Genomic DNA, 72,089 nt, shown 5'->3' on the forward strand with positions numbered 1-72,089 from the left:
CCGTTTGTTTTATTAGTTTGAATCTGATATCCTCCGAACGTAACAAGTGGATGTTAATCTCTAGATAAGAACATACACCCTCCGGTTATTATAAGCAAAAATTTAAATTTTAAATTCTTTTCAGTTAATAATGTATATGATCTTTATTATAGACCACATACATCATTTAATGAATGAATCTAAAATGTTGATTTTTGCTTATAATAGTGACCAGAGGGTGTAGTGGATAGCAAAACAGTGATCAAGAAATTTTGATTTAAAATTAAATAAAGACGTCTTCTTTTCCCATCATATTTATTGCGCCCCCTATGCCGATTGAATTTACCCCATGAAAATCACCAAAAATGCGTTAAAATATTTTGGATTTTAGAATCCAAATTAGACGTGCAAGAAACTCATAAGGTGAGAAAAATAATGACCTTAAAAAAACAACCCAGTATTTATGATGTGGAAGATTAGTCTTGTCTTGGGCCCTAACAAGCAACGCAATGCCCTCTAGCAGTCTAGCATTATTCAAAAATTGATTTTTTTTTTTTAGAAGTTATTCAAAAATTGATGTCGGCCGAGAAAAGAAACTGAGGAAGGGACCATTTAAATAATTATTTTTTGGGAAATTATATAGTAACTTGTATCTTACTATATCTATATAACATACCATCTACATATACAACTAAAAACTTAAAAATACAAATCAACGGGTTGGATTTAGCTGAATTTATTAAACTTAATCAAGATTTGAATCCACTTAGGAGAAATATCTATGTTTAATTTCTGACACGTCTTAGATAAAATTATTTCAAGTTCTCAACGGATGGAAAAAAAGGATACATGCCTTAGTTTTTATTTTAAAAAACATAAAAAAGTTAAGGAAAACATGAATTTTCTTCAACAGATTTTATGATGTTTTGTGCTTTAAACAAACATATATTCTGAAGCTGTAAGGATGTTGCAATTTTAATTTTTAACTAATGATAATGCATGAATATGTCCATTATATGCATGAAGGTGGCTATGGGACACTTGAGGAGCTTCTTGAGGTCATAACTTGGGCTCAACTTGGCATCCATGATAAACCAGTAAGTTTCCTCCCTCAATCTTGCCATTTTTATTAAAAAGTTAAACATGTATATATTATATTCTATAATCTATAAATTGAATTTTGGTTTTGGAAAAGGTGGGATTGTTGAATGTAGATGGCTACTACAATTCTTTGTTATCTTTCATTGACAAAGCTGTGGAGGAAGGCTTCATTAGCCCTAAAGCTCGTCATATAATTGTATCTGCCCCATCAACAAAAGAGCTTGTCCAAAAGATGGAGGTACTTGACATCTTTTCTTTCTTCAAGCTTGTCATAGTATGTGTTTGTTTTCACGTTGAAATCTTACCAAACGTGCGTCCATTTTAATGCTACGATTTTTAGCTTATGAATATTCATGGTGAAACGACATTCGAACACGCGAAAGAATAGACAAACGCCAAACCAAACGGGTTAATAATGATTTGATATATCTCTCAAATATGGATTAAAAATGTTTTCAATATATGGGAAATAAGTTTTTATCAAGTTTAGTAGTGCAAATATTTTAGATAATGTTTCGTCCTTCATTTGTTGATTTTGGCAAAAAAAGAAATCAACCGTGTATATTTGAATCGACAGTCGAAACCCTATGTATAGTTTATGCCAAAATTGTGATAATTCATCGTAATTGTCAATCGTACCGCCTATTCAAACATGCACGAAAGATGACGAGTTAATTTTTCATACTAATTCATTATTTAAAGAACTGATTATAGATAAAGAATTTTGTAAAGTGAATAAAGAATTAATTATTCGCTGAAACTAAATAGATTTGATTTTACCCTTATAGGAATACTCTCCACAACATGAAAGAGTTGCATCTAAGCAAAGTTGGGAAACTGGGAAGCTGGATTAGTCCTCACATTGTGACATCTCAAGTTGTGGTTAGATGATGATGAAAGTGTGAATTAATTAGAAACAGTTGTTAGTTTATTTCCTCAAGCTATAATTCTTTCTTATGTTCTAGCATTTTTTTTTTTTGTTAGTGTGGACTATGGACTACATAGCTACTTTGTTAAATGTGAATTATTGTTTTTTCAGGACTAAATTTGTTGTTTGCCAAAAAACTGAATAGATGTTAGAGGTTTTGTATAGTATGAGTAGTTTAAGAGTTTGGTACTGGGGGAGAAACTGGATTTCATTTCTATTCAAAAAAAAAAATGAAAGATATATAAGTGAAAGTCTTTGTCATCAATTGTGGTGAAATTCTCAATTTGGATGGGAACAGTCGATGTATCTTTTTCTTTTTAAAGGAACAGTTGATATATCTTATCAAATTGGGATTATACCAAGGTTGCAATGCAAATGGATTTCGTGCTGTAACTACGTGATGCAGTAACAACTTCCGGCCGTCCAATCTCAATTAATGGATGAGATTGTTAACTGTGTGAAATTATTTATGTAATTTGAACCAACCGATCTCAAATCAATATCTGAGATTTATAACTGCGTGATTATGCTACAAAAAGCAAATCCTGGCCTGGTTGCAATGGTATCATTATCATTTAAGCCAAATACATGTTGGGGTCTGTTAACTTGAAATTTTTTGGATTATTTTTTTGTAAAGAATATAATATGGATGAAGAGGATAAATGCCAATTAAATATTCAATCTGAAATATTTGGGTTTTTTTTTTTTTTTTTTAATTTGATGAAGATGTTGAAAGTTGATGAAGATGTTAAAAGGTATTTTGACGAATATAAAACTGATCAAGGTAAAGAACACTAAGATTTTTTTATTTGAGATTTTCATTTGTTTAATATTAAAAAAAAATTAACTTATTGATTTAAACTAGCCACTTCAACGTCAAAACGGATGCATAAACATTTTTTTTATCGGAGTTTGGTGCAAAATGGTCACGACGTGATATTTTTTTTTAGTGGGCAATGCTATATCTCAACTTTCATGATTTTTTTTTTTTTTTGAGAGAACTTTCATGATATTTATAATGAGGAAAAACAGCACCTATATCACTTACGATATTATAGGTAAGTTTTATCCTAATATATATATATATATATATATATATATATATATATGTATGTATGTATGTACCAGTACTTATGTTTTGTGGCCTCATAAGGACAACTTATAAGTCTGACTTTGACCTTGTTTATTGACTTTAAGGTTTACAAATTAAGATCCAATCTAGCCTAATTTTTTTTTTAAGACATGTGACGCATTTTCACACTGTTGTTAATGCATAACGATTAGTTAAGTATTGAACATCATAAACCAACATCAAGTTGTATTTCTATTTACATTTTACATACTAATATGTTTGGTATTAAAACAATGGTCGTGTAAGTCACTAAGCTATCACGGTATCATTTGTTTAGCTTAATTTCAGTCGCTTATAATTAATTATGGGATTTGAACAAGCCATGTACGGATTCTGTAAGGCACTAGTGCAATAGTTTGTTGAAGATTTTGCTACAAGGTTTATATTTATGGGTTTTGATTAGGGGTGTTCGCGGTGCGGTTTGGTTCGGTTTTGAGCAAAAAAGTCATCCAAACCGCGAGATAAAAAATCATGCGGTTTGGTTTGGTTCGGTTGATTTTTAAAAAGTCATCCAAACCAAACCAAACCAAACCAATGCGGTTTGGATTGGTTCGGTTTGTGCGGTTTATCGCGAGATAAAAAATATTAAATTAACTCTAATATTGCCAACTTGTTACAAAATAAACATAGGACATTTTATTTTGATGTTTATATGATAAAATATTAGGTAAAACTTATATCAAAATAGGTACAATTAAGAAGAAACATAAGCATGAAACAAATTATTGGGAAGTAAAGAAAACAAATTCATCACTGGAAATGAATTGAAAGAGATGGAAAGGAGTTAGAATCGAACATGTGGTGCAACAATGGAAAAATCGAATCAAAAGAGATTATTCTTGAGCTATGTAATTGGGCTAGTACATATTTAAGTAATATTCATTATTCTTGCGGTTTGGTTTGGTTTGGTTCGGTTGCTGAGACGCAAACCGCAAACCAAACCGAACCGTGCGGTTCAGTGCAAAATTCATCCGAATTCATCCGAACCAAGTGCGGTTTTTTGCGGTTTCGGTTTGGATTGGTTTGGTTTGCGGTTTTTCTATTGGGTTGGTTCGGTTTTGAACACCCCTAGTTTTGATAACGAGTGCCTTAAGAGCATTGATTAAGAAATCTTTTAATAGAAACTTTATTTTGGAAATACAAGTTTTTATTTTTGTTTTAGTAATAATTACATCACTTTTTTATGTAAGTTTACTTATTTTAATAATTTAACCAATACTCCAAAGAAACTCATTAGCTTTCTCCTTTAATTATTTGTCAGATTGTTGTTAAAAATATTATTTGTCAGATCAAAATGCAACGGCAATAGTTTGGTGAAGGTCCATTTTGTCTGAATAAATAGCAATTGCTGTTAATTTAAGACCATAAATAAATTCTTCCGCATAACCTTGACTAAAATTATTCATAAAAAAGAACCAAACATGCATTTGATAACATACTTGGATAATAAAGATTGCAATGAAATGACTCGGCAACATTACATTGTACTCCATTAAGCTTTTGGGAGAAAAAAAAAAGTTAACAAGATACTTCCTCGGTCACTATTATAAGTAATAATTCATTTTTTAGATATATTGAATAATTAATGTATCTAGTCTATATTATAAGCAGATACATTAATTATTTAATGTATCTAAAAAATAAACTTTTGGTTATAATAGTGGCCGGATGGAGTACCTCTTAACACATACTTCCTCCGATCCAATTTATAAAGAAATTTTGAGTCAATAAAAGTTAATGTATCTGGTTAAAAAGTTGGAGCAGATACAATAATTTTCGTTGATCCAAATGTCTCTTATAAATAGGATCGGAGGGTATGGGAAAGATTGTTTTACCTTCTTTTATTAGAGATGATTTCTATAGGGACCGCTATAGTTTCTCTTCTTTTATTTTTCTTTTGTTTCGTTTTGTTTATGAGGCTTAGGTCCAGTCCTCCTTCTTGTGTGTGTGTATTCGTATTTTTTTAACAATATTTATTCTATTAGACATGCGACACAGAATGAGTGTTTCACATAAATGCCAACCTAGTTGACATGTCTATGTTTCTCAACTGATGCATGTCCTCCTCTTGATCGAGTGAAAATATATGAATTAAAGAAATTGGTTGTGATATTAAATTATCGACATGGATATTGTTTTATATATTTATTATATATTCTACAATCCTTCAAAAAGAAAAAAATATATATATCCTGCAAAACAGATGAACATAGTAAAGGGTAAGTTGGTAAAGAGTAATTAATAGAGTAGTACTATTTAGTATTTAAGCACAGATGTAATATTATTTTTTGTATATCTATATATAATAGTTGGTTGGATTGAGCAAAATGAAAGTTTATTTCGTAGATAATGACTTGTGAGTTCAATCTCGTTGTTAATGTAAAGATCTTTGATGGTAAATTTCCAAAGTCTAACTAATTTAAACTTTTTTCTACTAAAAAAAGCGAGCAACGTTATATCTTTAGAAAAATAACGTCAAGAATTCTTCAAGAATAAAGAACAGTCAACCACAATGCACTATTTGCCACAATGCAAGGAGGTGCGGCTGAAAAATAGGAACTGAACAAATAAATTATGCAATTAAAACTTGTCAGTTGTGTATTGAAAAATTCTTGATGTTATTTTTCTAGAGAAATAACATTTTCCAAAAAAAAACTAGTTATAGAATAGGAAATAGATCGGGATTTAACCTCTTGCATGATCCAGTCTTATGTCATGTATGGATCGTTGTTAATTTTATTTGTTTGTAGATGGTCTCACGGCTATTTTACACCCTTGGAGCACTCTTATGCTCCCTTTAAATATCGAAAGAAAGTTTAATAGTCTATTTAACCTTGGATCAAATTACTTATTTAAAGATGTTCATATGAAATAGACTTTTAAACAGGCTAGCGGGCCTAATCATGCTTTCATAGGTCAGGCTCAGGCCTAAAAAGTAAGCTTATGACAGACCGAAAGCCAGGCTTAGGCTTTACAGAAATTTGACAGGTCAGGCTAAGACCTTGCAAAGCTTAGCTCGGCCTAGCCTATTCTCATCCCTAATTTATGATATATAGTAAACTTCCGAAGTCTAACTAATTTAAACATTTTTCTCTTAAAAAAAGTTGGTTATAAGATAAGGAAATAGATGGAGATGTAACCTCTTGCATGATCCAGTCTTATGTCATGTATGGATCGTTGTTGATTTTATTTGTTTGTAGATGGCCTCAACTCTCACGGATATTTTACACTCTTGGGAGTACTCGTATGGTCCCTTTAATAAACTTCTTTATGCTTACAAAAAATAAAATTAAAAAATAATTGGCTGGATTGTGTCCTTTGCCCTAACAAAATTTTCCACAAACGGCAAGAGATTGCTTATATAGTTCCCCACTACTAGGCCACTACCTTTCCTTATGCTTAATAATCACCAACCAAAAATGACTCGAGAAGTAGGAGATGACATGATTTATATATATACCAACCTTGACTTTCTTCAAGAGTTTGATAGATCCTCCTCACGTGCATAGGCGGCGATCAACTTGTCAACTTATAATCATACAAAAATTATTGTAAATTTTTAATTACTAGGTGAGTAAGTATTTTTTGTATTTGAATGGGATTAAAGATCTCCCAGATGTTGTCCCTTTTTTTTTTAAATCAATAGATAAAAATATCAAAATTTCTAATTCAAATTTCGATCATGGAGTTTGAATTCCCATCTCATATCCATTCGTGTGTGTGAATTTTCATCGACTAATATATTTATTTATCTAAAAAAAAAACTTCCATTCTTTTTTTAAGGATTCCATGCTTGTTCAACTAGAAAATTAGTAGAGAATTCGGCTAACAAGTCTCAATAATGATTCTTGTACCAGAAAAAAAAAGTCACAATAAGTATTTTTTTTTCCTCTCTTCAAATTACTCGGATATTTTAGATGTTTAATCATCTTTCAGGTTGAACATAATTAAACGATAACCGTAAATTTGTTTTTTATTAGCTAATTATTTTGAAGTGTTCAATGTTTTATTTGATTAAAAGATCATTTATACTTTTGATTAGTGAAAGTTGATCTTTTTATTTGATTAAAAGATCATTTATACTTTTGATTTTATTTGATTAAAAGATCATTTATACTTTTGATTAGTGAAAGTTGATCTTTTTATTTGATTAAAAGATCATTTATACTTTTGATTAGTGAAAGTTGATCTTCTAACTAATTGACTAGTTAAAGATATTTGTCTCGCACATGTTTTAGTTTTTGGTGGTGGTCGGGGTTTGAACCCCAGACCTTGTATATATTATGCATTGTTCCTACCTACTGAGCTAAGTTCACGAGGACTCGCACATGTTTTATGAAGTAACTTATAATTGGTATATTATAATTTGCTTCAAATTTTTATTTTGAAAGTATTGAAAAATCTCAGAATTGATTTTATATTACTAGCGAAAAGACGAGCACTCACGTGTCCGTCTTTCTGATCTTTCTATTGCGCTAACGTTTAAAAATTACGAACGGTGTTTTTTTATCAAATTTTGATTTTAATTAAAACTAAAAATATAAATGTTTATTGCTTTCAAATTATAACATACCAAAATAATCATGATTATCCATTTCAATAACACCAACAATATAACAAAAAATATAATCTAAATTCTTAATTTTTTAACAGACACTAACAATAATATTTATTATAAAAAAAATTGTTTAAGAGTATAATTGTGATAATGAAAAAATAAGTATAATTGTTTGTTACATTCTTTAAAGGATAAATGGAAAAAAAAACATGATACACACACTCATATCGTGTTTGTTACACTTTTATTTTATTATTTGAATTTAATCTTATCTATTTGTTATATGTGTTATTTGTATTGAAAGTTGAAGGTAATTTTGAAAAGAGAAAAAGTCAACTCAAAAGAGGCAAAACATGTTATTTTCTTTAGGGTTAATTATGTTTCTAGTCCCTATAAAATAGCGACCTTGTAAGTTTAGTCCCTACTTAATTTTAATAGCATTTTTAGTCCTTAATTTTGTTTTTCTGCACTGAGTATTAGTCCCTACTCAATTCAAATTTGTTTAATTTATGCTTAAACTCTTAAATTTTTGAACAATTTTTTGCAGACATGTTTAGAACATTACTAAAAGTTCGTCCGCAAAAAATTATTGCAAAATTTGATTTCTACATCCAGATTTTATTACTTTTTATCTTTAACTTTTGTCGTTTTAAAAAATTCATATTTAATTCATTTCATGTCAGAAAATTCTAAATTTTAGTAAACGAACCTTTCATAGTGTTCTAATCTTGTCTCAAAAAAATCGTTCAAAATTTTAAGAGTTTAAGGATAATTAATCAAACTTTGTTTTAGCAGGGACTAAAATTATAAGTAAATTTTTTTTATAGGGACTAAAAATGCTATTAAAATTAAGTAGGGACTAAACTTACAAGGTCGCTATTTTATAGGGACTAGAAACATAATTAACCCTTTTCTTTATATATAGTGTATAACTGTATATATATTTCTCTATGATCACACGTGGCCACTAGGGACTTTACCTCCTGTATTATATTAGCCTCAGCATGCTTACATACTATATTATCTAGCCTCAACAGGCTTATGTTTACCGGTGTTTTTGGTAAACAATCACTAGTTTTAATTAAATTACTTGCATGATCAAACTAGTAAATCTTATGACATATTTGTGCAATATATCTCAAAAAAGTTTGAATGTTCATCATTATTCATAAGTTTGATATTAGAATCAATTATGTTTATTGTATATTCATTAGGCATTTATTAGAATAAATTATGTTTATTGTATATTCATTAGGCATTACTATTATATTGATTAGACATTATTGTATATTCATTAGGCATTATTAGTTTCTCTATCAGAATCAGAAACAATTGTATATGTATCACAATTCTCATCAATAATAATCAGATGATTACATTTCTATATGGTATCAGCTTTACCGATCCAAACCTAAAATTCTCTCTCTCCACCACCGCTTTTCTTCCTTCAAACCTAGCCATGTCTGCGAGCACCAATCCCCCCATAAACGATGCTGACGACACTTCGTCGGTATCAAACCCACCTGCTCCAACGAATTCAAAATCAAATTTTCACACCGCTTTCTCCATTACCAACGTCAAAACCATCATCCCGGTCACGTTGGATAATGATGCTAATGTCTATTTATCCTGGTCTGCACTCTTTCTGGTGCAAGCCCGCGTTCACAACCTTCTTGATCACATCATCCCACCCTCTGATGAAACCGCCCGCAAAGCTGCGGCTGCCGCCAAGGAAAAAGATTCTGATCTTTGGAATCGCCTTGATGCTGTGTTATTGCAGTGGATGTATGCAATTGTCACACAAGATATTCTTACCTCTATTCTTGTGATTAATGACACTGCTGATGAATGTTGGACACGTATCGCAGCCATGTTTAATGACAACAAACATGCTCGTGCCGTTCAACTCGAAAATCAATTCAGCAACACCAACCTGGAAGATTTTCCATCCACCAAAGCTTATTGTAACCACCTTAAGCTTCTCTCCGACCAACTGACCAACGTTGGCTCTCCTGTAACTAATACTCGTTTGGTATTAAAGATGATTGCAGGTCTCACTGATGCGTATGCTGGATTCGTGACATATGTCCAACAACATGACCCTCTTCCCACTTTTGCCGCTGCAAAATCACGATTAGAACTTGAAGAAACAACCATGCTTCAGCGTGCTGCTCGTGAGTCTAGCTCTTCTAACACAACAGCGCTTCTGGTCAAAACCGCATCAGAGGAAACTGTCATCCCTCCCACCCCCTCAGGTCAAAACCGCGGTAACCGAGGAAGAAAGAACCACCGTAACAGTGGTGGACGGAACACTGGTCGGGGTGGTCGAAACGGGCCTAACCACTTCGGTGGTGGTGGCCGCGGACAACAACAGCAGCAGTGGCAGCAATGGGGTGGCCCTTGGCAACAATGGGCTCCGTGGAACATTCCACCATGTCCTTATCCATCCTACAATTGGAGTAGACCCAACAACAACAATCCCAACTCTCAGCAAGGGGGAGTTCTTGGACCTAGACCTCAACAAGCTGCTTTCAATGTCAACACACCTAGCCCAACTGACATTGAAAATGCCATTCGCACTCTCAACCTTGCGCAGCCGGACCCATCTTGGTACATGGACACCGGAGCCACTTCCCACATGACGTCCTCGCAAGGTAATCTCTCGTCTTATTTTAATTTGAGCAAAAATAATAAAATCATCGTAGGAAATGGTCACTCTATTCCAATTTATGGTTTTGGCAGTACACAAATAGCACCCCCCCACCCTCCTCTTGTCCTAAACAATGTGCTACATGCCCCAAATTTAATCAAAAACTTAGTTTCTGTTCGTAAATTTACTACAGATAATAAGGTTTCAATTGAATTTGACCCGTTTGTTTTTTCTGTGAAGGATTTTCAGACGGGGATGCCTCTAATGAGATGTGAGAGCCAAGGTGACCTTTACCCCATCACTACTTCCACCTCTCCTAATAAAGTCGAGCCTCCCTTTTCCTTTGCAGCTTTGTCATCATCCCTTTGGCATGATCGTTTGGGTCATCCGGGAGAAATTGTTTTAAATTCTCTTAGGCAAAATAAGTTGATTGAATGTAATAACTCTAGAAAATTACATTCTCATATTTGTCATTCATGTCCTCTTGGTAAACATGTTAAATTGCCTTTCATGAATTCTCATAATAGAAGTTTGTTGCCATTTGATATTTTACATAGTGATGTGTGGACCTCTCCTGTTTTAAGTTCAGTTGGTCACAAATATTATGTTCTTTTCTTGGATAATTATTCAAATTTTTTGTGGACTTTTCCAATGTCACATAAATCCCAAGTTTATCCAATTTTTGAAAAACTAAGAGCATACATCAACACACAATTTCAAAGAGAAATAAAAACAATTCAATGTGACAACGGCGGTGAATATGTCAATAGTAATTTTCGAAAAATGTGTGAATCTAATGGAATTGTTTTTCGTTTGTCTTGTCCTTACACATCTTCTCAAAATGGTAAATCTGAACGAAAAATAAGGTCCATTAATAATATTATTCGAACTTTATTAATTCATGCGTCATTACCATCTTCATTGTGGCACCATGCTTTAGAAATGGCAACATATCTCATGAATATTTTACCAAGCAAAACTATCAATTTTGAGTCACCTCTTAAAATGTTGTATCACAAAGATCCTTCTTACAATCACTTACGAGTGTTTGGTTGTTTATGTTTTCCTCTCTTTCCTTCATCAAAAATACACAAACTTCAACCTCGTTCCACAAAATGTGTGTTTCTTGGGTATCCGTCAAATCATCGAGGTTATAAATGTTTAGATTTATCGTCAAATAAAATTATTATTTGTCGTCATGTCTTGTTTGATGAAAATACTTTCCCATATGCAAAGCTGCACATTCCCCAACCCAATACATACACTTTCCTAGACAATGAGTTGTCCCCTTATATTATACAACATCTAATGGACCAAACCCAAACTGGCCAACCTGATCCTCAACCGGCTCATCAGCCAAACCAAATCACTTCTCCTTGTCCAAACTCACCAAATATCACCTCACCCTCAAATTCAACATTACCACATTCACCCCCCTCACCTCCACAATCAAACCCCACTAGTCCCATCCAACAAAATCTTCCTCCCATTTTCCAACCAACTTTACAAGCTAACACAAAACCTATCACTAGGAGTCAACATGGGATTTTTAAACCAAACCAAAAATATTATGGTTTGCACACCCATGTTACAAAATCTCCTCTACCTAGGAACCCTGTGTCTGCACTTAAAGACCCAAATTGGAAAATGGCCATGGATGATGAATATAATGCTCTAATTAAAAATGAGACGTGGGACCTAGTACCTAGACCACCTGATGTTAATGTTATTCGGTCCATGTGGATTTTTAGACATAAAGAAAAATCTGACGGTACTTTTGAGAGGCATAAGGCCCGACTTGTAGGTGATGGTGCAGGTCAACAGGTTGGCATTGACTGTGGAGAAACTTTTAGTCCAGTTGTAAAACCAGCTACTATTCGCACAGTTCTCAGCATTGCTACATCCAGATCTTGGCAAATTCATCAGTTGGATGTCAAGAATGCTTTTCTTCATGGTGAATTGAAAGAAACAATGTACATGCACCAACCTTTGGGATTTAAAGATCCTGAAAACCCCCATCATGTATGCCTTCTTCGCAAATCACTTTATGGGCTCAAACAAGCTCCTCGAGCTTGGTATAAGCGATTTGCAGACTACGTGTCATCTATTGGTTTTTCTCAAAGCAAATGTGATCACTCTCTTTTCATATACAGGAAAAACACTCATATGGCATATATTTTACTTTATGTTGATGATATTATACTCGCCACATCCTCAGATGATTTGCGACAATCTATCATTTCACTACTCAGTTCTGAATTTGCTATGAAAGATTTGGGACCCTTAAGTTACTTCTTGGGCATTGCAGTCACTCGTCACCAACAAGGGTTGTTTCTCTCGCAAAAGAAGTATGCTGAAGAAATTCTTACACGTGCTGGAATGTCCTCTTGTAAGCCGTGTCTAACCCCAGTTGATACAAAACCGAAAATGAGTGCCACAACTAGTAATCCATGTAAGGATCCATCTCTCTATCGTAGTCTAGCAGGAGCTCTTCAATATCTCACCTTCACTCGTCCTGATATCTCCTATGCAGTACAACAGATATGTCTCTTTATGCATAATCCGATGGAAGACCACATGAATGCTCTTCGACGTATCTTGCGCTACATTCAGGGCACAAGCCAATATGGCTTGCATCTTTATCATTCATCCACTACTTCCTTAATTTCATATACAGATGCTGATTGGGGTGGGTGCCCCGACACCAGACGTTCTACTTCTGGCTACTGTGTCTTTCTTGGAGATAATCTGATATCTTGGTCATCTAAACGACAACCCACCTTATCCCGATCTAGTGCCGAAGCCGAATACCGTGGAGTTGCCAATGTGGTCTCAGAATCATGTTGGCTACGCAATCTTCTCCTTGAGTTATATTGTCCCATTCACAAAGCAACCATGGTTTATTGTGACAATGTCAGTGCGATTTATCTCTCTGGTAACCCGGTCCAACATCAAAGAACAAAACATATTGAGCTGGATATTCATTTTGTTCGTGAAAAGGTGGCTCGTGGCCAAGTCCGAGTTCTGCACGTACCATCACGATATCAAATTGCAGATGTTTTCACAAAAGGTCTTCCCTTGATATTATTCCAAGATTTCCGTGACAGCCTCAGCATTCGTCCACCTCCCGCTTCGACTGCGGGGGAGTATTAGAATCAATTATGTTTATTGTATATTCATTAGGCATTTATTAGAATAAATTATGTTTATTGTATATTCATTAGGCATTACTATTATATTGATTAGACATTATTGTATATTCATTAGGCATTATTAGTTTCTCTATCAGAATCAGAAACAATTGTATATGTATCACAATTCTCATCAATAATAATCAGGAGATTACATTTCTATATTTGAATGTTAAAATATGAATTTAACTACTTATTTCAACTAGGTCGAAATACTTTTCAAAAGCAAAAGAAATGAATTTAAAAGTGAAAGTAAACAACTTTAAATAAAAGTGTTTGATTGAATTAATGAAGAAAATTGGTACATCAAATCATACATACATTTTCCTAAGACTCGTTTCTCACTGTAACTTGGATAGCTTGAGTGTAAAGGTTTCTGTAAATAATTTGTGACCCTTATTTCCTATACAAAACCACTATATATACTTAGTAAGAAATAACTGAAAATAACAGTCACAAACTAAAAGCCTTTGACACGTGCCTTGATATGCTCTCAGATTTAATGACAAGCTCCCACGTGTCTTCGACCATTTGATCTTGCCTCTTCATAAGCAATTTGAATTCCTTCAGTCGAAACTGAGTAGCTTTACAATCTCCAATATGCCAAGTGTTCTCAATTTTGTCGAACTAACAACTATCTTGAATGTAAACAAATACTAACCCTAACTTGACATATTTTCTTCTATCGAATCATGTGTGTCGATAATACAGTCTAACATCTTACACATGACTTTACACTTTTCTTTCACTCAACCTCACTTAACAAACTTTTCTACACAAGGTGTTTTGAGAGTTTGAAAGAACAAGAACAATGGATCGGATCTTTCGAATCCTCTTCTTATCTTTGTTTGGTAAATTGCACCTATCCCTAATAATGTTCCACTGGTTTTACGATGATTAACAAAATTACCTCTGATCAATCCCTTGAGTCAGAGCTCTTAAAGATTATAGTTCCCTAATCCCTTAGGTGGACTAGTATTCTTTGAAGGTTTTTTCGAACGTTCACCTATTATCACAATTAAACCATCATCCATTCCTACACTGACTCGTTTAATTAAACAGTTAATTTAGATCCAAGTTTAAAAGCTAGCGTTAATAGCCATTCAATCTTTGAAATAAGTTTATATATGATCAGTATAGAATTGCCCACAAATTACACTGAATAAAACAAGATTTGCATTATCATAAATAGTGTTAAACAACCTACATGATTCAAACAGATAAATAAGATTCATCTCCACACCTAATCACTATCAACTTAGCTACTCATAATTGAAATTAGAATCACCAAATTCGAAGAATAAATCATTACATACATAAGGATCAACTATTAGTTTAATGGCAAGCCACCTCTCCACTCTTCAATCTTCCGCTAAAAAATGCACTTTTAGATCTCCAAATTTCATAACCCTTTTCTAAAAAATGTGTTCCATTTATATAGGTAAGGTTATGGGCGTCAAAAATCGTGTCACGATGATGAAAATCGTGACATGATTACCCCATTTAATGAAAAAGTTAAAATTGATGCTCCTTATAATTGTGTCACGATTATGGCATCGTGACACAATTTTTTTGGCAATGGCAAATGTGCTCATCTGGTCTAGAAATCGTGTCACGATGCCAAAATCGTGACACGATTTCTGTTTCTTCAATCATTGTCATTTTAGCAGAAGATCTAAAGGTGCTTTTCTTCCTTTTAGGCTATCGCTACAGGCTCATAAAAGATCAAAAATTTATGCTAAAAAAACATGTAATGATAGGATGTCATCAGTTACGTCTCACTAGCTCATGGAGAGGATGTGCCTTTTACCTATGCGAATAAATCTAGATAGATCTTTGCTTTTTGCGCTCAAAGATCTATGTTCATATCAAGTAATTTGTTCAAGTACCCAACTTCTTTCAGTCTTATGGAAGTACCTCATATTAAGCAGACAGTTTCATTTCAATGGAATATCATATCTATAGAGAAACATTTCTGAGAAATTAGTTTCCGCCGTTGCGCAAACCGACGATACCCGGTTTTAAAAAATAATAAAAATACTCGTATACCATATCTACTTTTTTAGCAATCAGCAAGTAATTACTCTCTCAATCATGGTAACTCTATCTATATATCTTCGTTGATTCATTCGTCCTATCTCTATCTCTCTAGCTGGCCACTTGCAACGTCAATGGAAACTGACCAAAAATAAGAGAAAAATAGAAATGAAAAATGACTAATGTTCTTGAACAAGAAAATATTGTTAAAAAAAATCATGACTACTTAATATCTAGGAAATGCTGCGTTACCATTATTCCACCAATACCATACCTTTATTGATAGTCTAAGCAACCAAGATGCATTTGAATTCTCTCTTCTATAAGCTAATTAACCATGCAAGCCATGAGGTTTCTTGCGTTGAACCCGCTATAGTTTGGCAATCAACCATTAAAAAAAATGTTTGCTACTAATTTCATTTACGTATCTTCCTTCAAAATTAATCAAGGTCAACCACACCATATACTATATACTTCATTTTATTTTATATGCAATAATAATTTCAATGAGTTCACACCATATATACTGTTTGCAACAAAAAAAAAGCACTATATATAATGTTCCTTGTAATTTAGGTTTCATTAATTGTGGTACGTATCAAATATATGCACCTATAGTTTTAGGTGTCTCGTGTAACCTTGTTTTGCTGAAGAAGCAAAGGCTTTGATTGTTTTCTCTCTTATAATTTATCTTTTTAACAAACCTATATTCATTAATGTACGTATGATCACTTTCATTTCATTCCATCCCATGTTATTTTCTCGTGTTTGTTTGTGCCTTTTGACTTAATTCCCTTGAATCATGCTTTTCTTTTCTTATTTTATGTTTTATAATCACAATATAATATTGAAATTATTGGTTAAGGCTTAACTTATAGTTTGGGTAAAAAATATGAGTTATGAAGTGCCAAAAACGCAGCATTGCCTTTTTCTATGGCATCAAATTTGGCTTTTAATATGGTATCTTATGGGTCCAATGGGAAAATATATGTGAAGGTAACGCGTTTAGAACATGTGACATACATTATAATTTTCGTGCCTACTTTTCCACTTGTACTTGTATATATATAATATATTGGGCACACAAACCGTTACTCTTCAAATTTCAAGATACCATCCTCTCCTTTAGTTTTCTATATTCATCTTCTAGTGGATTTCAATTACAATCTCAAAGATTAGTGATTGAAAAATTTGGTTAGACTTTGTTGAACTATAGTTTCCGTTTGCAAATTTGTGATTGCAATCATGGTTTTAAATTGTGGTCTGCAACGATAATATAAAGAATTTTGAGGTGTCAACAACAGCATCGCAGCCGCAATTTCAAATCATGATTGCAATTAAATTTATATGAGAGGCCTTAATTAGCTAACTTTTTTGTCTATGTTGTTTTTTTTTTTTTTTTTCAGGTTAGAAGACATTGAATCTATTAGTACTCCAATTTGTAACATGAGTTTTAGTCGAAATACGACGGCGAGAAGTGGAGATTCCTTGGATGGAATGTTGAATGACTATGTTGCTGGAAAGACCAAAACCAAGCCTCAAAAATCAGGCACAACAAAATTTGTTGCAGCACTAACATGTCTTCAATTTTTCTTTGCAGTCTATGCAACATTTTTATTGTACTACATGGGTCCTTCGATTGATTTAAGAACCAAACCAGATTTCTCAAGAATTGCACAACAATGGAAAAGTCTCATGATCACACCACACATTGTAGGACATTACCAAGAAGCTGCATCTTCTCTCATCCAAGAAGACAACAATAACCAAATTCAAGCAACAACAATTCCATCTCTTGTTTGTGAGAATGAAAAAATTGATTTCTTGCAAAAGAAGTCAAATGATGTTCAAATGATCAAGTTAAAGAGAGAGCTTTATGAAGAGGTTTTGAATTTCCAAAACAAAACCATTGGAACTGAAACCCTTCAAGAGCTAATGAGCATGAAATCCAAATGGGAGTTGAAAGGTCCAAATCCAAACAAACCGAAAATCAATGTTTTGTTGAACCATTTCAAGAGAAAAACACTTTGTGCTCAACTTGATTCATTGCTTCAACAAACCCTACCTTTTCATCAAGTTTGGGTGCTTTCTTTCGGGAGTCCAAACGAGGCGTCCCTCAAGAGAATCGTGGAAAGCTATAACGATTCGCGGATAAGTTTCATAAGCTCAAGTTACGATTTTAAGTACTATGGAAGGTTTCAAATGGCTTTGCAGACAGAAGCAGATTTGGTTTATATTGTTGATGATGATATGATACCTGGAAAGAAAATGTTGGAGATTTTGGCACATGTAGCTGGGACTGAAAAGTATAAGAATTCTGTTTTGGGAAGTATTGGGAGGATATTGCCATTTAGACAAAAGGATTTTACTTTTCCAAGTTATAGGAAATTTAAGTCTAAAGAAGCTGGATTATATTTACCTGATCCTGCTTATGATATCACTATTGATAAAATTGTGCAGGTTGATTTCCTTTCAAGTTCTTGGTTTTTATCTGCTGAGCTTGTTAAGACACTTTTCATTGAGACTCCTTTTACCTTCTCAACTGGTGAAGATTTGCACCTCAGGTATAATCATATTGTCTACTTTGTTTTTACATCTTGTTAACTTTTTTCTTTTACCATTTTATGATAATATATTTTTTTTTTTAAAAAAATTGGATAGAGTTTGATTTTTATGCTATATGTGCCATGCATGAACCCCCATAATTTTATTTTATTATACCATATGCAATTTTATTTTATGATGAATGAATGTCATTTATGTAGTGATAAAATGTCATATATATAAAGAGTACATGTTATTATTAAATATTATATAGTTTAGAGAAGAAAACTATCACTTTAATTTAATAAAAAGCATAGTGAAAAAACTATTTATCTTATTAAAAATAATCTAATAATTCAAATATCTAATATTTTTTTTATCTAAAAAAAAGTTTGTCCAACATGTGTAATATTGTCTATGTTAAAGTAACTAAAAGTAACAATTTTTTTTATTGAAAAACAACAATTATTTATCTAAAATTTATATATTTAATATAAAATGCACAAGTTCCGATACAAACATACTATTTTAAACTTTTTAACATAGTGTAAATTTGTACTCCTTAACATTTTTCTTTATTTTAATATAGAAAATCTTTGTATATACACGCCACTTACTTTAATTTAGTGAAAATTTAACAAATTAGCTGTGAAATTTGTTTGAACGTTGACCATCCAAGTCAAACAATGACTTATTTGGTAGTGCTCAACTAGTTGCCATTAGGTTCAGAAACACTTGCAGTAACTAGTAAGCATATCTTATTCCTTTGAAATCAGAATTCCAAAGACTTTTTCTCTAGTGTCAACTACTATATATGTTTTTCTTACTACAACTAGTGTACTTTATTCAATTTTCATATGAAGGAATCTTCTTATTTTATTCCTCTATTTGCAATCAAACAAACTCTTATTTTTATTATTGCATTTGACTTAAATGTTCATTTTATTTGACACTTTGAATTCGCGAACAATTTCAACCTATTAAACCCTGTCACAGACACCGGACATGATACTGCATTCACACGTAGACACCAGTAATAATTTTTTACATGTGTTGGTGCATTAGGGTTGAACACTAAAACTTGTCGGACACCAGAAACACATTCGATCGGATTTACTGAAAAATCTTTTGATATTGTTTGCAGCTATCAGCTTCAAAAGTATAGAAATGCAGGCTCATTTGTTCTACCAGTAGATCCAAAAGACAAAGAAACATGGGGTGATAGTGAACACAGACTAGCCTATGTATCAGAAACAACAGTGATTTTCAAAGATATAGTTCAAGTACGCGATGATCAATGGTGGAAAGCACTTTCATCTGGCTACATAACACAATGGGCAGCAATGTACCCACAAAAAATTGATGCACTCTTCTATGCACATTCAGTTGATGAAGTAAAAGCACTTTCACCACTTCTTGAAAAATTCAGATCAACAGTTGGCAAAAAAGCATACATTGTTGTCTCTGGTGGAAATTTCTGTCCTTGTGAACAAGCTGCAGCAGCTCTAAAATGGCCTCTTTTGGTTTGCAAAGAACGTCGGTTTAAGATCTTTGATTTAGGCGTTGGTTCAATTTCCGGGGTGTCGAACTCTGAGGCACCAGTTATACAAGCAGTGTATTCTAGTTTGAAGGGTTTGATTAAAATTCATAACCCAAGTGTTGTTATTACTGTGGATGATATTGATGTTAATGTGAAAAAGGCTTTGAAGATGGCTTCAGAAACTAATTCAAATGGGACTACATTGGTTCTTTTGCCTAGGGCTTCTGTGTCTAAAGTTCTTTGGATGGCTGATTTGAGATCAACAGCATTGCCAAGTAAGAAAGACTATTTTTTTCTAAATTGCATTTTTTTAACTCTAGATTAGATTATTAATAATGATAGATAACTAAATTTTGGGTCAGTCTAACTCAACATGTATATAGGTAAATCATATAATGATCTAGCAATTGTTTAAGTCAATGTTTTAAAGACCGGTTAAATCAGGAACAAGCCAATTTGTCGATTGGTTTGATCCTGAGTACTCTGCAGTCCGGTTGAATCGGACTGCACAAGGTTGAACCGGTTAAACCAAGGTTGGTTCAACTGGTTTTTATTTATTTTATTTATTTGTCATCTAGTTTAACCACAATTAAACCGATTAAATAACCAATTAAAATGTAATCTAATTGTTTCACTAATTCAATCTCCTGTTCGACTTTCAAATCATGGAAGTTTAACCTAGGAGTAATGCAGAATAGTTCATTTTTCTGGTTTAATTTTTTATACAATTTTCTCTTGCAGATTGGAATAAAATGAGGCTATCCATCAACATCATAACCCAAAACAGGGTAACTTCACTAACAAGGCTTCTCAAATCACTCACCAATGCCTACTATCTAGGAGATGAAATTCCAATCACTTTCAACATGGATAGTAGAGTTGATGAAGCAACCATAAAACTAGTAGGTTCATTTGAATGGCCTCATGGATCAAAAACACTAAGAAGAAGAATCATCCAAGGTGGACTCATAAGAGCAGTAAGTGAAAGTTGGTATCCATCTTCAGATGACAACTTTGGATTACTACTTGAAGATGACATTGAAGTCTCACCTTATTACTACCTTTGGATCAAATATGCACTCATGAATTACCATTATGACCCTCAAGTCTCTCTCCCAGAACTCTCTTCCATCTCCCTATACACACCAAGAATTGTTGAAGTTGTCAAAGAAAGACCGAAATGGAATGCGACAGAATACTTCAAACAAATCCATCCAAACACACCTTACCTTCATCAATTACCTTGTAGTTGGGGAGCAGTGTTTTTCCCTAAACATTGGAGAGAGTTTTATGTTTACATGAACATGAGGTTCACTGAGGATCCTAAGAAAAACCCGGTTCAAATTCCTAAATCAAGAACAAATGGTTGGCAAGCTTCATGGAAAAAGTTTCTCATTGATATGATGTATTTAAGAGGGTATGTTAGTCTTTATCCAAATTTTCCAAACCAAGCAAGTTTTTCAACTAACCATATGGAACCAGGTGCACATATTAGTGCTAAAGATAATGTGGTTAAGCATAATAAAATGGATTTTGAGGTGCCATTGTTGAAGGATGATTTTAGGAATTTTTTGCCTGGAATGAAGATGCCTTCAGCTTCAAGATTACCATCTTTGAACCTTTTCAATCAGGCTGTTTCTCTTAAGGGACTTAAAGCTGCTGGTGCTAAGTTGGGACAGGATGTGCTTAGATGTAATAATGTTACTGAGATTGTTGCTGTTGATCATCATACTGGTCTACCTCATCACTGCTCAAGATTCTGAAAATCTGAATTGTGATCATTTATCAATTAATTAATTATTCTTTCTGCTTTTATTTTTCACTCTTTGTTTATTTTACTTTGAGTTGAAGAATTGTTTCTGTTTTTTGTTTATAAAAGCAATTTTGCTGTTGATGGAATAAGTATGTATGAGGTAACTTGTATATTTCCAAAAAGACAAGATAAAGTGGTCTTTCCCAAAATGCAATTGTAATTAGTTGTTGAATGTATTATGCTAAGATTTTTCTGCATAAATTGTGTTCTTTCTCGTCATTTGTTAAAATGGTTAATGCTATGAGTTTCAAAGGGAGTAAAATAGAAAGTTCAACGAGGTACTACTCTCTCATCCCATCTAATGGACTGATCTTTTGGGTTTAGTTCTTTTTATGAGCTTAATTTCATAGCAATTGGTGTTTTCATTGCTAGTTGAGTTACGAAAAGAACTACCTATAAGTTGGATTATTGTATACCACCGAATACAGATAAACGAAGGAAGCCACCAAAGGAAAAAGGGCAACCCTTGGATAGATAGAGTGATAAGCAGGCTACCACTGGATCGATACCGACATAATGAAAGTCTTACAAATTGTGGTTGGGTCTAGCACAACTGGCTTGTTAGGTGAGGATGGTCTTTAGGCCATCTTTTGTCTGATGTGGGATCTTAGATATACTCTGATACCATCTTAAAAATTGTGGTTGAGCGTAACAAAACCCCATAAAACCGGCTTGTAAAGTGAGGATTGTCGCTACTTGTAAACACATTGTCAGCTGAGAAGTGGGACTTGGGTGAGAAGTGCCTAAGATGGTATCAGAGCCACAAAACCGGCTTACAAGGTGAGAAGTGTCTCTTTATAAACTCTTATAAAAAATCTTATATGTTCGATGTGGGACTTGAGTTTTTCCCAATAGACCCCTCTCACGCCCAACACTCTTTGGGCTTGGTGTGTGGATAGGTAAGTGGCCCTTCAATCATCAATCTCTGATATCATGTTGAAATTTGGGGTCTAACTCATCCTTACAAAACCAACTCCTAAGGTGAGGAGTGTCTCCTCTTTATAAACTCTTATCAAGAGTCTTATCTATCTGATGTGGGACTTGAAATTTTCTCAATAGAAAGTCATCGTGGAAGTTCTCGTAAAAAGGGTGAAAATATTATGAGTCACACAATGAGTAAAAAAGAAAAGTCAATGTGGTACTTAGTTAGAATCATATCATAACTATTACTTTTTCACCTTATGAGGTTCTCGCGCGCCCTATTTTTTTTCAAAACAAGTCTTCGGATTTTATAATAGGAAAAGAGTTATGATTCTAAAATCCGAGGAAATAAAAGAATTCTAAAATCTTAAACCTGTCAATATCATCACTTTTCAATCTTTATCAAACATCAAACTAAATGTTAGGTCTCATTCCCTCTGCATGCAACTATTTGGGTTCAGATTTTTTTTTTTTTTGTAGACTAAAGTTGTTTAGATTATAAAATCCAAACATGATTGTTGTTGTACGAATTTTATAATCCGAACTGTACTAGTGGACATTTTTTTAGCAGTTTCCTGAATTTCTGCTAATTGTGTGTATACTTGATTATGCATATTACAAGTATGGAACGCATCAGAAGTCAAAGAGAGGCGATGAATGCTTCTGTTAGCGAGAGCGTATGGAGAGGATGGAAGCAAAGGGGGGAGTGCCCATGTGTAGCAGGGGCAGGGGCAAGGGAGGGCACGTCGTGCTAATGGCGATGGAACATCTCAGGGGAATGATCCTGAGCCACAATACGAGCCCCAGATGGAGAGGGAGGAGCAGGTGGATGGTGATGTTGAGAAGCAGGTGGATGTGGAGCCAGAGGCAGAGGAGTTGGATGACTATCACAGTAGTCCACATTACTTGTCTGTGCTAACTAGGGGTGTGCATGGGTCGGTTTGGGTTGGGTTTGGTCAAACCCAAGACCCGAACAATATAGGCTACTCCGATTTGGGTAAGGTAAAGTAACCACCCGTTACATTTTTGGCTTGGGTTGGCAGACTGTTTTATCTTGGTTTTCGGGTGTCAAACATTGATTACGTTTGAACCTTTTTAACCTTTGACATCTCATTTTTCTTGGGAAGGGAAAAAATAAGCAAAACCCTTGAGAATCGAGGTCCGGGAGTTGTTTTCGCTACGGGAAGGTGTTAGGCACCCATAACGACTATAGTATCCTATAGGAACCGTCTTTACTTTCTACGCGCGCGCTTTATTTTTAAATGCTATTTATAAAATGATATTTACACCTAAAGGTTTACTAAGTCAAGAATTGGAGGGAGAAGAAAGTGTTTGAATTTTTATTTTATTTGAATTGAAGGAATATTGTTTCCTTGCCTACGTACCCTTTTAAGGGATCAAATCCACCGTAGTTCTCTTCCAAAAATGTTTTTGTTTTTGTTGGTTGATTTTAAGTTTGAAAATTGGAATTTGAAGAAAGAGAGAGAGAGGCCTCAAGGGCATAAGATTGTGAAATTGTGAGGTTGAATTAGTTATTTTGCAAAAGAAAGTCAAAGTATGATTAATTTTCATTGAAATTTGATTAAGAAAATAAAAAGGAAAATACAATGGGATTTGGATCCCAAGGTTTATTTAGAAAATGATTTGAGTGATATTGTTCACATTTATTTGGAAAATGATTTTTCTAAGTGTAAAATCCTATGCATTCATCTAAACATTCAATCCTAAACATACATCTAGACATGCATATCCTAGCCATACATCTAGCAATATCTATGTGATGTGTGTGCATGTGTCGGTGCTTGTGTCGGTGTACATCATTAGAGTCCATTGTCCTTTACATCATTGGCCTAGATACATTCTATGGTCTTGCAAAAAATTAAAATTGCATGAAGTAAAATACAAAATTCCTAGGTCATTTACATTCTAACTCTTGGTAAAATTTAAAGTGCAAGAAATAAAATGAAGGAGGAAATGAAGTATGGCATGCTCATGATGTATGAAACATGAAATGAAATGGTTAGTAGGGCAAGGTATAATGGCATGAAAGTTATAAGCAAAAGGAACATTAAGCTAAGTAGCAAAAACTTGCAAAAAAAAAGGTGATTAAACTCTTAGCAAAATATGCCTAAGAATCATCATGATAACAAGACAAGTGTGTGATTTATAATTCCCATATCATGACAATATTCAAAGATTTTTATCACAATCAACAATATGAAAATTATAAGAATACATCCAAATCAAGAATCATGATACATTTTAGGCATATTTGGCATCTAATTTCACAAACAAATATTCACATGACTTGTAAGACAAGAAACTAATTACACATATTCACATGCAGCAAGAAACACATACAAACAGTGACAAATCCATCACAACTTCACCCATCACAAGTCTCAAACATATCTCAACACATTGAGGACAAAATTATGCACATTTTCGCCAATTTTTCAATATAAAATCCAAGCATTAAACAAAAAATGTATCAATATTTTTGTCAGGTTTTTAACGTGCAATAAGGCCACAAAAGTATCAAGAGAATCATCAAGAACACATGGAAAATTTTATGGAATTATTTGCAAGAATTTTAAGCAAGGCAGGGGGTGTAAAAATTAAAATGCAGTACTCAAATAGCAAAAAAAATGCAAGGACGAAATCCACAACCCACTCAGACCCAGGCCCAAAGGGGAGATGGATTCTGGATCATCCAAACGCTCCAGGAGCGTTGGATTGATCCAGATCACACGTAACCTAAATCTAAGGGCTAGGAACAACGCAGAAGTGAACCAAGATTGAACCGGTCCGGTTCAATTGCTTATATAAGAGTCTGTGGACCGGTTCAATTCATTTTCCAACTCTCTTTCTCTTTCTTCCTCTCACGTTCTCTTGTTCTTCTCTCTCTCCAACCTAAACCCTAACGACGCCGTTTGAACAAGAGGAAGGTGATGAACACCTCGTAAACCTTGCAGGACGACAGAATCGTCGTCTTCTCCGATGAGAACGACGGATTCCGTTCATTCTTTCTTTGTATCTTCTTGAAAATTGAGGTTTAACTTGTGTTCTCACCGTTCGTCATTTCAAAACCCTAATCTGTCTTATTTTTCATGCTGATTACAAGTTTGCACTTAATTTTACAAAATAAACGGTGATTCATTGCAGATCTATGTCTTAGGTTTCGGTTTTCAAATCTTTTCAATCTTCCTCAAACTTTTTCGAAAGAACAAGTTTTAAAACTTGTTGATCTACTCTGTTTCACCGTTTATCTTTGATTACGAACCTTCGATGATGCTTTAGAACAAAAATTAGAAGAGTTCATGTGTTTACCTGGTTTTAATATTGGAGATTTCGAACAAAAGATCCTTGAGACTGCTTCAGATTCTCCTGGTGAGTTTGAACCGAAAGTAAATCGGTGTTCTATCTTCTTCTTCTTCACTGGTTCAATTTCTCTTTGATCTTTCTTCTTCTCTTCCTCAAGTCCTCTGTGATCACGCTGATTTGTCCTCTGGATGATTCGGCATTGGAATTGCAGAGTCTTATGGTTCGATGATGAAGATTCACTTCGAATCTCTGAGAACTTGCGAAACAAAATGTTTTTAATTCGAACTGTTTTTTGTTGCGAAATTGCTGAATTTGAGTTTTATGTGATGAAATTGTTAAGAATTGGTGATGGATTGGTGTGGATTTGTGAAGAATTGAGGTTAATTTGAGTTAGGGTTTATGATTTGGGGATGAAGTTCTTCATGAACTTCATCGTGTTCTTGAGTTTTCTGGATTTTGATTCGTTTGATTCTGGAGAGAGAATGGAAAGGTGTTTGTTGAGTTGGCACTGAGCTGACACATGTGCTTGGGATCCAATAGTGAGCTGACACGTGGCCTGGACTGTAACTAACTCCCTTTGGACTAATCTGCAAAAACTGAAACTTGAGGGCCAAACTGCAAAAACAATAAAAAGGACTAAAAAAAACCAACTGGACAAGATGTGGACTGTTCTGCAATTTTTTAAAAGAAAAGGACTTGAAAAATAAATTCGAAACAAAGAAAGGACTTAGCTGCAATTATTAGAAATTTGAGGACTTTAAAAAAAATAGAAAAAATTTAAAATAAAATTGAACTAAAAATTGGTAAATTTGACTAAACGTAAAGTGAAACGATTAAAAATAACAAAACGGACTAAAACGAACCAATTACTTAAATGAGGTACTTCAAAGTAACCTCTCTCTGCCAAAATTTCATGTGAAATGACCAAAATGCCCCTGGGGACTAAAACGACTCGAAACGTCTCAAATGCAATTTTTAAAGAGGACTTTTAACAGGGCATTGGAACAAGAGCTTATACAAGCAAATTAAGACTCAGAGACAATTTTTTTAGAATTTAAACAGAGTTTTAACACATGAAAAGACTAAAATGCCCCCAGGGGCTAAACTGACTCAAAATGACTTCAAATGCAATTTTTGAAATGGATTTTGACATAGGATTGAAATAAAGACTTATTCAAACCAATTGAAAAGACTCAAACAAATTTTTAAAGGACTAAAATGAGTTTGGATACAAGAAATGACTAAAATACCCTTTTTCATGAATTTTACAAATAATATTGAAATAAAATGCAGAGGGAGATGCAATTGATCAAGGACAAATTCAAATGACTTGAAATACAAGAAAAGAAGAATTGAGCTAGTATTTTTAGGTCCAAAATTAGGGTGTAACAGCTGCCCCTATTTAAGTTTCTTTGTCCGGAGAGTCAAGAGACGGAGTCTTTGATTTGACGGGACGAAGATACTTAAATATTAACATTTGCACTGTTTTTGGACATAAAAATACGCTCTTAGATCTTCAAAATATGAATGTCATGCAACGTTTTAATTATGAATGCAAGACAAACGAACTGGAGTCTAACAGAGCATGTCATATCACTGGGGATTTAGGTAGACATTGACAGGGTAGACAAACCAGGGAACAAAATATAGGTACAAGCTGCTCTTTGGATCGAACTCGCCACTTGACCATAAAATACAAACAAGAGATGGGTACAAGCTGTTCTTTGGATCGAACTTGCTGCTTGACTGGAGAATAGAAACACAAGACAGGTACAAGTTGTTCTTTGGATCGAACTTGGCACTTGACTGGAGACCTAGACATATAGGAAGATACAAGCTGCTCTTTGGATCGAACTTGTCGCTTGATTGAGAATGTAAACAGCGAGGCAGGTACAAACTGTTCTTTGGATCGAACTTGCTGTTTGCCCTAGAAGTATAGACAAAAGATTGATACAAGTTGTTCTTTGGATCGAACTTGCGACTTGATCAGTATTACAACATGCAGGTTGGTGCAAACTGTTCTTCGGATCGAACTTGTCGTTTGACCGATAACAAAACATAAGCAGGGTACAAACTGTTCTTTGGATCGAACTTGTCGTTTGTCCGGGAGTATAGGCATATAAGGAGGTACAAGCTGTTCTTTGGATCGAACTAGCCACTTGACCAGTAACAAGATACAGATTGGAAACTTGATTTGGAAAGATACAAATTGAGAGTAAGTTGATATTGACTTGATTTGAAAATAGACATGACCATTTTTGTTGGCCCAAAAGCAAATTGAGAGTGGATTAACATTGACAAAGACATTGAATTGAAAGTTTGAGATTGAAAGAGGGATTGAAAATTGAGATTAATCAGAGACATAGACATAGACATTGAATTGGAGAGTTGAAATTGAATTGATTTGGAGATTGAGATTGAGTTGAATTGGAAATTGAAACTGAGTTAACTTGACATTGAGATTGGATTGAAAGTTGAGATTGAATTGAATTTGACAGTTTGAAAATTGAGTTGGATTGAAATTGAGATTGCATTGCAATTGGAGATTGAGTTAAATTTGACAGTGAAGATTGGAAATGCAACATGTATGTATGGTATAACAAGATTACGGAATGTATGAGCACATAAAATGCATGATTATGCGTGTGTGAATGCTTGAAATGCATAATTGGTTCGTAGTTTGACAGAGAAATTTCATAGAGACAGACGAAACAATGGAAGATTAGGTACGTAGTGGCTCGTGCTATAACATATTCACATGGAAATCCGCTTTGGAAAGACCGTCGTTGAGACGTATCAAAACCACGGCTGGGGGCAAGAAGACTTGTAAAGGAGGGACCTTTGGAAGATTCTTGGATATAGGTCGCCGTTGTTAGGCGTGTCAGTGTTGGGTAGACATTGGATATTCGCATCTGTGGTCAATGCTTTTCATATCATTTTCATTCTTTCATTCTTTCATTTTTCAATCCCATTTTTGCCTGAACCGCCCTTTCGGGTTTTCAATTCACCGGGAATAAATTCTTTTCATTGCCCCATTTTTGCCTGAATTGCCTTCATAGGTTGTCATTCAGCGGGGTGCTCATTTTTACCTAAGCCGCCCTTTCGGGTTTTCAACTTAGCGAGCTTTTATTTTCATTTTCATTTCATCATTTTTTTTACTTTCATTATGTTTTTTCATTCTTGCCATTGACCACAGATCATCCTGGGGGAGTAACCTGCTCGTAACACGTATTGGAATAGACATTGACACTCATTTATTCATGCATGTTTCATTGAAATGTACCCTATTGCTCAGGTTTGCTTTCAAAATAGACAGGAAAGGATTTTTCAATTTTCAAAGATGTTTGTTTCATACATTGCCATTATCAAATAGAAAGAGGATGTTTTGTATATAGCATTGAAAATAGAAAGAAAAATAGAGTTTCAAACAATAGCACAGGCTCAAATTGATGTAGAAGAGTGAAAGTCAGCCAACGGCATAACTCCACGGATTTACAAAGCTTGGAAAATGGTAATTTTATTGGTTGGTGATACATTGAACATGATGACCGCTACATTTCATATAAATTTTGAATTCACAAGTACAGAAGCTTCTGATGAAGACGATCATTGACAGTTGCGGATGCCCCAAGGGGTGATGGTGATTTGCCAGATATAGTTACTTGTCTTTTATTGTCAACCTCATTTTTGCATGAACCGCCCTTTCGGGTTTTCGGCTCATCGAGGCGCTCACTTTTGCCTGAGTTGCGCACAATCTCAGCGAGCTTTTTCATATTCATTTTTTTGTCCCTAACTTTTGCCTGGATCGCCATGTCGGGTTTTCGATCTACCGGGAAGCGCATTTTTGCCTAGGCCGCCCTTTCGGGTTTTCGACCTACCACGCTGTTCTTTTCTCTTTTTAGACAAAGTATTTCTTGACTATATCGGCATTAACAGGATTTGGGAGTTCAACACCATCCATGTGTGTAAGGATTAAAGCACCACCAGAGAAAGCCTTCTTGACAACATAAGGACCTTCATAGTTATGTGTCCACTTGCCCCTTGGGTCGGGTTGCTGGCTTATCCTTCTTTTCAATACAAGTTCACCTTCCTTGAATTCTCGAGGTCGGACTTTCTTGTCAAAAGCATTCTTCATTTGCACTTGATACAACTGTCCATGAGCCATAGCATCCATACGTTTCTCTTCGATCAAATTCAACTGGTCATACCGACTTTGACACCATTCAGCCTCAGTTAGTTTTGCTTTCATGATCACTCGAAGAGATGGAATCTCCACTTCCAGAGGGAGAACTGCTTCCATACCATATACCAAAGATAAAGGAGTTGCCCCGGTTAAACTGCGCACTGTAGTACGGTAACCATGCAAGGCAAACGGTAGCATCTCATGCCAGTCTTTGTAAGTGGTGACCATCTTCTGAACAATCTTCTTGATATTCTTGTTAGCGGCCTCAACTGCACCATTCATCTGAGGTCTATAAGGAGAAGAGTTGTGATGTTCAATTTTGAATTCTTCACATAAAGCTTGCATCATGCTATTGTTCAGATTGGAACCATTGTCAGTGATGATCTTGTTAGGAACACCATATCGACAGATGATGTTATTTCTGATAAACTTGACAACCACTTGCTTGGTCACATTGGCGTAGGAGGCAGCCTCAACCCACTTAGTGAAATAGTCAATTGCCACTAGAATGAAACGGTGTCCGTTAGAAGCCTTCGGTTCAATTCTTCCAATCATATCAATGCCCCACATAGAGAAAGGTCATGGGGAAGAGATAATATTGAGGGCATGTGGCGGCGCATGAATCTTATCAGCATAAATTTGACATTTGTGGCATCTCTTGGCATGTCTGTGGCAGTCACGCTCCATAGTTATCCAGTAATAGCCGGCTCTTAACAGTTTTCTTGACATGGTGTGGCCCGAAGCATGGGTCCCAAAAGTACCATCATGTACATCATGCATCAATTTCTCAGCTTCTCGTTTGTCAACACATCTCAACATGACCATGGCATAGTTCCTTTTGTATAGGATTTCTCCGTCCAGAAGGAATTTGCTGGCCCATCTTCTCAAGGTCTTTTTATCCCTGTTGGAAGCACCAGGTGGATATTCATGATTCTGCAAGAACTGTTTGATATTATGATACCAAGGTTTTCCATTATTCGCATCTTTATCAACTTGATCTGGCATATTTTCAATAGTAAACACATGAGCGGGTCTATCAAGACGCTGCACTTTGATCACGGGCACATCATTCCAGTGATTGACACGAAACATGGAAGACAAAGTGGCAAGAGCATCAGCCATTTGGTTTTCATCCCGAGGGATGTGGTGCAGCTCAACCTTGGTAAAGTATGTCAACAGACGTCTTGCATAGTCACGGTAAGGGATCCGTTTCTCATGATGAGTCTCCCATTCACCTTTTATCTGATTAATAACAAGTGCAGAATCTCCATAAATGTCAAGGTGTTTAATTCTCATATCAATGGCTTCTTCAATGCCCAAGATGCATGCTTCATATTCAGCTATGTTGTTCGTGCATTCAAAGGTTATTCGAGCAGTAAAAGGAATGTGGTGCCCCTGCGGAGTTACAATGATGGCCCCAATTCCTTTACCATAAGCATTAACAGCACCATCAAACACCAATCCCCATTTTCTATTAGGATCTGGCCCTTCAGTGATCAGTGGCTCTTCACAATCTTTTGCTTTCAGATACATAATCTCTTCATCAGGGAAATCAAACTTAATTGGCTGGTAATCATCAAGAGGTTGACAAGCAAGATGCTCAGCAAGGATACTTCCTTTGATCGCTTTCTGAGCTTTGTACACAATGTCATATTCAGACAACAACATTTGCCAACGTGCAATCTTTCTAGTAACAGCAGGCTTCTCAAAGATGTACTTGATCGGATCCATTCGGGATATCAACCAAGTTGTGTGATTCACCATATAATGACGCAGGCGTTTGGCAGCCCAAGCTAAAGCACAACAAGTCTTTTCAAGTATTGTATACCGAGTCTCACAATCAGTGAATTTCTTGCTCAGATAGTAGATAGCATGTTCTTTCTTTCCAGTCTCGTCTTGTTGGCCGAGAACACAACCCACAGAATCATCTAACACTGACAGGTACATAATCAAAGGCCTTCCTTCCACTGGCGGGACAAGGATAGGTGGTTCCAACAGGTATTCTTTAATGCTATCAAAAGCTTCCTGACATTCATCATTCCATACAACAGGCTGATTCTTTCTGAGCAATTTGAAAATTGGTCCACAAGTAGTAGTCATGTGAGATATGAATCTTGAAATATAATTCAGGCGTCCGAGGAAACCTCTGACCTGCTTTTCAGTTTGAGGGGCCGGCATCTCTCTGATGGCTCAGACTTTGTCAGGATCAACTTCAATGCCTCTTTGACTGACAATGAAGCCTAGCAACTTTCCAGATCTTACACCAAATGTGCACTTGTTAGGATTCAACCGCAGCTTGTACTTTCTCAGTCTTTCAAACATCTTTTTCAAATATACAATATGCTGCTCTTCATCACTTGATTTCACAATCATGTCATCAACATATACTTCAATTTCTTTGTGAATCATATCATGAAACAGAGTGGTCATACCCCTTTGATAGGTAGCACCAACATTTATCAAGCCAAACAGCATTATTTTATAACAGAATGTTCCCCATGGAGTGATGAAGGACGTCTTTTCTCTATCTTCAGGTGACATTAGTATCTGATTATAGCCAGAGAATCCATCCATAAAAGAGAACACTTTAGACTGAGCAGTACTGTCAACAAGCACATCAATATGAGGCAATGGGAAGTTATCTTTCGGACTGGCCTTATTCAGATCTCTGTAATCAACACACATTCGGACTTTCCCATCTTTCTTTGGTACTGGTACAATGTTGGCAATCCATTCAGGATATTCAGCTGTCATGAGGAAACCCGCATCAATTTGCTTCTGCACCTCAGCCTTGATCTTAAGAGCCATATCTGGACGAGACCTTCTCAATTTCTGTTTGACAGGAAGACATTCAGGTCTTGTCGGTATCCGATGTTCCACAATCTTGGGATCTAGACCCGACATATCTTCATAGGACCATGAAAAGACATCTGGATAATCATGGAGAAGCTGAGTAATCTTCTTTTTCACTTCTGGCTCAAGTGCAGCACCGATCTTGATCTCTCGCTTGTTCTCTTCAGTACCCAGGTTGATAAGCTCAATCTCTTCCTGGTGAGGCTGAATGGCTCTTCTTTCTTGTTTAAGCAGCCGAGTGATCTCATACGGTATCTCTTCATTATCCTCCTCATCTTCAGCTTCATATACAGGGAATTCAACATTTGGAGGAACCATAGGGTCACTGTGTTCAACGGGTTTATTATGGTTCAATCTGCATAATATGATTGGGATGATTTTAGAAAAATGTTTTTCATGCAGATTTTTGAAATTAATAAGAAAATACAGATGTTTTGGTTTTTTCTGGCATTACCATTATTTCCAAGAAAAAGGCACTAAAAAGTAAAAAACAAAGAGTCGTGGGAAAGACGACAACTTTTATTGATAACGGCAATGCCGAAACAAACATGCCCTTACAAAGATATCACTTTCGCCTTGGGCAGAGCGGAAGGATTGTTATTTTGAAAACAAAGAAAAACATGAGAAACAAGACACATTACATGGAAGCATGCATGACTAAAGGAACATCAATGGCCTCCCAATTTCTCACGGTGCCTCCTGGTACAACAAACGTAGGCACATAACTACTTTCAGCAGCATCTTCGGCAATAACATTGATGAACCCAGCACTATAGAAGGTTCCTGTTGAAACGCCTGAGGTCGGGGAGAATCCAAGGCCCTCTTTGCGCTTGTTTTCCAAAATCTGTATCACTTTGCCCCAGCCAGCAGCTTGCCCTTCTTGAACAGCTTTCTGGGCTTCTTTCAATGAAGCCATACTAGCACTAGCCCTCCGGGGTTCTGCACCTTCAACAGTCAAGCCTTGAAATGACATCCCTTCAGCGGACCCTGCTTCAACACAAGAGAAAGATGACACTTGGCTAACCAAATACGCTTCTTCACCATGCACCGTGACAAGCTTACCATTCCTCACAAACTTGAGTTTCTGGTGTAGAGTAGAAGTTACTGCTCCAGCATCGTGAATCCACGGTCTTCCGAGGAGACAACTGTAAGAAGCATTGATGTCCATGACCTGGAAAGTGACCTGGAATGTCTCTGGACCAATGGTAATTGGCAGGTCTACCTCCCCAAGAACATCCTTGCGAGACCCATCGAAAGCTTTAACCAAATAGCTACTTCCCCTTAGAGAGATTCCATGATGACTCAACTGTCTTAGTGTAGATTCAGGCATTACATTTAAGGATGATCCAGTGTCCACCAGCACATTGGATATCATGTCAGACTTACAGTGCACTGAGATGTGTAGAGCCAAGTTGTGGTGTTTCCCTGCTTTGGGGAGCTCATCGTCACCAAACCCCAGGTTATTGCAAGCAGTAATGTTACCTATTATTCCATTGAACTGATCCACGGAGACTTCATGATCAACATAAGCCTGTTCCAGTACTTTCATTAACACTTTCCTGTGAGCTTCTGAGCTTAAGAGCAGAGACAAGATGGATATCTTTGACGGAGTTTGCAGCAGCTGGTCTACAATCTTATAATCGCTCTTTTTGATAAGCCTCAGAATTTCGTCCAGATTAGACTCTTCAATAGACTGGCCTGATGGGCCGGCATTCTTGTCAATAGGAGGAGCAACTGGTGGAGTTATTGTGGCAACAGGTGTAACCATCTTCTTTTGGAACAAGGGTGGACGGACTTTTCCGCTTCTCAGAGCTGTAATTTCTCCGGCGACGTTATCAACCGTAGCTGGGGATACCAGAGGTACTTCCGCCCCGTTCTCAATCATAGTTGCATCATACTTGTAAGGGATTGCCTTCGTAGAGGCATAAGACACCGGGCCAGGTAGCCTGATCACCAAAGGTTCAACATTCCTTGTCTGAGATGCCCTTTCAGCCGGAGAATCATGAAACACTGGCACAATCACACAAACATCACTGGCAATCAAGTGTTTGCTATCCATTAGGCTTTGTATATCACCTTGCACCACATAACAACCCATAGGATTTTGAAGACATTCTGAACAAGAAGCATGATCGTGATTAAACAAAGAAGCTTGGCAAAGTTTGACATGTAGCGGCACCAAAGGAGTAGCAACATTACGGACATCTAAAGTGGGATCCTCTCGAGGAACACGAACTCCTTCGAAAGCCTCAATCATGTTAACAGCAGCGTGGTTTGGAAGTGGATTGTCAAGAACATGAGGAACACTATTTTCAAAAGTCAACCGTCCTCTGTCTATCAGGTCTTTTACAACATATTTCAGAGTATAGCAACCTTCAACATCGTGGCCTTGAGCACCCTGATGGAATTCACATGTGAGATCCTGCCGGAACCTGGGAGGCAATGGCATAGGCGGAGGCTTGCCTGGTCTGGTGACACAATGGCCCTTTAGCAAGTAGAGTTGGGAGCAGATCAGCATACCGCATCGGATCGAGCACGAGCCACTTTTCAGACTGCGGCAGAGGAACCAGGAGACAATGAGCACGGGAAGCCATTTGTGACCGATGAATGATGCATATGATGCATGATATGCAAATGCAAAAAGACTCTTTTTTTGTCAGAAGACTTGTCAAAGTGGTTGTGAACATCACGGAGAAACACAGTTTTATTTGAAGATCTTGAGCAAAATTAGAAGCTTAGTTGAGATGGTATCACTTGGTGTTCACATCCGTGCTGTTCAAAAGATGACTTGTCTAAGTCATCCGATAAATGCATGAAAAAAAGTTTATGCATGTATGCATGTATGCATGATTATGTTCAAGTACGGAGAAAACATGGTGGGTTGAGATTCAAAGTCAAGGAGTCATGGGTGGACACGGTGTCCGGTGAAACTAGGGCTTTAGGAGATAGTAACCGGGTTCTAAAAAGGTTCCCAAGTTGCAACCTCTCCGACGTATATCGTGGTGTCACGAGACAAACACTCGCTCCATGATTATACGTAAGAAGGTCTAACTTGAGCGTAGTATCGCGTGACGACTAAAACTCGAGACAACACTCGGTTTAGCCTCCGCACTACATCCTAGAAAATGGCCATGGATGGGTTTGGTTATCTACGGTTCATAGCGTCATAGAACAATTAGAAGTAAAGTGCCTAAACGCGACAACACGCGTCGACCACATCACCCCCAAAATGCCTCAGCTATGTGGGATTGATCGCATAATCCAAAACACGAGGCAACCCCCAGAATGAATTGTCGATTATATCCCCCCTAAATCCTAATTTCACTCAGCCCGGGTGTAGGACTTTTGATATTCTCACCCCACATGTTTGCAAGAATTTAAACATTTATTCACATAAGAAAACAAAAAGAAGCAAGTAAAAACGAAAGCGCAAGCGCGGAAATAAAGACTAGGCGTAACTCTCGAATCTCCCCAGTGAAGTCGCCAGCTGTTTTATCTTGGTTTTCGGGTGTCAAACATTGATTACGTTGGAACCTTTTTAACCTTTGACATCTCATTTTTCTTGGGAAGGGAAAAAATAAGCAAAACCCTTGAGAATCGAGGTCCGAGAGTTGTTTTCGCTACGGGAAGGTGTTAGGCACCCATAACGACTATAGTATCCTATAGGAACCGTCTTTACTTTCTACGCGCGCGCTTTATTTTTAAATGCTATTTGGAAAATGATATTTACACCTAAAGGTTTACTAAGTCAAGAATTGGAGGGAGAAGAAAGTGTTTGAATTTTTATTTTATTTGAATTGAAGGAATATTGTTTCCTTGCCTACGTACCCTTTTAAGGGATCAAATCCACCGTAGTTCTCTTCCAAAAATGTTTTTGTTTTTGTTGGTTGATTTTAAGTTTGAAAATTGGAATTTGAAGAATGAGAGAGAGAGGCCTCAAGGGCATAAGATTGTGAAATTGTGAGGTTGAATTAGTTATTTTGCAAAAGAAAGTCAAAGTATGATTAATTTTCATTGGAATTTGATTAAGAAAATAAAAAGGAAAATACAATGGGATTTGGATCCCAAGGTTTATTTAGAAAATGATTTGAGTGATATTGTTCACATTTATTTGGAAAATGATTTTTCTAAGTGTAAAATCCTAGGCATTCATCTAAACATTCAATCCTAAACATACATCTAGACATGCATATCCTAGCCATACATCTAGCAATATCTATGTGATGTGTGTGCATGTGTCGGTGCTTGTGTCGGTGTACATCATTAGAGTCCATTGTCCTTTACATCATTGGCCTAGATACATTCTATGGTCTTGCAAAAAATTAAAATTGCATGAAGTAAAATACAAAATTCCTAGGTCTTTTACATTCTAACTCTTGGTAAAATTTAAAGTGCAAGAAATAAAATGAAGGAGGAAATGAAGTATGGCATGCTCATGATGTATGAAACATGAAATGAAATGGTTAGTAGGGCAAGGTATAATGGCATGAAAGTTATAAGCAAAAGGAACATTAAGCTAAGTAGCAAAAACTTGCAAAAAAAAAAGGTGATTAAACTCATAGCAAAATATGCCTAAGAATCATCATGATAACAAGACAAGTGTGTGATTTATAATTCCCATATCATGACAATATTCAAAGATTTTTATCACAATCAACAATATGAGAATTATAAGAATACATTCAAATCAAGAATCATGATACATTTTAGGCATATTTGGCATCTAATTTCACAAACAAATATTCACATGACTTGTAAGACAAGAAACTAATTACACATATTCACATGCAGCAAGAAACACATACAAACAGTGACAAATCCATCACAACTTCACCCATCACAAGTCTCAAACATATCTCAACACATTGAGGACAAAATTATGCACATTTTCGCCAATTTTTCAATATAAAATCCAAGCATTAAACAAAAAATGTATCAATATTTTTGTCAGGTTTTTAACGTGCAATAAGGCCACAAAAGTATCAAGAGAATCATCAAGAACACATGGAAAATTTTATGGAATTTTTTGCAAGAATTTTAAGCAAGGCAGGGGGTGTAAAAATTAAAATGCAGTACTCAAATAGCAAAAAAAATGCAAGGACGAAATCCACAACCCACTCAGACCCAGGCCCAAAGGGGAGATGGATTCTGGATCATCTAAACGCTCTAGGAGCGTTGGATTGATCCAGATCACACTTAACCTAAATCTAAGGGCTAGGAACAACGCAGAAGTGAACAAAGATTGAACCGGTCCGGTTCAATTGCTTATATAAGAGTCTGTGGACCGGTTCAATTCATTTTCCAACTCTCTTTCTCTTTCTTCCTCTCATGTTCTCTCGTTCTTCTCTCTCTCCAACCTAAACCCTAACGACGCCGTTTGAACAAGAGGAATGTGATGAACACCTCGTAAACCTTGCAGGACGACGGAATCGCCGTCTTCTCCGATGAGAACGACAGATTCCGTTCATTCTTTCTTTGTATCTTCTTGAAAATTGAGGTTTAACCGGTGTTCTCACCGTTCGTCATTTCAAAACCCTAATCTGTCTTATTTTTCATGCTGATTACAAGTTTGCACTTAATTTTACAAAATAAACGGTGATTCATTGCAGATCTATGTCTTAGGGTTTCGGTTTTCAAATCTTTTCAATCTTCCTCAAACTTTTTCGAAAGAACAAGTTTTAAAACTTGTTGATCTACTCTGTTTCACCGTTTATCTTTGATTACGAACCTTCGATGATGCTTTAGAACAAAAATGAGAAGAGTTCATGTGTTTACCTGGTTTTAATATTGGAGATTTCGAACAAAAGATCCTTGAGACTGCTTCAGATTCTTCTGGTGAGTTTGAACCGAAAGTAAATCGGTGTTCTATCTTCTTCTTCTTCACTGGTTCAATTTCTCTTTGATCTTTCTTCTTCTCTTCCTCAAGTCCTCTGTGATCACGCTGATTTGTCCTCTGGATGATTCGGCATTGGAATTGCAGAGTCTTATGGTTCGATGATGAAGATTCACTTCGAATCTCTGAGAACTTGCGAAACAAAATGTTTTTAATTCGAACTGTTTTTTGTTGCGAAATTGCTGAATTTGAGTTTTATGTGATGAAATTGTTAAGAATTGGTGATGGATTGGTGTGGATTTGTGAAGAATTGAGGCTAATTTGAGTTAGGGTTTATGATTTGGGGATGAAGTTCTTCATGAACTTCATCGTGTTCTTGAGTTTTCTGGATTTTGATTCGTTTGATTCTGGAGAGAGAATGGAAAGGTGTTTGTTGAGTTGGCACTGAATGAATGGATCTGTGATGATTAGGTCTTTTATAGGCTGACACCTGTGCTTGGGATCCAATAGTGAGCTGACACGTGGCCTGGACTGTAACTAACTCCCTTTGGACTAATCTGCAAAAACTGAAACTTGAGGGCCAAACTGCAAAAACAATAAAAAGGACTAAAAAAAACCAACTGGACAAGATGTGGACTGTTTTGCAATTTTTTAAAAGAAAAGGACTTGAAAAATAAATTCGAAACAAAGAAAGGACTTAGCTGCAATTATTAGAAATTTGAGGACTTTAAAAAAAATAGAAAAAATTTAAAATAAAATTGAACTAAAAATTGGTAAATTTGACTAAACGTAAAGTGAAACGATTAAAAATAACAAAACGGACTAAAACGAACCAATTACTTAAATGAGGTACTTCAAAGTAACCTCTCTCTGCCAAAATTTCATGTGAAATGACCAAAATGCCCCTGGGGACTAAAACGACTCGAAACGTCTCAAATGCAATTTTTAAAGAGGACTTTTAACAGGGCATTGGAACAAGAGCTTATACAAGCAAATTAAGACTCAGAGACAATTTTTTTAGAATTTAAACAGAGTTTTAACACATGAAAAGACTAAAGTGCCCCCAGGGGCTAAACTGACTCAAAATGACTTCAAATGCAATTTTTGAAATGGATTTTGACATAGGATTGAAATAAAGACTTATTCAAACCAATTGAAAAGACTCAAACAAATTTTTAAAGGACTAAAATGAGTTTGGATACAGGAAATGACTAAAATACCCTTTTTCATGAATTTTGCAAATAATATTGAAATAAAATGCAGAGGAAGATGCAATTGATCAAGGACAAATTCAAATGACTTGAAATACAAGAAAAGAAGAATTGAGCTAGTATTTTTAGGTCCAAAATTAGGGTGTAACACAGACCCACTAATTTATGGTTTGGGTTGGGTTGGGTAGTGGGTTACCCAAATTATTTTTCTGTTTTTTTCTCAATATTAAATGACTAAACGATTAGTCTTCATGTTTTTTCATTAAAATTACTCAAAATTTTTATTTTTTCAAAAAATTGTGTAACATATTTTCACTATATTTTAGTGTCATAAAACAATAAATGATAATATCAAATAATAAATTTCATCATAAAATACTTGCAATAAACTAAAATTGAATGACATAAAATTTCATTAGCATCAAAATAACAAAAAATTGCAACATCCTAATTTGTAACTCTAGAATGTTTTAATTTTCAATATAGATGATATCATGTGTCAATTTTGAATATTAGACTTAATATATGACCAAAACTTTTTGTATTCTCCTTCATTCTTATGAAAATTAAAATTAAAATGTGGGTATTATTGGATAAGTGGGTTTATTGGGTCTGACTATGATTTTACCCGAGACCTGTTATTTTTTATGGGTTTTTCATTTTTAAAAAACCATACCCACCCATAGACCCAACCCAATCCACTTTTTTGGATTATTTTTTTTGGGTGGGTTTGACCGGGTTAACCCAACCTATGTACACCCCTAGTGCTAACCATGTATCATGTTCACGTGGCCAGGATGTTGGTTGATGAAGTGGTAAAACACTACACCTTTATTTAATGAAAATTGAATTTCTATGTTGTTTTAATTATTGAAAACTATTGTTAATTTTTTTCATGTATTATTCTGATTATTGTGAAGCTGATGTTAATTTTTGTTTTTAATTTTTGCAGTGATGTGACAATTAAAAATGTGTAACAGAAAGAAGATTGCAGCCATACAAGATGAAGAAAACACTGCTCGGAAGGCATATAATACAATATGTCAAAGAAGATTGCGGCCATACATGATGAAGAAAACATTGTATCCTTCAAAAAAAAATACAAACTTTTTTATCTTTTTCAATTACAACAATAATATAGCACTTTGTTTCTAAGATAGATATATAATTTTTTTTTGGTAGATAGATGAAATGATAAAGCCATTGTAAACTTACTCACAGAAGTGGATGTGTCAGAGTTCGGACCAAGATCATGACGTTTGGCCTAACAATTTCGATATTTTATCATTTAAGTTAGAACTTGTGGATAAGAGACATATATAATAACTCCTATAAAAAATCAATTTAATTTAATTCTCGAAATTATGGTCAATTTTGTTTAAAGGTATTTTGACCAAAGGAAAAAAAAAACACATAAAAAAGTTTATCTACTCTATAAAAATATATCTATCCTATAACACAACATTATATAAAGGGGATAAAAGATTTTAGATGGACTTTTTTATTGACCTATACGCTAAACTTACACTGAGATCTGATTATGGATATACAATTAAGCATAGTTGAAAAACAAATATATACAATCATTAATTTTCGTCTTTGCTACAATCCTATAAAATGTACACCCCTCTGGTCACTGTTATAAAAATAAATAAATAAATTAGATTCATTCATTAAATAATGCATGTGATCTATAATAAAAATCATGTACATCATTAATTGAATAAATCTAAAATGTAGATTTTTTTTTATAAAGATTTGAGGGTGCAGAATATATTAATTAAAACCTAAATTAATGTCCAAATTTATTAGAATATCAATTAAAACTACTTTAATTAATTACCAAAAGACAAAACGAATATTTGGGGGTGCAATTTAGTCATTTAATATTTGGTTGAAACGTTTTCCTTTTTACTTTCTTACAAGTTTTCATAGTATAGGAGCAACCATCAGCCATACCGTGCGTGCGTTTGTCTTTTCAATCACTGTCTTGTTCTTCTTGTTCGATCCACAAAGAACCCAACCCTGAAGAACCCTACCTTCAATTCCGTAAGTTCTTCTCATTTCCTTCAATTCTCCATTACATTATTATTTCATCTTTAATTTCATCTAAATTTTCATCTCATTTATTCCAATATTTACCATAATTTTATCTTTACCATAATTTTGCCACAATAATAACGTTACATGTGTATCACTTAATTACTTCATCGTTTTTTGTTTGTTACATTGAAGCTCTAATGCAGATCCAGAATGCAAAATATTGTCACGTGAATTTAGTTTCAATGTTTTTGATTGATTTCACGTGTGTGTATGTGCATGCATCCGTGATTAACGTTGTTTACGATACTATGTTTTATTTGTGTCTTATTCACTGTGTAACCTGTCTTGGTTTTTATTTTTATTTTATTTTTTTTGTTTTTGAAGGATGACATATTTGCTTCATAGTTTGATTAAGGAGTGGTGCTTAAATCTTTTTACTTGATATTGGAAAATTCTTACTGCTCTGGAAATAATGCACCGCAGGTATGAATAGTTTTTATCTTGTAGTTTAATAATTACAAGTTTAACATTAAATTTCCCCATGTCTTAAATATAAGTAAAAGTCAAAATGTATTTGGTTCAAGATATACGTTTTGACTCTGACTTATATTTAAAACCAAAGGTATATGAAAGTGTCAGAACTCATTAATCATCAATTGAATACAATTAATTACGATTTGAACGTCATTAACCGCAATTTTCAAGTATATCTTTGAACATAAATCATGGTTAATGAATATTATTATGTATATTAGAACATGATTTGGATGGCTGATTAATGGATATATGAATATTTGAGCTCTTAAAGATTGTGGTTAATGACATTCAAATCGTGGTTAATTGTGTTTAGTGAATGATTATGGAGTTGTGTCACTTTGTTATATTCATTAATCATCCAAATTGATGTCAATTTTGAAGTCAGGTTTCTGTGTCAAAATATCATTTCTCTCTCTGATAATGAAGAACATTTTTTTTTTCTTTTTAATCTTAGAAATTCATTAATTTAGTTCATTATTTCTTCTGTATATGGTAAAAAGAATATATGGTGGTACAAAGGCTATCATTACAACAATTATGGCAATTGCCTTTGGAGTTTTTATTGGTATTTCCATTCCACCTTTACATTTGACTAAGGTAATATTTGCACCTTTTTGAATCATCAATGTTGTATGGAGAATTTAACATCCTCTTTTAATGTATTTCCTTGCAATTTTCTTTTCTTGAATTTTTTCAGATTAACTTATCTTCAAGCTTTGGACATTCTTTTAATGTACCTATAGCTGAAATAGAGAGATTTTCAGCTGATCTAGACAAATCTTTAACTATAGATGACAAATCTTCAACCAAGCGTATTGAATTTCTTGGCTCCATGAAATTACCTAAGGTCATGCTTATTATTTACTTTGTGTGATTTGTATTCACTTTTATTCTCAAAAATGTTAAGCTAGAACTTTTATGAAGATAATTAGAAAAACAATTATCAAGCCTGATTGGAAACTGTTACTTTTGCAGATGTATGTTCCAACGAATCCTCGTGGAGCAGAATCACTACCTGCGGGAATTGTTGTATCAGAATCTGATTTGTATTTGCGCAGATTATGGGGTGAGCCTAGTGAGGTATGATCGGTGATAGTTGTTTACTATACAATTAAAGTCGTGTAAGATGAGTTTGAAACATACAATTGCTCTCAAGCGTTGCAGATAATTTATCGATATCTGGTTAATGATTAAACTAACTATGACATCCTGAATTTTATAGGATCTGAAGAAAAAGCCAAAGTATTTAGTAACATTCACGGTCGGCTATAATCAGAGAAAAAATATTGATGCTGCTGTCAAAAAGGTTATAAAGAAGTACTATATATTTGAATATGTGATGTTTCACCCTTTCATATTTGTCTTCAAAGTACTAACAACCATCATATTGTTCTGTAGTTCTCGGATGATTTTGAGATTTTGCTTTTTCATTATGACGGACGGACTAGTGAATGGGATCAATACGAATGGTCAAAGAAAGCAATCCATATTAGTACTAGGAAACAAACCAAATGGTATGTTTTTTTCATCCCATTCCCCTCGATTTTTGGTTGACAATATACAGGCCTTGTTTTTCGCTCTTAAATGAAACTTGAAAATTCTTGAAGCAGTTTGTCATATCTAAGTTTTTACTTCTTATACTGTTTTATGCAGGTGGTATGCTAAAAGGTTTTTGCATCCTGATATTGTGGCAGCGTACGAATACATTTTTATATGGGACGAAGATCTTGGATTGGACAACTTCAACGGAGACAAGTATCTTCTTTTTCTTATCTATTCTATCCCGCTCATACTTTTCATCGAATGTAATTTTTAGTTTACTTAGTTGTATTTATGTACCAGGTATATTAAGCTGATTGAAAAACATGGTTTGGAGATTTCACAACCGGGACTCGGGGCCAATAGTGGATTCACCTGGGAAATGACAAAGAAGAGGGATGATACAGAAGTTCACAAGTATGCCTTTAACCTTCCTTTCCTCTCTAATTTCAATCATTACTCTATTGAGATTCCCTTTCAAAATGTGCTCTTGATCATTGTTATGTTTCTTGGTGAAAAGAGTTACAGATGAGAAACCAGGCTGGTGTAGTAGTCCAGATTTGCCTCCTTGTGCCGCGTATGCTCTTTTTTCTTCCGTGATGAAAAGTTCAAATGTAACCTATAACTTCGTCTGGTTAACATGATTAACGTTCCTTCTGTTTTTTTTTTTAGATTTGTAGAGATTATGGCCCCAGTCTTTTCTCGAGAAGCTTGGCGTTGCGTCTGGCATATGATTCAGGTATGCAATGATTTTCAAAGCACTCGTAACGATTCAAATTTTTTAATTGCATGATGAGCTTACAAAACATATGCTTGTAGAATGATTTAGTGCATGGATGGGGATTGGATTTTGCTCTCAGAAGATGTGTAGAGGTCAGAAATTTTTTCTCTCTTATACACTAATGGCATAGCCTTAGTTCTTGTAATAAATTCAATGGTTTTAACTATGTTTTGGAATCATTAGAAGAGAATTCCAAAGTAAAAAAAAATTATTAAAGGGCTTTTTCTAAAATTAAAAAAAAATTTGTTCTGTACTAAACATTAAGTATGAGTTACTTTCTGGTCCCTTCAATACCTTACTGTTTGTTTGGTATTTGGCAGCCAGCACATGAAAAAATTGGTGTGGTGGATGCACAATGGATTGTTCATCAAACAATTCCTTCTCTTGGAGACCAGGTTAGTCATTATCACTAACTTACAACATTTTTATTGCCACATATTTTCTCTGATAATAAATACTAATTGGACTGAGCTTTCAAATTAGGGAGAAGCTGATGATGGAAAAGATAAATATGACGCGGTATGTACATTTTACACGCAAACGATGTTACTTGCACAACTCTTTGTATTTACAGTACATTTTTCACCTAAAAAAATGTTCAAATCAGTTCATTTTTTCCTCTTATACTACATTTGAATTTGTCTAGTAACAATGAGTTTATGATTTTTGTCTTGTAAAATCAGGTGAAAACAAGATGCAAGAGTGAGTGGGCAGAATTTCAAACACGTCTCACCAATGCTGATAAAATGTATCTTAAAGGACTTGGAAGATTTGTGAGGGGTTAACATATACAGTTTCTAATTCTAGTGTACATGTTTTACTTATATATACAGATGCATACACATATATTTATCAAAGGAAAAAAAGTTATAGCTCATTTCTCAAGCAAATTGCCATTAACTGGTTGTCTTTTGCACTCAATTTGCAACCAAAACCTGCTCATAGTGAAAGTTTTAGATAAGTGGTTTGTATGTTGTTAAAGATTGGAAAGTCTTGGTATCTGAAACGTCTAAAAGTTCAAAACAAAATGATCATCCACAATAGATAACTTTGTTTTACTCCCTCCATTTTAAAATGAGTGTTGTTTAAGGTTTTTACATATAAATTAAGAAATGTAATAATTATGTCAAAAGACATGTCAATTTTACCAAAGTAATGTTTTGGAAGTAGTGTACACTCAATTAATTAGAGGGTATAATGGAAAATAAAATAATAATTATACAATGAAAAATGCAAGTGTCATTAATTTTAAAACAATTTCTTTCGACTAAAACGACACTTATTTGGAAACGGAATGGATCTACATGTACGTATTACTTGTTTATAAATTTTAATGATAATAATTCCATGTGTTCAAAACCACTTCTACATCCTCTATAAGCACGTCCAAGTCCTTGAAAATACCCACTCGGTCTTACAATGAGTGACTCTTTTATAATTTCACATTGATTAAGAAAAATGTATAAATGAATGAGAGTTATAGTTTTACTATATTATCTTTTATATTAGAAAGAAAAAAAAAACTAAATTATATTTTCTCTTGTATGGTGTAATCACCACTACCATAAATGTATGGTGGAATATTTTTATTTTTTTTGAAGAATGTATGGTGGAATATAATGATTTTGAAGTCATGAACGTAGTATTAATTAGATGATAGAATTGGAAAACAAATAATTAACAATATGGTTAAATATGTTTTTAGTCCCTGCAAAATTGCAAGCTTTCAAGTTTAGTCCCTACAAATTTTTTATTCACTTTTAGTCTCTATTTGCATTTCATATGGACTATTTTGGAGGACTAAAAGTATCCATTGTTTATAAAAATAAAAAAAAAGTTTTCAAAATAGGGATTATTCATACAAACTACAATATTATGGAGGACTAAAATCACCATAAAATTTTATAGGGACTAAACTTGAAAACTCGTAATTTTGTAGGGACTAAAAACATATTTAACCCTTAACGATATCTTGAAAATCAAAAGAGACGTTCATTTTAAAACAATTTTATTTTACAAACAAGTCCCTCAATTGTGAGACCAAGTGACAAATAATAGGAAGTTTGACTTCAATAAACTCTTGTAAATGCGTTTTCCTTGAAGCTTCAATTCATAGTTTTTAGGGTGGACCAAAATCAATTCTGAATTTCATGGTACAATGTTTTCCTAGCTTCATAGGATGTTTTTAGGGAGTAGTATAAATTTTACCATGATTGGTTTTATGGTAAATATGATAGAATTATGGTGTGTTAGAGTGATTTCATCAAACTCAATCTAATTGCATATATATAGTACTTAGAAACCCCATGATTATTGCAATATGTACGTATTACTGTCCAATTTTAAAAAGTAAATAAAAAAAAATACATACAAATTTATATTATACAAAATTCAATGATAATTTATACAACTGTCTTGGTTCTACACAATATATAACTAGCAAAAAAAAAAATTATCTCAAATTATATATCATTTTACAAAATAGACGGACGGATGTTTAAACTTTTTTTATTGTGTCCTTTATTTTATTATTTTTGATACTACCGTGTTCTTTGATTATTTAATTGGTTTAATAACTTTTTAATGCATGAAAAAGTTAAGTTAGCGTCTCAAGGATCACGTTGTCCACTTGTTGAGGCACACAATTGAATCGAGAACTAGTGCTGTACCCGTGCATACGCACGGGTTGCGCCGTTGGCGCATGTTTTTTTGCCAATGTTTATAATTTAATTTGGGAGTTTTTTAAAAAAAGCAAAAATTTTTAAATATATTTTTCTTTGGCAGTAATTCTATTTTGTTTTGGAATAAGTAAGATTTGGATAACGTATAATTATCATAAATTCATATAAATGGTAGCTTGATGAGGAAGTAATAGGAAGCAATGTTCCCATCGTAAGTTTTGACAAAGTAAATGGGAGGTATTATAAAATATATTTCCGAGTCAACATGGTAATTAGCAATAAGCAAGATTAGTAGTATTGATAGATTTATGGTAACACAGAGTAAAATGCAGCTTCATTAATGAACATATTCAAATGTGCATTACACCACTTGCGGACGCATGGGTTGTACCGTTAGCGCATTTTTTTCATCATTGTATAAATTAGATTAATGGAATAATAATTTGGGTAAATAAGAATGTATAAGGACTTTGGACTATCACCTTAAAAAAAGGGACTTTGGACTATCTGTTTAATTTTTATTATAGATTAAGAACATAGAAGATGAACTTTTTGGAAATTGAGTATATAAATGTAGGACATGAATCCTCTTAAAAGCATGGATCCTACAACTATATCCATTGTTGAAAATTTAAAGCGAATATCTTATTTTTTATATATATCAACGAAAGAAGATACTCTACATGCATTTTAGTTAAAGAGGGTTTAATATTTGTCTAATATTAAACATTGATATAGTAATATCATTATTATTTAATATATTGATGACAAATATTACTTTATCAATGACTTCTCAACAAAAAATTTTAAACATTGTTAAAGTTTTTTTGATGACAACTTATCTCATGCATTTGAGTTATTTCTAAAATATTGATGTCTTGTCTTATGTATTTGTCCCCCCAAAAAAAACTTGTTTTCTGTATTAGATTTAATTTAATCAGTAACAACTTCTCCCAGGTATTTTAATTCTTTTTCAAATTTTAGTCAATGTCGACTTCTTTTGTGCTTTGTAGCAAAAGAGAGCTTAAGATCAATGACTCTTTTGTGGAAAATAATTTTATCAATGACCACTCAACAAAATTATTTTATCAGCGACAACTTGTCTCTTTTATCAAAGTTAATTTCATTTGTGACAACTTATATTTGAGTTATTTCTAAGATTTTATAGGTGACAACTTGTTTAACGTATTTGCTCCTAAAATAAACTTGTCTTCTGTATGCAATTTAACTTTATTAGTGACAACTTATCACTTTTTTCATGCATTTTAGTTAAAGAGAGTTTAATATCATTGTATAATAAAATTTTATGAGAGTTCATTTTATTTGTGACAACTTATCCCGTACATTTGAGTTATTTCTACGATTTTATAAGTGATAACTTGTCTTTTTTATCATAGTTAATTTCATTTGTGACAACTTATATTATACATTTGAGTTATTTATAAGATTTTATAAGTGACAACTCGTTTACTGTATTTGCTCCTAAAAATAACTTGTCTACTGTATGAAATTTAACTTTATTAGTGAAAATATATCACTTTTTTTATGCTTGTAAGTTAAAAAGAGTTTGATATACTTGTATAATAAAAGTTTATTAGAGTTAATTTCATTTGTCAAAACTTATCCCGTACATTTGAGTTATTTCGAAGATTTTATAAGTGACAATCTGTCTTTTTTAACAGAGTTAATTCCATTTGTGACAACTGATCCCGTACATTTGAGTTATTTCTAAGATTTTATAAGTGACAACTCGCTTAGCGTATTTGCTCTTAAAAAAAACTTGTCTGCCGTATGATGTTTAACTTTATTAGTGACAACTTATCACTTTTTTCATGCATTTAGTTAAAGAGAGTTTAATATTTTTGTATGATAAAAATTATAGTACAAATAATACGAATATAGTTATAGTGATATCATGTTTATTTTTTTATACATCATTGAAAGAAGATACTTTACGTTGAATCTTATTTAATTATGGTATAAAATGTCTCTAAAAAAAATGAATCTTATTTAATATGTCAATAAAAATAACGTACTTATCAATGACCACTCAACAAAAATTATTTTATTAGTGAAGCTTGTCTCTTTTATCAAAGTTAATTCCATTTGTGAAAACTTATCGCGTATATTTGAGTTATTTCTAAGATTTTATAAGTGACAACTTGAATAGCGTATTTGCGCTTAAAATAAACTTGTTTTCTGTATGAAATTTAACTTTATTAGTGACAACATATCACTTTTTTCATGCATTTTAGTTAAAGAGAATTTAATATCGTTGTATGATAAAAGTTTATCAGAGATAATTTCATTTGTAAAAACTTATCCCGTACATTTGAGTTATTTCTAATATTTTATTAGATCCAAATTGTCTTTTTTATTAGAGTTAATTCCATTTGCGACAACTGATCCCGTACATTTGAGTTATTTCTAAGATTTTATAAGTTACAACTCGTTTAGCGTATTTGCTCCTAAAAAAAAACTTGTCTGCGGTATGAAGTTTAACTTTATTAGTGACAACTTATCACTTTTTTCATGCATTTTAGTTAAAGAGTGTTTATTATCGTGTTGTATAATAAACGTTCTGGTATAAATAATCAGCAAAAGAAGATACTTTACATTGAATCTTATTTAATATATCGATAAAAATTATTATTTTATCAATGACAACTCAAAAAAAATTATGTTATCAGTGACATCTTGTCTCTTTTATTAGAGTTAATTCCATTTGTGACAATTATCCCGTACATTTGAGTTAATTTCTAAGATTTTATAAGTGACAACTTGTTTAGCGTATTTGCTCCTAAAAAAAAGTTCTAATCTTATGAAATTTAATTTTAGTAATGATAACCTATCACTTTTTACTTGCATTTTAGTAAAAGAGAGTTTAATATCGTTGTATAAGAAAAGTTTATGAGAGTTAATTTTATTTGTGACAACTTATCCCGTACATTTGAGCTATTTCTATGATTTTATAAGTGACAACTTATCTTAGGTGATATCAAAGTTAATTCCTTTTGTGACAACTTATCCCGTGCATTTGAGTTATTTCTTAGATTTTATAAGTGACAGCTCGCTTAGCGTATTTGCTCCTAAAAAAAACTTGTATGTTGTATGATGTTTAAATTTATTATTGACAACTTATCACTTTTTTCATGCATTTTAGTTAAAGAGTGTTTATTATCGTGTTGTATAATAAACGTTCTGGTATAAATAATCAGCGAAAGAAGATACTTTACATTGAATCTTATTTAATATATCGATAAAAATTATTATTTTATCAATGACAACTCAAAAAAAATTATGATATCAGTGACATCTTGTCTCTTTTATTAGAGTTAATTCCATTTGTGACAATTATCCCGTCCATTTGAGTTATTTATAAGGTTTTATAAGTGACAACTTGTTTAGCGTATTTGCTCCTAAAAAAAAGTTCTAATCTTATGAAATTTAATTTTAGTGATGATAACCTATCACTTTTTACCTGCATTTTAGTTAAAGAGAGTTTAATATCGTTGTATAATCAAAATTTATTAGAGTTAATTTTATTTGTGACAAATTATCCCGTACCTTTGAGCTATTTCTAAGATTTTATAAGTGACAACTTATCTTTTTATCAAAGTTAATTCCTTTTGTGACAACTTATCCCGTGCATTTGAGTTATTTTTTAGATTTTATAAGTGACAACTCGTTTAGCGTATTTGCTCCTAAAAAAAACTTGTCTGTCGTATGAAGTTTAACTTTATTAGTAAGAGTATAGAAAGAGAGTTTAATATCGTTGTATAAGAAAAGTTTATGAGAGTTAATTTTATTTGTGACAACTTATCCCGTACATTTGAGCTATTTCTATGATTTTATAAGTGACAACTTATCTTAGGTGATATCAAAGTTAATTCCTTTTGTGACAACTTATCCCGTGCATTTGAGTTATTTCTTAGATTTTATAAGTGACAGCTCGCTTAGCGTATTTGCTCCTAAAAAAAACTTGTATGTTGTATGATGTTTAAATTTATTATTGACAACTTATCACTTTTTTCATGCATTTAGTTAAAGAGAGTTTAATATCTTTGTATGATAAAAATTATGATATAAATAATACGAATATAGTTATAGTGATATCATGTTTATTTTTGTATACATCATTGAAATAAGATATCCTACATTGAATCTTATTTAATATGTCGATAAAAAATAACGTCTTTATCAATGACCACTCAACAAAAATGATTTTATCTGCGAAGCTTGTCTCTTTTATCAAAGTTATTTCTAAGATTTTATAAGTGACAACGTGTCTAGCGTATTTGTTCCTCACAAAAATTTGTTTTATGTATCAAATTTAACTTTATTAGTGACTTCTTTCACTTTTTTCATGTATTTTATTTAAAGAGAGTTTAATATCGTTATATAATAAAGTAATGGTCTAAATCATAGGAACATCGTTATAGTGATGTGTTTTTTTATATATCAGTGAAAAACGATACTATACATTGACTATTATTTAATATATCGATGAAAAATAATATTTTATCAATGATCACTCAACAAATGTTATTTTATCAATGATAGTTTGTCTCTTTTATTGGAGTTTAATATCATTGTAAAATAAAAGTTATGGTCTAAATCATAGGAACATCGTTATAGTGATGTGTTTTTTTATATATCAGTGAAAAAAGATACTATGCATTGACTATTATTTAATATATCGATGAAAAATAATATTTTATCAATGATCACTCAAAAAATATTATTTTATCAATGACCACTCAACAAAAATTATTTTATCAATGACAGCTTTTCTCTTTTATCTGAGTTAATATCATTTGTGACAACTTATCCCGTGTATTTGAGTTATTTCTAAGATTTTATAAGTGGCAACTTGTGTAGCGTATTTGTTACTAAAATAAACTTGTCTTTTATATCAAATTTAACTTTATTAGCGATTTCTTATCATTTTTTTCATGCATTTTAGTTAAAGAGAATTTAATATCGTTGTAGGATAAAAGTTTATCAGAGATAATTTCATTTGTGAAAACTTATCCCGTACATTTGAGTTATTTCTAATTTTTTTTTTTAGATCCAAATTGTCTTTTTTATTAGAGTTAATTTCATTTGTGACAACTAATCCCGTACATTTGAGTTATTTCTAAGATTTTATAAGTTACAACTCGTTTAGCGTATTTGCTCCAAAAAAAAACTTGTCTGTCGTATGAAGTTTAACTTTATTAGTGACAATTTATCACTTTTTTCATGCATTTTAGTTAAAGAGTGTTTAATATCGTGTTGTATAATAAACGTTTTGGTATAAATAATCAGTGAAAGAAGATACTCTACATTGAATCTTATTTAATATATCGATAAAAAATATTTTTTTTTTTGGTTACTTAATAAAAAATATTATTTTATCCATGACAACATAACAAAAATTATGTTATCAATGACAGCTTGTCTCTTTTATTAGAGTTAATTCCATTTGTGACAATTATCCCGTCCATTTGAGTTATTTATAAGGTTTTATAAGTGACAACTTGTTTAGCGTATTTGCTCCTAAAAAAAAGTTCTAATCTTATGAAATTTAATTTTAGTGATGATAACCTATCACTTTTTACCTGCATTTTAGTTAAAGAGAGTTTAATATCGTTGTATAATCAAAATTTATTAGAGTTAATTTTATTTGTGACAAATTATCCCGTACCTTTGAGCTATTTCTAAGATTTTATAAGTGACAACTTATCTTTTTATCAAAGTTAATTCCTTTTGTGACAACTTATCCCGTGCATTTGAGTTATTTTTTAGATTTTATAAGTGACAACTCGTTTAGCGTATTTGCTCCTAAAAAAAACTTGTCTGTCGTATGAAGTTTAACTTTATTAGTGACAACTTATCATTTATTTTTTCATGCATTTTAGTAAAAGAGAGTTTAATATAGTTATATAATAAAAGTTTATGTGAGTTAATTTTATTTGTGACAACTTATCCAGTACATTTGAGTTATTTCAAAGATTTTATAAGTGACAACTTGTCTTTTTTATCACAGTTAATTTCATTTGTGACAACTTATATTATACATTAGAGATATTTATAAGATTTTATAAGTGACAACTTGTTTAGTGTATTTGCTCCTAAAAAAAACTTGTCTACTGTATGAAATTTAACTTTATTAATGAAAACTTATCACTTTTTTCATGCATTTAAGTTAAAAAGAGTTTTATATTGTTATATAATAAAAGTTTATTAGAGTTAATTTCATTTGTGAAAACTTTTTTTCTTTTGAACAATTCATTTGTGAAAACTTATCCCGTACATTTAAGTTATTTCGAAAATTTTATAAGTGACAACCTGTCTTTTTTATCAGAGTTAATTCCATTTGTGACAACTGATCTCGTACATTTGAGTTATTTCTAAGATTTTATAAGTGACAAATCGCTTAGCGTATTTTCTACTAAAAAAAACTTGTCTGCCGTATGATGTTTAACTTTATTAGTGACAACTTATCACTTTTTTCATGCATTTAGTTAAAGAGAGTTTAATATCTTTGTATGATAAAAATTATGGTTAAAATAATACGAATATAGTTATAGTGATATCATGTTTATTTTTTTATACATCATTGAAAGAAGATACTCTACATTGAATCTTATTTAATATGTCGATAAAAAATAACGTCCTTATCAATGACCACTCAACAAAAATTATTTTATCAGCGAAACTTGTCTCTTTTATCAAAGTTATGTCCATTTGTAACAACTTATCGCGTCTATTTGAGTTATTTCTAAGATTTTATAAGTGACAACTTGTATAGTGTATTTGCTCCTAAACTAAACTTGTTTTAGGTATAAAACTTAACTTTATCAGTGACAACTTATCAATTTTTCATGCATGTTAGTTAAAGAGAATTTAACATCGTTGTATAATAAAAGTTTATCAGAGATAATTTCATTTGTGAAAACTTATCCCGTACATTTGAGTTATTTCTAAGATTTTATAAGATCCAAATTGTCTTTTTTATCAGAGTTAAATTTATTTGTGAAAAATTATCCCGAGCATTTGATTTATTTCTAAGATTTTATAAGTGACGACTTGTGTATCGTATTTGCTCCTAAAAATAACTTGTATTATGTATGAAATTTATATTTATTAGTGACAACTGACAACTTATCACCTTTTTAATGCATTTTAGTTAAACAGAGCTTAATATCGTTGTATAATAAAATTATGGTATAAATAATAGGAACTTTGTTATAGTGATATCACATTTTTTTATATATCAATAAAAGAAGATACTCTACATTGAATATTATATAATATATCGATAAAAAATATTATTTAATCAATGACCACTCAACATAAATTATTTTATCAGTGACAACTTGTCTTTTTAACAGAGTTAATTTCATTTGTGACAACTTATCCCGTTCATTTGAGTTATTTATTTTATAAGTGACAATTTGTTTACCGTATTTGCTCCTAAAAAAAACTTAACTTCTTTATGAAATTTAACTTTATTAGTGACAATTTATCAGTTTTGTCATGCATAAATTACAAAGAGAGTTTAATATCGTTGTATAAAAAAATTTATGGTCTAAATAATACAAACATTGTTATAGTGATATAATTTTTTTATTATATATCAGTGAAAGAAGATACTCTACATTGAATATTATATAATATATCTATGAAAAATAAGATTTTATCAATGACCACTCAACAAAAATTATTTTATCCGTGAAAACTTGTCTATTTTATCGGATTTAATTTAATTTATGCCGACTTATCCCGTGCATTTGAGTTATTTATAAATTTTTATTAATGACAACTTGTCTAGCGTATTTGCTCAGAAAAAAAACTTGTCTTATGTATGAAATTTAACTTTATTAGTGACAACTTATCACTTTTTTCATGCACAAATTATAAAGAGAGTTTAATATCATTGTATAATAAAAGTTATTGTCTAAATATTAGGAACATTGTTGTACTGATATAATTTTTTTTATATAAACATATGTGCGACCACTTGTCTCTTTTGTCAGAGTTAAATTTATTTGTGAAAACTTATCCCGGGCATTTGATTTATTTCTAAGATTTTATAAGTGACCTCTTGTCTAGCGTATTTGCTCCTAAAAGTAACTTGTCTTATGTATGAAATTTATATTTATTAGTGACAACCAACAACTTATCACTTTTTTTAATGCATTTTAGTTAAAGAGAGCTTAATATCGGTGTATAATAAAATTATGGTATAAATAACAGGAACTTCGTTATAGTGATATCACATTTTTTTATATATCAATAAAAGTACATTGAATATTTTATTATATATCGATAAAAAAGATTATTTAATCAATGACCACTCAACATAGATTATTTTATCAGTGACAACTTGTCTTTTTAACATAGTTAATTTCATTTGTGACAACTTATCCCTTTCATTTGATTTATTTATTTTATAAGTGACAATTTGTTTAGCGTATTTGCTCCTTAAAAAGACTTATCTTCTTTATGAAATTTAACTTTATTAGTGACAACTTATCATTTTTTTCATGCATAAATTACAAAGAGAGTTCAATATCGTTGTATAAAAAAAGTTATGGTCTAAATAGTAGGAACATTGTTATAGTGATATAATTTTTTTTATATATCAGTGAAAGAAGATACTCTACATTGAATATTATGTAATATATCTATGAAAAATAAGATTTTATCAATGACCACTCAACAAAAATTATTTTATCCGTGAAAAGTTGTCTATTTTATCGGAGTTAATTTCATTTGTGACAACTTATCCTGTGCATTTGAGTTATTTATAAATTTTTATTAATGACAACTTGTCTAACGTATTTGCTCCTTAAAAAAACTTGTCTTATGTATGCAATTTAACTTTATTATTGACAACTTATCACTTTTTTCATGCATTTTAGTTAAAGAGAGTTTAATATCGTGGTACAAAAAAAGTGATGGTATAAATAATAGGAACATCATTATAGCGATATCATGTTTTTTATATATTAGCGAAAGAAGATACTCTACATTGAATCTTATTGAATGTATCAATGAAGAATATTATTTTATCAATGACCACTCAACAAAAATTATTTTATCAGTGACAACTTGTCTTTTTTGTCAGAGTTATTTTCATTTGTGACAACTTATCCCATGCATTTGAGTTATTTCTAAGATTTTATAAGTGACAATTTGTTTAGGGTATTTGCTCCTCGAAAAAACTTGTCTTTTGTATGAAATTTAACTTTTTTTGTGACAACTTATCATTTTTTCATGAATAAATGATAAAGAGAGTTTAATATCGTTGTATAAAAAAAGTGATGGTATAAATAATAGGAGCTTCGTTTTAGTGTATCACTTTTTTATATATCAATAAAAGAAGATACTCTATATTGAATATTATATAATATATCGATGAAAAATATTTTTATCAATGACCACTCAACAAAAATTATTTTATCAGTGACAACTTGTCTATTTTATCGCAGTTAATTTTATTTGTGAAAACTTATCCCGTGCATTTGTGTTATTAGTAAGATTTTATAACTGACAACTTGTCTAGCGTATTTCTCCTTAAAAAAACTTGTTTTATGTATGAAATTTAACTTTATTATTGATAACTAATTACTTTTTTCATGTATTTTAGTTAAAGAGAGTTTAATATCGTTGTATAATAGAATTTATGGTATAAATAATAGAAACATCATTATAGTGATTTCATGTTTTTTTTATATATCAGTAAAGAAGATACGTTACATTAAATATTATTTAATATAGGGTTAATTAAGTTTTTAGTCCCTATAAATATTCACAGTTTTGTTTTTAGTCCCTATAAAATAAAATCACATTTTTTAGTCCCTGTGACTTTTTTCTTAAGCATTTTAGGGACTAAAAATGCTGATGGAAAAATTTTATAGGGACTAAACATGCGGATGGAAAATTTTATAGGGACTAAAAATGTTGATGGAAAATTTTATAGGGACTAAAAAGTGTGATTTTATTTTGTAGGGACTAAAAACAAAATTCTGAATATTTATAAGGACCATTTACTTAATTAACCCTTTAATATATCGATAAAAAAATATTGTTTTATCAATGAACATTCAACAAAAATAATTTAATCAATAACAGCTTGTCTCTTTTATTAGAGTTAATTAATTTGTGACAACTTATCCCATGCATTTTAGTTATTTCTAGAATTTTATAAGTAACAACTTATCTAGCGTATTTGCTCTGAAAATAAACTTGTCTTCTGAATGAAATTTAACTTTATTAGTGACAATTTATCACTTTTTTCATGTATTTTAGTTAAAGAGTTTAATATCGTTGTACCATAAAAGTTATTGTGTAAATAATAGGAACTTCGTGTTAGTGATATCATCTTATATATATATATATATATATATATATATATATATATATATATATATATATATATATATATATATATATATCAGTTAAAGAGGATACTCTATGTTGAATATTATATAATGTATCGATTAAAAACTTTATTTTTTTATTGATCACTCAACAAAAATTATTTTATCAACGACAGTTTGTCTCTTTTATCAGAGTTAATTTCATTTGTGACGACTTATCCCAAGTATTTAAGTGATTTTTAAAATTTTATAAGTGACAACCTGTCTAGCGTATTTGCTCCTCAAATAAGAGGTTTACTAAATTTGGGAGTAAATTTCTTAGTTGAAGTATCTCTACTAATGTTAGATGTACCACCAATTTTTTTCTCTTCTAATACTTGTTTTCTTTTGTCTCTTAATCTTAATATGTTGTTGAGTAAGCTGAAGGTGATCCATTAGATTGGTTGATGGCAGAATTTGTGTGTTTATAACAGTGTGTTGTTTTGAGTTTCTAACACCATTTGTTTGTAATCGAAATTTAGTTGAGACAAATAATTTTCATTGGTTCCCAAAAAATGGTACTCATTACTATTCTAGATTAGGTAGTATATGATAGACTTTGATTAGACAGAACTATTCAAAGTTGGTCAATTGATAATGCTATTTTTATTAATATAATTGTTACAGGTACTGTTTCTTACATTGTCCAATGTCATGATTTGTCTAACACATGTTTTGACTTGCATTTGAATACATAGTTACAACCCAGTTGACATAGTTAATTTCCTTAGTTAACAGCCCATGGTTTCTTAAGGGTAGTGAGTTGGTCTATTAGTTTTTATGTTGGTCACACGCTTCTGCTCATGAGTTGCTCTATTGGCATTTCTCCAACTTAAATGAGTAGTTTCCAACGTACATAAATTTGATATTCATTAATAAATTGCCTTTAATGTATTAATCAATAATTGGAGAGTTATATGAAATTCTGCCTTGTGTTACATAAATTTTCTTGTGACGATTACATCTACTTCATAAAATCCATTTTTGCTTGTTAAAAAAAACAAAAAAACAAAGATTCTCTGCTTAAATATAATTTAATATATCGGTGACAAATATTATTTTATCAATGTTCTCCTAAAAATATTATTTTATCAATGACAACTTATCTCGTGAATTAGAGTGAATTTCCTAATTAAAGAGTTTAATATCACTTTTTTCATGTATTTTAGTTAAAGAGTTTAATATCGTTGTCTAGTAAGATTTTATAATTTTTATCAGTGACAACTTCTTTCGTGCTTAATAGTTCAATTAATCAATGTAAACTTCTTCCATCCATTTTTAATTATTTTTTAAATTTTAATCAATGTCAATTTCTTTCATACATTTTAGTTAACGATGGTTTAATGACATTGTGTAATCAAAGTTATGGTATAAAAATAGGAACACCATTATAGTGATATCATATTTTTATACATATCAGTGAAATATATCAAAGATAAATATTATTTTATCAATGGCCTCTCAATAAAAATTATTTTATCAATGAGAACTTGTCTCATTTATCAGAATTGATTTCATTAGTGACGAATTGTATTAGTGAAAACATGCAAGTTCATGATAGTTTAATTGTATAAATCTCAAATAATGACACCCATTGCAAATAATTTTTTTAATAAATTGATTAAGGATCCACATTTTTTAGAGTTGGATCGGTTAAAAATATACAATTAATTTTTGAAATACATCTCCCTTTTTAATTTTGACTAAGTGATCACAACCATTGATTTTTTTTTTTGGCTAAGCAAGTAGAGAGGACACGCATCAAGAGGAAACACAGACATCACAACCATTGATTAAGAGTACCAATAATATTTAAAGTTTAATGGTAATGAGTTGACGGTCGAAAAATAATTTTACACGTACAACCAATTAAAACATTTTTTTAAGAGAACCAATTAAGTAACTTAGAGCATGATTATCGGTGCTTTTGCACCGTGGTATAACTGCCACAAATGAAATTGTGTCAGGAAACCTCTGTTATTTGGCAAAAAAGCAAGTAGTAAAACCAACCATGGTGGCAATGCATTACCACCGTTCCATTCCAGAATTTGTCAGAACTTTTGTATTGCTTTTGAGTTCTTTTTATTTTAATTACTTATTTTAATGTAAAATATAATTTAAAGTATATTGTAGGTGTAAGATAAGTGGGACCCATTTTAGAGTTTTAGAGGAGTGGTATGGATATTTAGAAAATATAGTTGAGTGGTTTAAATAATTGAAAAGTGTAAAGTAATATAATATATTATGTGGGTCCCATTTATACCACTCATTTGGGTGGCATGGATGTGGATGCTCTTACATCTAATTGTAAATACTCATATCAATTTTTTCACATTTTTTTCTCAAAGATCAGCCATTTAATTTTAGAATTTAATAACAATTGAATGTATTGTACAACAATTGAATGTATTGTACAACATAGGCTACCAGTTTTCATTTTTTTTTTCTTTTCGGTAATCCAACTTTTAAGTTTTATAATTTATCTCTCCCACCCTTTATTATTATTATTATTTTTAGACAAATGCTCATTTGTTAATTTTATTCTCTCTCTTCATCAAAGGAATTTGAGAAGCTCTCCTCTTCTAACAAACCCTAGCCGCCGGATTACTGTTCACAACCTCCATGATTAATTTCCGGCTGCCTTTGGCTGAACCACACTCATAATCTTGCCCTATTCTTTATCATCTATCATTCAGATCAAATAGATTTGTAAACTTCTCAACTACCACCTTCTTGGCTAGATCTCGGCCAACATAGACAACCTTTTGAAAAATCAATACCATAAAAAGACTCTCCTCCAACTCCTCTACAAAACCCACAAAAAAGATCATAATTTGAAACACTTTCCCCGTCGACCTCCACACCAGAAATTGCGACCTCCGCGCCTGAAATTGCAACCGCCGCTGTTATGGTATGAAACTGGGTTGGTGTCTTCATCAAGGTCAAGTTCTTTACATCTTATGTTTCCATTACATGCAACAACAACAACAGTTAAAAGATGAAATTGGATCTGATTCTCTTGTATTTTGAAAAGATGTAAGAATTTCTTATGTAGATCAAATAATCTTTTTCTATTGATGTTTTTTGACAATCCTTCTACTGGATTTTGATAAAAAAAATATATTTTTTCTGAAAATCCCAAATTTCGTTTCCAGCAAAAATGAAGACTTTTTTTTTCTTCCATAATATCAATAGAAAAACCATTTTTTCTGCAAATTTTGTTTTTTTTGACGTTGTTACAGAATGATGTAAACAGAAGAATTCTCTTTCTTTCTCTCTGTTTTTTTTTTTCTAAGTCTAAATGAGGACTGTTCTTTTTAGAATATATAAAGAATTTTCTCTTTCACAGTTGAATAATAAAAAAAACTCACATGTTGAATAATAAAAAATCACAGATCTGTGTATTTTAATAGCTTAATAGCAACAGGTTGTAAAAACAAATTAATGGAAGTGAAAATTGTAGACACAATTTACATCAGACAAAATTGTTGTCTATTTTGATGTTTGTACTCATCTTTATTTTCTTTTTCTTGTTCTTAATCCTTCATGGTTGTTTTTCATTTTTATTTATAAGCTATTTTTTTCTTATACAAAATAGTATAAACTTTATTTTTACTCAATTTTTTTTCTTTCAAAAATAATAATAAACTAAAGGAAGATTATGTAAGTTTAGAAGTATTTGAAAAAGATTGAACAAACACCATTGATACAAAATAGTATAAACTTTATTTTTACTCAATTTTTTTTCTTTCAAAAATAATAATAAACTAAAGGAAGATTATGCAAGTTTATAAGTATTTGAAAAAGATTGAACAAACACCATTGAATCATTGATACATTCGTTTTAGGTGATACATCCATTGAATCACCTTTCCTATCCATACTTACACATTTAAGTTTGTTGTTCTCCATCTTTGTTTTCTTTTTTCCCTTTTTTCTCTTTTCTTTGTTTGTAGTTTGATAAAGAGAAATGAACTCCATTCAACTTTCCTGCAACATTTCTAGATCAAAAAATTGTAGTTGAATGTAAATACAAATATTGAAAAGGTACATGTTAGATAAAGAAAAGAGAAAAGAGTAAATTTTAGACACTTTAAACATCAAATGAACTTGTAGATCTGAAAAGTTGTTCATAATATTTTTTTTGCAACACTTCAAGTTTCCTGCAAAATCCAATTGAAGAGAAGGTAAAGATTAGAAAGTTTGGAAAGAAAAGGACATCAAGAAGAAGAAGAAAGAAGAGTTGTTGTTGTTGTTACCTTACATTTCGTTTCATTTCCTGCAAAATAAGAAATAGATTATTAAACATTAAACATAGATAAGAAAAAGTGAGAGAGAAGAAAAATGAAAGAAGATATCTAATGAAAGAAGAGATCCGTAGAAGTATTAACTTTTATAGAAAAGGGTATTGAAATTTGAAATTCAAATGTAAGAATTTGCCCCCCAAAATGACCTTTCTCTTCATAAAGCAAATTTGAAAATACCAGATGCCATATGTCAAGCAGAAGAGCTGTCCACTTGTCAAGCAAAGCCGCTGCCAAATGGCACTCACACACGCTGCCAGAGGTCAAGCTGTGGTTGAGCGTGCACTACTTTCTTATATTATAGTAGATGTAAGAATGACCCAACATAAACATTGTTCACATTTTTTAACTCGAGATCCAAAGACAAATACACTTTTAAATGTCCGTAGTAGTACGTCAGTAGTTTTATTTTTTCCTTTTTTATCAAATAGTTTAATGTTAGAATTCATTTTTTAAAAGAGAAATGATATTTTGACAACCACTTTTTGACAACTTTTGGACAACTTTCTCTCTCATACTCACATGATGTTGTTATTCTCTCTCTTCCTTTTTCTCTCTCCATTGTTTTTGACCAATAAGAAGTGAGAAAAACAAGGTTGTCAACAAAGTTGTCATCAAATGGATGTCAAAATATCATTACTCTATCCAAAAAGGGTAGCATCAATTTTTGAGTAAGGAGATCAAGATCTTTATTCCTCAACAACATGATATTTGTCGTTAAAGACATTATTTAAAGCAGTCATAGTCTAACGTCCTTCTTGTCTTTTAAGACATACAATGAATATGAATTTACTTACAACTTCATGGTAGTTGCCACCAACACCAAATCAATCATCCTTCACCACATTCCATTCCCCGAAATTTCCCATTTCCCATTTCCATAAATCATCATAAAACCCCATTCTCAACATTCATTCATTTCTCACATTCACTTCATCTTCTTCAAAATCAATTCAACATGGCAAAGCAACTAGAACCATGGCACGACCTCGCCGGCAAAGTTGTCCTTGTCACCGGCGCATCAGCAGGGATCGGACGTGATTTCTGCCTTGATCTGGCTCGTGCTGGATGTCTTGTAATCGCGGCGGCTCGTCGTGTAGATCGTTTACAGTCATTGTGTGATGAAATCAATGGAAAGGAGGGAAGTCTCCGTGCAGTTGCGGTGGAGCTTGATGTGGCGGCTGATGGTGGAGCTATAGAGAAGTATGTGCAGAAGGCGTGGGAGGCTTTTGGACATATTGATGCGTTGATCAATAATGCCGGTGTTAGAGGTAATTTGAATTTTAACGTTTAAATCTACCAAGTACGAACACTCTTTAGATTAGACGTGTCTAACACCAATACGACACTCACTGATACATATAATTATACCGGATTATATGATTTTCTCGAATTATTAGTGATATCAGCATGTCAGTGTCCATGTCGTGTCTAATATTTGTAGCAAGTCAGTGTCCATGTCGTGTCTAATATCTATGTGCATGCTTTATAGATTTCGATGATGTTTACGTTGATTAATTTATATTTAAATATGATTTTGTTTCACTAAATTAATTTTTTTTTGTCACAAAAATATTGTTGTTTTTTAGTTGATTCAAAAAGTTGATGATGGCTCTTGTTGAAGAAAAAATAAAGTTTATGATGATTTATTGTTTGTGTGAAGGAATCGTTCTTTATTTGAGATGTGGTACCAAGCGGTGCAATATTGAAAAGGGAAAAAAATGTGTGACACAAAATAAAAGTTATTAAAGTTTATACTATTTTCTTTTTTGAATCATAAAGTTTAATACTACTTTTTTTTAATCATAAGTTTATACTACTTTGTCCCCTACATACGTAGCAAAACTCTGTTTTTATTTTCTTTCAAAAAAAAAAACTCTGTTTTTATTTTTTTCTTTCTAAATTACTTTTTTGTCCAATATTTCACTTTAATACCTTAAAAAATATTAGTTTTATTGTGATTCGCTATCGGTGTTGAACACTTTGGGTTCTTGAATTTATTTCATTTTATTTTGATCATTTAAATTTTAAACATTAGTCACTTTGGTATGATAAATTACAAACGCTAGACATTTTAATCCCTTATATTATAAGTATTAGACTATTTGATCCCTTAAGTTACTAGCATGTATATTTACAAAAAGGATCATAGTGTCTAACATTTACAACTTGATGAACTAAAGGGTCCAATATTTTCAAGTTAGGATCAAAGTATCTAATGTTGATAAATTAAGGTACCAAAATGGAATCAAAAGCACTTATGGGATTAAATTGTCTAATGTTTGTAACTCAGAGATCAAAGTGAAACGGAAAAAACTTAAATGCTAAATAAAACTTAAAAAATATTTCGAAGAACCAAAAATATATACTACTATAATTTAGCACTTTTCTTCGAATGATTGGTTAAATTCAGCAAAAACTTAAAGAACAAAAGTGTATGAAAAAAATATTGTAAGGTAATCAAAAGTAAAGTATTTCAAGCGTTTTTTATAAATAAGTTGTTTATATAGTCCAAGATAAAAGCATAAGATTAAACTATTTTCAAAAAATAATTTTTAAGTTGCTTCTGTAAGTTATTATAATTTTTTAAAATATAAGGCACCAACAGTTGATGCATCCACCATAAGCTATATCATCCAAAGTGACTGAAAGTGACTAATTGTAAAATAAAATATATAAAGATTGACCTTTCTCGACATATTTTATGCTCTCCACACCTCAATCAGAGGTTGAACCTTTGACCACATACACTTAAAATTATTAATAAATTTTTAACGTTTTTGATTTATTGTTGTGTTGTGTAGGAAATGTGAGTTCACCCTTGGAATTGACTGAGGAGGAATGGAACAATGTGTTTAAAACAAATATAAATGGTACATGGTTGGTGTCAAAATATGTATGCAAACTCATGCGTGATTCAAAGAGGAAAGGATCAATTATCAATATCTCTTCAATTGCTGGCATAGAGAGGGGGCAATTGCCCGGTGGAACTGCATATGCTTGTTCAAAGGCAGGTGTCAATATGCTCACAAAGGTAATTAGTCTTCAAATCAATTTTATAAATTAGACAGCCTATTTTCAATTTTATCTTTGTATTTTAAATTTGTTTTCATGTGACTTGGTGCAACTTGTAAAGTTATCGTCACATGACTGAAATGTTACGGGTTAAAGTTTTGGAAATAGTCTTGTGTAAAAAACTTTGTAAGGGTTTTCGGAATAGAGAATGTGATAAATGGATAATTGCAAATTGAATGTCAAATTAAACATTAATCCAAGGTTCCTTCATTTTAGGATCATTAGTCACGTGTCAATTTGCATCAACCAATTATGATATGACAAGTGTATTTCATATGCTATTTTGAATCATAACAAAAATATGGTAAAGTTGCGTACAATACACCAAATAATGGAACTTTTTTCCAGAATTTTTTTTCAGACCGTATATATACAGAAACTTTAGTGTATGGGGTTGTTGCCCTTTATTCTAATACTACTATTTGTTTTCTTTGGATGCCTTTTGGTCTTTTCAAGAAATTGGTAAAATGAAGAAGCTCACGGCCTTAATTCTTCTTGCCATGTGTGATGAATGAGATTATTTTAAGAGAAATGATATTTGTACAGCCATTTTATTACAATTTTTTGACAACTTTATCTTTCATATTCACATTATATCCTTATTCTCTCTCTTCATTTATCTCGCTCTATTGTTTTGGACCAATAAAAGAAAGAAAGTGAAAGTTATCATCAAAGTTGTCACAAATAGTTGTACATATATCATTACTTTTCTTTTAATAAAGTTGTGAATATTCATCAATTAAAATAATGTGTCAGAATTTAAATAATTAAGCAAAGACATACTGACATTGGTTAGTATTTTTGTAATAAAAATTGACAGGTGATGGCATTGGAATTGGGGGCACACAAAATAAGAGTGAATTCAATATCACCAGGACTTTTCAAATCTGAAATTACTGAAAATTTGATGAAGAAAGATTGGCTAAACAATGTAGCCATGAGAACAGTGCCATTAAGAGAATGGGGCACTTCAAATCCAGCATTAACATCAATTGCTCGCTACTTAATTCATGATTCTTCTGAATATGTGACGGGAAATATATTTATTGCTGATGCTGGTGCTACCTTACCAGGCTTTCCTATTTATTCCTCACTATGAATACTTGATATGATACACTTTGCAATGGCAAAAAATATTATGAGTGAAACTTGGTTTCACCATTTTTTTCCTGAACATGAGTTAAGATGTTCTCATGGTTACTAATCTACAGGAAATATGTTATTTTTGCTCTTCTCATTGCATTATTAATTACAATTGATGTATAAGATGGGACATTGTTTATGAGAATTTTTGAAAAGAAATGGATAATTGTGATTTTTGTGTCAATTTTAGAATAGATCAAAATTATATATAAGAGCTCAACTGTGATTTATATATAACTCATTTTCAGCTAATCAGAATCATCACCTAACAACCTTCATGAACTCCTATGATGCTACTCATAAAATATAAGAATTGAATTCCATGCTGTAACTGCATGAAACTGGCGGTGTGAATTGGACCGTCTGATCTCAAATAATGGCGGTGTGACCACAGGAGATCTAGATCCTAAAATATTGAGGTTACAACTATATATATATATATATATATATATATATATATATATATATATATATATATATATATATATAGGGTTTTGTTACAAACCCCCCTTTGGTGGTGTCTTTTAACAAGTCACACCTTAAGGTGTGATTTTCACTTTTTAGTTATAATTTTGTTAAAAGACACCTTCATAAAAGTAAGTTGGTGTCTTTTCGCAAATGCTCACAGAGTAACTTGATAAAAGACACTTCATAAAATGTGTCTTCTATCATAACCCATATATATATATATATAGAGGCCATATCAAGTGAGAGGAGGTTTTATTGTGAGAGATGAGAGGCTTAAATCATGACCCTTGGATTAATCTTTACTGTAGTGCTTATTTTCTATACTTGCAGCGTAGTATCTTTTCAGCTTCTTCCTCCATCCATCATTCCAGTCCGCGTCTTCTCTCATCACTTAAGAAAAAATTACAGAAATATTTCTTTCGATCTAATTACTCTTTTCAAGTTCTATAGTGATGTATTAACACTATTATTATTTTTATATAAAAGATTCACTGTTTTGGAATCAAACTACTAAAGAATTATTCAAAATTGGGATAGAATTTGGAATTAAACAAAGTTAATGACTTGGTTATATTCAACGTTCAATTCTAAATTGAAACCTGTAAAGATTACTTGAGCACAAATGAGAAACATGAAGAATTGAAAAAAGAAGGATAATTCAATCCCTAATTGTAAAGATGGAATAATTTGGAAAATCACCAAATTGTCTCACGGTGGCATTGAGATAAGCGGTGGAAGAAGCCAAGAAGAGGATTGAGAACTTTCTTCACTGTTGTGAGTTGCCACTTGCGATGCGATAAAGCGGTGAAGGAAGGAGATGACAGAATGGGAATTGGGAGAAACTGAGAAAAAAGGATATTCGCGTACGGAAAAGAGAGACATGTACAAATTTGATCTGATCCGTTGATGTTAATCCAAAGGTCATAATTTAACCCTCTCATCTCTCACAATAAAAACCCTCTCATTTGATATGCCCTATATATAATACAGCTCTTAATACAGCTCTTTGCTCTTCTGGGAAAACTAATACAGTTAAATGCATGCGAGTTATACTTGTAATTAAAGAGTTAGTTTCAATTTCGAAACTGAAATAATTTCTAGGTACAAAATTAATGATATAAATACTAAAACTTATAAACATGATTTCATTTATGATAAACTTAAAACTTACAATAATAGAAAGTTTTACAAACTTTAAAACTTGGAACTTAAAAAACTTAAACTTACAAGAGATTCAGAGCTCAGGGATCTAAGAATGCTTGCAGAGGATTATGCTTGCAAACTTCGAATGCCTTTGCAACTGAAAGACTTTCCTAATATATAGGCTAGAGTGAAGTCCGGACTTCAAAATTATACACCGGATTTGAAAATATAATACATGGCCGACACTGGTAAAACAAATAACGTGGCCGACAAAGTTATTTGGCTAAATAGTAAAACATAATGGTCGACATGACCTGTAATCAATACAAAACGACAACTAACTTTTAATAAAGCAAAAGTAATATTCGCAACAATAATTATGACCAGCTTTAATCAATAATTCCATAGCAATCGTCTTCATTTTCTTGTAATTGTTCTTCTGTGGCTGATTCACTGTCACTTCCAGACACAGTAGACATCGCTTCATGTAATTTTTCTAAGAATTTATTAGGATCAGAAGTAGATGATAGTGAAGCAATTAATTTTGATTTAGTAGCTAGAAATGCAGATTCTTCTGGGACAGATACTCCTCTACATTTGTTGGGGTTAGCTTTAAACCATTCATCTAATACCTTGGTGTTTAAAAGGGCTGGATTGAACTTAACCCACCATTTAATTCTAATTTTCTTTACTAACTCTTGTCCAGTACATTCGGGCCAAATTTGCTGGGTGGCAAAGGACCACGCGGTAATCCAGGTAATTCCAAAAACAGCACAAAAAGCCAAAAGACTTTTATGTTTGGGGCAAGTAGTTGCTTGTGAGAATCGCTCATAAGCTGATAGGGCATAATCAGGTAATATGGTTTTGTTAAGACCATAAACCTCAAACCATTGTACGAACCAATTGGGGAAGGATAATGAGATATTCTTGTTAAACCAAATAAACCAGGTATGTTCAAATGGTAGCAAGTGTAAGAAGGAACTCCAAGCATCCATATAATCAAAGTAATTGTAATGTTGTGGAGAAAAAACCCTAGAAAAGGATTTTTTAGTGTAAGGAGCCATTCCCCAATCTGATGGAGATAAGACTTTATTAATTTTGAATTTAGAAAATTTTATAGATGAATTCTCTTTTTGATGAGTCAGAATAATAGAGTCTGAATCAACTAAAATGAATTCATAATATTCTCTAGTTTTTGATAAATCTTTTGGTAGAAACCAAAAGCCTGGTGGAAAAATTTTTGAAGTAATTTGTAATAATGATGACCCTTCAGGGCAGTAATGAGATTCCAAAGGAATAATTGGCAGAGCAATATCTTTTGTAATAAAATTAGTCCTCTCCAAAGGAGGAGGAGAATAATAAGCTAATGGTGACCCAGATGACTTTTGTGAAGTCGTAATTCTCTGATTAAACTGTGATGGTGCGACCAGCACAGTTTGGGCTCCAGTTCCGGAGGAGGAACTAGGAGAAGAAATTTTTGATATGTAGGTAGGAGATGATCCTACTACAATCTGTTTATCTGCGGAGGGTAATGGAGGGCCATAAGAATCTTTTCTGGAGGTTTTATCTTTTGAACTCATGTTTTTCCCTGCAAGAATTCTCTTGTTAAAAAATCTGGTAAAGCGTTTTTAGTACCTTCAATATGCATAATTTCAAAATCAAAACATGCAAGTAATGCTTGCCATCTGGCAAAAATATGTTTAGAAACTAAATTTTTAACATCCTTTTGCAAAACACTTTTTGCTGATTTACAATCAGTTTTTAATACAAACGGTTTTGAAAATAGATCATCTTGAAATTTCATAATACATAAAACAATAGCTAAGATTTCTTTTTTAATAGTACTATAATTCAATTGAGGTCCAGTCCAAGTTCCGGAATAAAATCTAACAACTTGTTCCTTTTCTGAACTGGGTAAGACTTGCTTTAATATACCCCCAAATCCTAAATCTGAAGCATCGGTTTCTACTATTAGACTAGCATTAGGACAGGGAATCCCTAGACAAGGTAATCTTTTAACAATTTTCTTAAGATTAATAATACTAGTGGTCATGGTATCATCCCAAGCTGGAGGATTTTTCTTAAGTCTTTTAAATAAGGGGCCGCAAATAATTCTAAGATTGGGTATGAAATCAGACACATAATTAAGACATCCCAAAAATCTTTGTAATTGAGTTTTGTCGACGATCTTATCGGGGAATTTTGTGACAAATTCTAATGATCTACTAATAGGTGAATACATCTAAATATTCTTGTATTTCTTTTTTACAATAATTTAATTGTTGTTCACTCATATGTATAGGTCTAGCTTTAGTAGGTATATTAATTTCTTTAAAATTAGGTTCATAGGGTAGAGATACCGTATGTACTTTTCTTTTCCAGAAAGCGTTAGGTTGATCTGAACACAGATGTTTAATAAATTTTTCTTGTATATTTTTAATTATATCTTGAATCTTTTTAGATTCTAATTGTTCATCTATCCGTTTATAATGAATTTCTTTATTTATAAAATTAATTTGTTTTCTTTTTAAATCTATTTGATTTAATGCAGAAATATTATTTCTTTTTACTGAATTGATATCTTTTATTTTAGGTTGATGTATAAATTCAAATTTTACGGTTCTTCCTAAAGCTTCAGTAATTATTTCTTTGTCATTAACCATAAACGGATATAATAAAGTTAAAAAGGGTGTTCCTAAAATTATATTCTCTTTCATATCTTTAACTAATAAAAATGAAGTTTTATAACATATTTGGTCTTTACAAATTTTTGCATTAGACAATTTATATGCCACCTGCAATCTAGCCCCATTAGCCCCCGCAAGAACTTCCTTAGTTTTTTCGTAATATTGGGTAGGAATTAATCCTTCTTGAATACAATTTAAATCCGCACCAGAATCTATTAATGCATCTAATACATATGTATGATCATGGACTATTAATTCTATTTTAACGTGCCATTTATGGGATATAATTCTAGCGATATTGGCTATGTATCCTTCTTCATTTTTATTTTTAAATGAATTGGAGGTTTCTCCTTTCTGTTGTTGAGATAATATATAATGTCCTTGTAATTCTAAGAATTTTAATTCTAAATCATCACTTCTTTGCTTAAAATAGTTATCTGCTTCCTTTAATTGCTTAATTTCGTTTTTTAGGACTTTTATTTCTTCATTCAAATCTTTAATAGTAACCTCCTTAGGGGCTTCAAACATTTTCATAATTTCCTTAAATTCTATTTTGTGCACATCATTTTTATGAATATTATTGTCTTCTATAATATCTTTAATTTGTTTCATAAAAGCGGTTTTATTTTCAGAATCTTCCATTTTATCTAGAATAGTAATTAATTTATCAGCTTGACTATTAGTAAGTACATTAATCGTTTTAATACAATTATTACAATTACAAAAATCTAAACCAGAACATTCTTCTTCTGGTCGATCTTGAATGTTATCTTCCCAGGATTCTAATTGATTAAGATCTTCGAAATCAGATAGGGAGTTATTAGAATCCTTTTCTGAGGAATATTCTCCTACCGATTCTTCTTTATCAGATTCTAACATTAATTTTTGTAAAGTATTAACCAGACTTTCTTTTAATTCTTCTGAAATATCTAAGCTACTAATTTGCTTAATTTCTTTAACTCTACATTTATTAGAATAATGCCCAAATTTTCCACATTTATAACATTGAACCTCTTTAGTATTTTTAGATGATTTATGAGGTTTTTTGTAATTTTTTCCCGAACTTTTCTTGTTACTTTTATAATAATCTTGATTATCCTTCTCTTTAATAGTTTTGTAATGTTTGTGTTTATGAGAACTCCTTCTTTTAGAATTAGAGTTTTCTTTAGTTTTCTTACTGCTAGGGGCTCTTAAAGGAGGGGCCCCATATTGTTCGCAAAATGATCCCATTTCGCGTCTATTACTTCCTAATTCACTCTTAATTTTTCTTTGTATTTTAAAGTCGGTGCAAACCTGCATACCGGTTTCTATAACGTAATTAGAAATTTCTCCTAAAGTTAAATTATCATAAGGGATAGTCCCATTATAGGCTCTCTTAAGGTTTTCTTTTACTTTATCTGCAAATAATCTAGGTAATCCACCTATAAATCTTTCTTTCCAGTATGACATACCTCCGTCTGACCTAAGACATAATTTTG

General features: G+C 32.4%; 5 protein-coding genes and 1 long non-coding RNA gene across 8 annotated transcripts in view; 5 read left to right on the plus strand and 1 right to left on the minus strand.

The window, feature by feature from the left end:
• LOC146930385 (cytokinin riboside 5'-monophosphate phosphoribohydrolase LOG1) overlaps positions 1–2,126 on the plus strand; it is an 8,560-nt gene extending 6,434 nt beyond the window's left edge. Inside the window, exons 5-7 of the mRNA XM_085701934.1 lie at positions 1,006–1,076; positions 1,175–1,318; positions 1,869–2,126. Of these exons, the coding sequence (XP_085558060.1) occupies positions 1,006–1,076; positions 1,175–1,318; positions 1,869–1,934 (281 nt within the window). The 3' untranslated portion in view covers positions 1,935–2,126. The remainder of the gene's footprint in view (positions 1–1,005; positions 1,077–1,174; positions 1,319–1,868) is intronic.
• Positions 2,127–9,157: 7,031 nt separating this feature from the next.
• Positions 9,158–10,895, plus strand: LOC146930386 (uncharacterized). Its single transcript, XM_085707550.1, has 2 exons — positions 9,158–10,352; positions 10,589–10,895. Exons 1-2 carry the CDS (start codon positions 9,158–9,160, stop codon positions 10,621–10,623), a joined length of 1,230 nt encoding a protein of 409 aa, XP_085563676.1. The 3' UTR covers positions 10,624–10,895.
• Positions 10,896–16,157: 5,262 nt separating this feature from the next.
• Positions 16,158–21,674, plus strand: LOC146930387 (glycosyltransferase family protein 2). 2 transcript variants are annotated; one of them, XM_085701923.1, is made up of 4 exons: positions 16,158–16,770; positions 16,983–18,140; positions 19,265–19,935; positions 20,402–21,674. In XM_085701923.1, the coding sequence occupies exons 2-4, from the start codon at positions 17,023–17,025 to the stop codon at positions 21,421–21,423; spliced, it is 2,811 nt and encodes a 936-aa protein (XP_085558049.1). In that variant the 5' UTR covers positions 16,158–16,770; positions 16,983–17,022; the 3' UTR covers positions 21,424–21,674. The 2 variants fall into 2 exon arrangements, with proteins under 2 accessions (XP_085558049.1, XP_085558048.1); XM_085701922.1 differs by having other exon boundaries at positions 16,158–16,294.
• A 19,988-nt stretch (positions 21,675–41,662) lies between these two features.
• LOC146930388 (uncharacterized) lies at positions 41,663–45,588 on the plus strand. 2 transcript variants are annotated; one of them, XM_085701936.1, is made up of 15 exons: positions 41,663–41,847; positions 42,226–42,324; positions 42,879–42,975; positions 43,076–43,225; positions 43,354–43,458; positions 43,601–43,684; positions 43,777–43,892; positions 44,032–44,133; positions 44,221–44,334; positions 44,438–44,494; positions 44,590–44,656; positions 44,737–44,790; positions 45,019–45,093; positions 45,182–45,217; positions 45,382–45,588. In XM_085701936.1, the coding sequence occupies exons 2-15, from the start codon at positions 42,314–42,316 to the stop codon at positions 45,481–45,483; spliced, it is 1,170 nt and encodes a 389-aa protein (XP_085558062.1). In that variant the 5' UTR covers positions 41,663–41,847; positions 42,226–42,313; the 3' UTR covers positions 45,484–45,588. The 2 variants fall into 2 exon arrangements, with proteins under 2 accessions (XP_085558062.1, XP_085558063.1); XM_085701937.1 differs by lacking the exon at positions 41,663–41,847 and adding an exon at positions 42,091–42,109.
• Positions 45,589–60,482: 14,894 nt separating this feature from the next.
• On the minus strand, positions 60,483–62,401 carry LOC146930389 (uncharacterized). Its single transcript, XR_015006361.1, has 2 exons — positions 62,051–62,401; positions 60,483–61,954 (listed from the first exon to the last, which is right to left on the minus strand). It is a non-coding gene; the product is annotated as an uncharacterized LOC146930389 (long non-coding RNA).
• Positions 62,402–62,760: 359 nt separating this feature from the next.
• On the plus strand, positions 62,761–66,497 carry LOC146930390 (uncharacterized). Its single transcript, XM_085701938.1, has 3 exons — positions 62,761–63,366; positions 64,900–65,129; positions 65,991–66,497. Exons 1-3 carry the CDS (start codon positions 63,054–63,056, stop codon positions 66,267–66,269), a joined length of 822 nt encoding a protein of 273 aa, XP_085558064.1. The 5' UTR covers positions 62,761–63,053; the 3' UTR covers positions 66,270–66,497.
• The last annotated feature ends 5,592 nt before the right edge of the window (positions 66,498–72,089 follow it).

This window comes from Medicago sativa, chromosome 4, assembly GCF_051527215.1.
Source record: "Medicago sativa cultivar Bolivia chromosome 4, Bolivia_mono, whole genome shotgun sequence".
Lineage (NCBI taxonomy): Eukaryota > Viridiplantae > Streptophyta > Magnoliopsida > Fabales > Fabaceae > Medicago > Medicago sativa.

Coding starts and splice junctions, on each gene's coding strand:
- LOC146930386 (XM_085707550.1), top strand. CDS start 9,158: ATGTCTGCGAGCACCAATCCCCCCATAAACGATGCTGACGACACTTCG. Junction 10,353..10,588: donor CCACATGACGTCCTCGCAAG/GTAATCTCTCGT, acceptor TTTTCTGTGAAG/GATTTTCAGACGGGGATGCC.
- LOC146930387 (XM_085701922.1), top strand. Junction 18,141..19,264: donor GGTGAAGATTTGCACCTCAG/GTATAATCATAT, acceptor TATTGTTTGCAG/CTATCAGCTTCAAAAGTATA. Junction 19,936..20,401: donor GAGATCAACAGCATTGCCAA/GTAAGAAAGACT, acceptor TTTCTCTTGCAG/ATTGGAATAAAATGAGGCTA.
- LOC146930388 (XM_085701936.1), top strand. Junction 42,976..43,075: donor CACCTTTACATTTGACTAAG/GTAATATTTGCA, acceptor GAATTTTTTCAG/ATTAACTTATCTTCAAGCTT. Junction 44,335..44,437: donor GATGATACAGAAGTTCACAA/GTATGCCTTTAA, acceptor CTTGGTGAAAAG/AGTTACAGATGAGAAACCAG.
- LOC146930390 (XM_085701938.1), top strand. CDS start 63,054: ATGGCAAAGCAACTAGAACCATGGCACGACCTCGCCGGCAAAGTTGTC. Junction 63,367..64,899: donor CAATAATGCCGGTGTTAGAG/GTAATTTGAATT, acceptor TGTGTTGTGTAG/GAAATGTGAGTTCACCCTTG. Junction 65,130..65,990: donor GTGTCAATATGCTCACAAAG/GTAATTAGTCTT, acceptor AAAAATTGACAG/GTGATGGCATTGGAATTGGG.